Raw genomic sequence first — 72,089 nt, 5'->3', positions numbered from 1 at the left:
ACCCATACACACAACGCAAGCACACCAAACAAACAGCAATCCACACAACATACACCTAAAATCTTGCATCTAACCCTACACTAAACTGTACATACACCACTAACTATCCACTTACCTTAACCCAAATCCTAACCCTAAGGTCTGTCACTATCGGACACTCACCTCACCAGCGCCCTAACCCTAACTCACCTAACTCGCCCTAACCCTCACGTCCACACAATTGCACACATATATAACCTGCGCCCTAACGCTAACTCACCTAACCCGTGCCCAATTGCACACTTACCTGAACCCAACCCGTAACTTTCCACCACAGTGCTGAAAATAGCGAAGCAACAGAAACAGACAACCAAATTCTTTCCCTAGGAAAAAATTCAGTTTTCTGTAGCTTCGCTATTTTCAGCATTCGCTAAATAGGGGTCAATATTAGAATATTCGAAGTTTTGAAACTTTGATGTTCTAATATAGACCCCACTTTAGATTATTTAGAACACTGTGGCTTCTGGCATTCTAATAGTCCTCCAGAACACCAGTTTAATTTAGTTATTTCCTCCATGGTTATTTCAGTGCAGTTTGGTTAGTTAAAATGTATTGAGAGGATATTGATACTGACACTACAGGGGAAGTGCTACACTCTTGGGTGTGCCTTCTTTTGGATGAGTTGAACTGTCTGAGTTTGTGATAGTTTGGGTAAGTGTAAAAAAGTTCCACTGCACTTACTGGAAAAAGATTAAGAGACGTTTTCAGAGCCCTGGCCAAATGTTGTGTATTCAGTGTGAATACTACCTCAGGTCTCCCCTAAAAATAACCAGTCTAATGGGAGTACACAGTTAAGAGCAACTAAATAAGAAAAAGAAAGTTGCTCATGAATCACTATTCCCAACATGGCCCACTACTGGTCTGGAATCCAGGCTACTCAAAAACTGTGTCAGCTTCCTAACATTCACCTCCTAACAAAATTTGAAGTGACTAACATATGTGGGACTTCACAAACAAATTAATGTATGCATTAGGTATACCAATGGGTGTAAATGCATCAGGGACACTGGATGGCATGAACAGAGTGGCATCACAAAAAACTGTAACATGGAGCAACTCAAAGAACTGTATTTTTCTTCAAACAAGGTCAACCTTCATACCCAAGAGCCAGCTATGAACAAGTGTATTATTACTTTAATGGCAAATAGTGCTCAGTATTATGACTTTGAGCTGTAAACCAGATGCTTTCTGTATATTCCCTCAGGCTCCATTTGCATGCTGTGTGACTCTTAACAAGCCACTTATCAGACAGAGCTCTGTCACAATTGGGAAATTGGGCTAGGCTCCTCAATGGTTTCATGGACTGCATGTCTAGTAACTACATATGCACATACAAACTTGAACTAATCAGATCCTGTAAGGTATCTTTATATCTGAAATTATAATATGATCTATGTTATCAGCATAGCATTATTTCAGCTGTATTTATATCAGTACTATTTCCTATCCAAAACAGTATCTACCTTATCAAGAAATATAGCATTAGGGGGTGGTATCTGTCCTTGGCTCTCATCAGATCTCAAAAATATCTTAAATAAAGAGGTTTATCTTCAAAACTCTGGTGGAAGAAATCTAGTTTACCAAGTAATTGACAGACATACTTACATTTGAGGAAATTTCAAGAATCAATATATTAAAAGAAAAATCTAATTAGCATATATATATATATATATATATATATATATATATATATATATATATATATATATATATATATATATACATATATATCCCTGGATACTGCTACCAAGGGCAAAAGGTAAATACTTAACTTTCATGGGATCACTGTTTGAACTAGACCACTGTACACTTTGATGGGCATTCTTTTGCTATTTTGAGATCAGTATATATGTCTGGGAGTTTCAGAAGGTTTGTGTCTCAGTTTGTGAGTGCAAGGAGTTTGCCCATCATCAAAGCACTTATTTGGATGTTTGTGGGTAGTTTTATGGAAAGATTGTTTTTAGTCTGTGGAGATCCAACTATATTTTTTCAATCAGTCGTATGTTCATCATTTATAAGAAAAAAACTTATTCAGGCAAAAATATCTACTTGTTAATCACAGGGCATACTGATTAAAAGAAAAATCTTACATACAAGCCATTCATTTACCCTGTATACTAACAATGCTTCTCTACTTAACTCAGTTAACCTGTTGAAGGACTACTTTCTTTCAAGGCTAAGTCCCCTCTCTTTTGTCCTTATATTCCACATATCAGCCCATTAAGGTCACCACCTACATGGTCATCTTAAATTTTATTTTAAAACTCTTTCTTCTAGGATTGTAAAATTAAATAATCCCCCAATACAAGTGTATCAACACACACACACACACACACACACACACACACACACACACACACACACACACACTCACACACACATATATATATATGTGTGTGTGTGTGTGTGTGTGTGTGTGTGTGTGTGTGTGTGTGTGTGTGTGTGTACATGTGTGTGTGTGCATATATGTGAATAGAGATAGGTAGATATGTATATAGATTCATAGATATAAAATAGGATGTAATATCACATAAACTGTTTATATTAGATAAACAATGTTAAAGATTTACAGGTACTTTCAAGAGTGGCACTCAGCTTTGCATCTCCTTTCTTCAAAGAAGAAGTCCTAGCTGAAGCTGAACAGTGAATTAATGTTACCCAAGATTCAATCAAATCCATGAGACATAGTGTAAAGGCTACACAGAATGTTACCCTGTCCGTGTACATGTTCCCCCTTGTCAGTGTGCCATGCATATTAGTCATGGCGTGTTGCCGAGGGAGAGCTGTAGAACATGGTTATTGAATCAGTGTAGGGAGTGTGGTGCTGTGTCCACAGATGAGTAACACACTCCCTGCACTGTCCGATTGTATTATATCAATGTAATTTATTTATTTTTTATTTTTTTAAAAAGCATGCCTGTCCAGCACATCTTGGAGCACAGCAATGCTAAGTGTTGCCAGGACACCTGCCAGACATCTAAAAATATAAACCAAATGCATTTAATTATTTATTTAAATGTTATATTTAAGCGTAGCTGAGTGATTTTGCTCAGTGCGGCCTAGTGCTCAGCAGTGCTTATACATAGCTCAGAGGTATATGTAAAGGTATAGCAAAATTTCACCTATTGATGTAGACAGATGGGTAGAGTTACAGCCTCATAACCAGAAGGTGCAACATTTGAATACAAGTAAGAGGAAATAAGCATTTAGTTTTGAAATACAAATTATACCAATTTTGTTTAAATTCTGGCCCATTGCACTTTGCTACATTCTGCTAACACCTGCTAAGCCTTGCTAAGCACTGCATAAACACAGTAATTGCTGAAAATGTTTATGCACTGCTCGGCTTTGCTTACCTGGTTTGTGCACCACTAAGCACTGCTAAGCATATGGGTCTTCTGGTTTTCGCACTTCTCAACTCAGCTACACTTGTTTATGCACTGCAAAGTGATGCATCACATTTTTAAATGTTGCCCAATGGCATGTAAGGGTGTGAAAACAGGCTATATTAAGCCCAATAGGCAGGAATACATCATAATCCATTGGAGTTGTTTCTCTGAAGGATATTATGTCATGCATTGGTGAGTGTTAATGCTTTTGGGTGCAGTGTTGGGGAATCCTGGATTCCAGGTTCATGGTCAGACTCATTCTAAAAAAACATGAAGGCCAACTTCTGCAGGGAGGTTACCAGGCCTCAGAGTGCAAGGCAAAGGCCTGGGACCAGCTGACAAGAGACATCACCAGTGCAACTGGTATCCCCCCACACAGGTGAGCAGTGTCATCTCCACTATGATGACCTGAAGAGACATAAGGGGGATCTCTTGGACACCTGGGTCCAAGATATTTGGACAGGGGATGTACCACATGTATGTAAATACTTTTCCCTGTGTACCACTAATTTCTAATCTGAATGTTTTCTAAACTGGTATGCATAATGGCGTGCTTCTCTCCCAACAGCTGCAGAGGAGAGGGCTTACAACCTTGAGGCGGATGCCGGACACTTGGCCAGGTTGCTCTGTGAGTGTGGTGAGTACAGATATATTATGCTAACTATAGTCAAATAAGCAAGAAAGAGTAAAGCATTAACTGCAATTAGGTATATACAGAAAAGATTGTATTGCAATGAATGTGGACTTAGAGCTGTACTGCAATAAGTGAATACTACCAACTGTAGTGCAGTAACCAGGGAAGAGTAAAGCATTAACTGTAAGAAAGTATTTACAATAAAGTTTCTAGTGCAATACGTGTGGAATTACAGCTGTATTGCGACACCTGCATAATCACAACTGCTGTGCAATAAAAACTCAAAACTATTCCATGCACTGCATGAAGGTATGTCCAATAGAGTCTGTTATGCAATAAGTGTGGAAGTAGAACTGTTTTGCAAGAAATTAATTATGACAACTGTTCTGCAATACCACATCAACCAATACCAATAACACTAATGTAAATTGTGTAGATCAGGAATGTCTTGTTTTAACAGTTGCAGTTGAGTTGTATGTATTCAGGCTGTGAGTTATGGTGCTGTAGTCAAGTATAACAGTGTAATAGCTGTAGCCTGCAAATACAATGGTTGCCAAATTAATTTTGTTCATAGGTTCATAGGTAGATACTAGGCATTTATAAGCCTAGCCAGAGTGTATTTGGCTTCCGCCTCCCTATTAGATTAGCCTACTGTGTCTCTGTAAAGTAGGTCACAGAAGATACCCTTCTAAGATTAGTTTACTGTGCCTCTGTCTAGCAGGGACACAGAAGAGATCCCAGGGGTGAATTTGCGATTTCCCATCCATGCGTCAAGATTTCGCTTGAAAAGGGTGAGCGAGGGGCTATGTCTAACATGAATTGGGATTCTATTCCAGAGTGAGGGGAGCCTCTGGGAAATGAATCTGTCCTTCCAGCATGTCCTATTTATTTTTGTGCTGAGGTTTAGGTCCCTGGAGTGTGTAGCTCTAAGGGACTTGGATTTTTTGAGGTGGAGCATGTCCATTAATTCTGGGTTTGACATGGCTTTGTACGTCAGGCATAGATCGCCTCTGAGTAGGCGGTAAGCAACTGAGTAGAGCTGGAGTTTCTTTAGTCGAGCTGCATAGGACATCTGTTTGTAGCCCATGATCCTCTTGGTGAGGTACTTTTGGGGTCTCTTCAGTTGCTGCAGGTGTCGGGTAAGGTACATCCCGAAAGGGCATTGTATTCAATTATGGGCCTGACGAGTGATGAGTAGAGGGGCACAATGACCTCTCTTGATCAAGATGTGATCCCTTTCATGATAAGGTGGGTTATATAGAAGGTCTTTCTAACCACTTTGGCAATGTGATTATCAAAGGAGAGCTTACTATCTACGTTGGTCCCCAAATCTCTAATTACTTCTTCCGTACTTAATGGATTACCACTTATGTGGTAATTTGTGGGCACCTTGTTTTTCCCAAAGGGGATGACTATGCACTTTTTAGCATTTAGCTTGAGGCCATGGCTCTGGCACCAAGCATCCATCTCTGTGAGACCCTTTTGGAGGATGCTTGTGTCAGTTGGAGATTCAATTATGGCCCCCAGTTTGCAGTCATCTGCAAACTTTGTCAGCCATAATCCCCCCATGTTAGCTTGAACCTAAGAGAAGTATATACTGAACAAGAGAGGTCCCAGAACTGAGCCCTGTGGGATGCCACTTGTAACTGATTTGGATTCGGACATGTCACCTGCGATTCTGACCATGTGGGTTCTATCTCTGAGCCAGTTTGCAACCCATCTTGTGATATAGGGGTTGATATTTAAGCTGGTAAGCTTATTTATGCTGCCCGAGTGAGGTATTGTGTCGAAGGCTTTTGCAAGATCCAGGTAGGCTGTGTGGACTACCTTGCCCTCATCTATGGCTTTGGTAACTGTTTCAAAGAAATCAACTAGGTTTAAGAGGCAAGATCTGCCCTTAACAAAGCCGAATTGGGTAGGGTCCAGTGTCTGGAGGCTCCCAATGTCTTTGTTTATGAGTTTCATGATAATATGCTCTATAGCTTTACAGACCAGACTAGTCAGGCTTATGGGGCGATAGTTTCCGGGGTCCATTGTGGCACCACCTTTGTGGTGTGGGACTACTGTAGCAGTACGCTATTCTTTGGGTACATATCGTGTAGTAAGGCTAAGTTTGAACTGTGACTTAATGTGAGGGTTCAGTTCTTCTTGGAGCTCGTGTAAGACACCACCTGGGACACCGTCCGGTCCCATAGATGCTGTGTTTTTTGCTTTGGAGAGGGCAGATTTCACCTGTGCATCTGTGATGTCAGGGAGGTTACATTTAGTTGGGATACACATTTGCTCCTTTGGGGGGAAGGGGGAAGAAGTTTGTGCTGAATCTGTCTGCCAGGATGTTGGCTATGTCTGTAGGTTCGGTATATTTTGTACCGTTATGCAACAATTCAGAGCATATCTGGGAGTTTCCGCCCATGTTCCTGACACAACTAAAGAAGGCTTTGTGATTATCTTTAGTGTCTAGGGCAAATTTTCTTTCGAAACTGGCCTTTGATGACTTTATGAGGGATCGAAGTTTCTTGCTAATACTGATCAGAGATGCCTTCCCTTTTTGGGATTTTGCTCTGTCATGTAGTAGCTTCCTCCTTCTGTTGTATAGCTTATTTATGGCCAGGGTCCACCAGACCGGTCTCCTCTTTTTGGAGGAGTGAGTCTTGGTTTTATTTGGGATAGCATGATCCATGCATTCCTGCAAGTGCTCATAGAATGCATTTGTAAAGGATTCTGCAGATTGGGCTGTATTATCCTCTGGCCCAGGGGCTTTGAAGGATTCCATCTCAGTCTTGAGAAGTGCAAAGTAACACATATAGTGCCGGTCAAGGCTGATTCTAGGCTACTATTGTTCACATAATGCTCTGTCATCCACAAACAGCAGGTAAGCAAGGTATATGGTGAGGTAGCCCACTCCATAATCTGATATTGTTTGTTGACTCCACCGATATTTAAACCCACTAGTAATATATTGTGTACACCTGCAGTCTATATAGTAATGCATAGGTTACCTACTATCTCTGTCATGCTTGTTCTTCATGCATGTGTGTTCTTCTGTCACTGCAGGCTAGTATAAAACTGTAGTAGTACTGCCAGGTCATATTTTGTTTCCATGTAAGCTTGTAGGCAAATAGCAGTCAATCAATAATCAGCAGTGGCTCCGTAGTTCAGTTTGTTAAATGCACTGTATAAAGTACATTTTGGCACACACAGACCAGGGTTTGAATGCATCCTAGTTTCACTACATAATGCTCACAACTTCTCTTTCCACAGGAACTACAGGTAAATGGGTGAGGTAGCCCATATTATCAATAAATAATTGTGTGTTGAGATGTCACAAACTGTTTGAATCAATAGCAAGGATGTGAAAATACAGCATAAAATAAAGGAAATAAATATAATAATAATATAAAGTGAGATACATAACATGTGTATTCTTGGTATGGCTGTATGCCTGGGGTGTCTGTAAAAACATTGCTGCAGTGAATTTATACATGCCATGCAGATGTCCTTTGCAGACAATGCTATTGGGTTCTAGTCCCATGCCTGACAAACAAGGCATGATAGTTGTTTAGTTTCTGTACTGTACACATACATGTCGCTCATATCACTCAGTCAGATAATGTAATTAGTAGTTTGTAATCCTTCTGTCACAGGTTTATCAGCAATATAATTACAAAAATATCAGAGTATCAATACATCAGCCCACAATACACCAAATGTAGTCATATAGATCCACCTGATGTGCATGTGTTCTGTGTAGTTGTGCATCTGCAGTTGTTACTGCTTGGCCCATACTTTCCCATGTGGATAGCTAGAGAGGTATGTACATGCTACAGCAGCTATAGGGGACTTGTACACAAAGAAAGGACAGACCTGCAGAGTAGATAGTAGTACTGTTGTCAAGTATATAGTCAATAACAGTACTAATGGACTGTTTTTCTCTCTCTCTCTCCCCCCACCCCTTATCTTCATTTATTTATTATTATTATTATTCATTGGTTATGGTTTGCTATTAATATATGTTGTTACACAAAATTGTATTTTGGGGTATGTGTTTTTGTTATGTATTATAATGGTTGCATATTAGCATATCTTGTTGAATTACCTGTTTTTTTTTTTTGGCCTTATGCCATAACTGTTACTGGCAAGCTGTTATTATACTGACTGTTCTGTTATTTATTGTTGTTTTTCACATAATTGTTATGTACTTGGGTTATTTCCATTTTTCTGGCATGCTGTTATTGCTAACAATATGTTTTGCTATGAACAAAACATATTGCTAACAATGTTTTGTTCATGACTAACTGATACTTATAGCTATACCTTCATCACCAGAGCACATCAGGGTAGGTTGGTTCCCAGTAATTCACCTACCCTACGGTATCTGGCCATGGAACTGGGTGCTAGCACATCTGGGACCCAGGCTGGTGGTGCCCTTTTTGCTGCCCCTGCACGACCAGCAGAGTTGAGTGAAACCACCTCAGGGGACAGGACCTGGCCTCCCCTTGGGAGCAGTGGTTGTAGTCACCCAACAGCAAATACCAACCATGGTGCTTAGGATTATTCATAGGAGCTATGAACATTGCCTGTGCCACATTGTGGGCAAACTGGCCAACATGGTGGGGCAGGCTGGCCCTGGTGCCCAGCCTCCAGCACAGCCACCTTTGAAACAGTGCAGGAGCAGTGTGGATTGCCCATTGGTGGGGACCTCAGTCACCCTGCTGCCATCTGGAGGCACATGCATCTCCGATTCCACAACACCCTCCCCATCCAAGGTATTTACCCCCTCATGTGTCAGACACCACTTCTGTCTGCTGTCTTGTCTGTCTGCTATTGCATCCTCTCCTACCCAACTGACCTCTCCACATGTACCTATGTCCCTTCCCCAACATTCCAACATTCCACTCTCTCCTTAAAAAAATAAAAATGGGCACCTGTCTCACAAAAAAAAAAAAAAATGCCCCATACATAGCTCTCAATTTCGCACACATGTCCACTGGACGCAACTAATGTGGTCCAATTAGCTTGACAACACATTTACGTTGTCATCACTCCTCTCTCTAGGGTTTGAGAGTCCAAATTCAATTACAAAATCTGTCAAAATGCACCGCTGTTGCTGTACAAGAAAAGGATAGCTATGGTTCTTTCCTACACCTTTCCTGCACATCCCTACCTGCTGTTCACTATGTTTTTGCCCCTGCTTGTCCCCATTTCATCACTTTCCTATCTCCCCTATTTTCTTTATTGTTTTTTAGCATGGGTCTGCATGGATTTGCGTAGAGCAGCACACCACACCACTTAGCTTAGCTCAGCTTAAATGAGCTTTAAAGAGCTTTGATGTCTATGTGTGTCTATGACAGTGTTACTCACATGTACAAAATAAACACCTCTGTCAAGTCTCAACCATGGGCCCCTCTCAGCTATAGCACAGTGCATTCACCCACCATGCTACACATGCTTTAGATAACACAGCTGTTTCCAACAATACATACTGACTGCTAACTACTGTCATTATGCATGTAAATGATATATAAAAGGAATGGGAAAATAGGAGTGTACCCTGGACCCTGGTGCATTAATACACCAGTGGACAGCCAAAGACATACCAATGGATGTATGTGAGGCCTATGATTTCAAGTATATGTGGCCTTTTATCATCAACTTATGGAAAGACACCTGCTAAGGCAGCTATGGCAAATTACATGTACAAGTGGGACCCTGGTGTAGAAATACAACCATATAAAGTCACACACATATACTCATGAATGTAGAACTGTCTCTCACAGCCTGTATATGTGCTCATATATCTTGCAAATACATATGCATGTGCAGTGTCTTAGTAGCTCAATCTGTTAATTGCATCGCATGTAGTTCATTTTGCACACACAATCCTGGGTTCGATTCCAGTTATGTGACACACTTCAATTACATTATTGTGCAGACAACAAGTAATGACTGTGTCTTGCAGTTTTGATCCACACAGTTTACTGCTACTTAACTAACTGCTACCCAGTTTTCAAGATAAAGGCCTGCAGGCAGACACAATGCACATATCCATATCACCTAACTCTATGTTGCCTACCACTCTGTTATTCACACTGTTGCATAACAGATGTACCTTACACACATGCAATGATTGGACTGTATATAATACCCTTAGCCTGACTGTGCAATAATGACAGCCCGGATACAGCTACATAGAGAATAAGTCTAATATATGCTTTAACTTAACTAAGCAGCAATGGCTAGCCCTATTGGAATTTGGTAATGACAGAAGATGGGTGGTTAAACCATCTGATAAGGGCAACCAGATAGTAATCATGCATTTTACACAATACTTAGAGATGTGTTATAAACATTTGAATAATGTTGAAATTTATAGAAAATGTGATGTTTCTGATTACTTTGAAGCTATTAAGGAGTACCAACATTTGTTAAACAAAGGTCTTAGGTTGGGGTATTTTACTTCTAAGGTTATGGAAAAGAAGTTTGGAGTGGAAAACTTCTCAAAGGCAGTTTTTTACTGTCTACCTAAAACTCACAATGGTCTAACAAACCTTAGTGGTAGACCTACAGTGTCTGCACGGAGGTACTTTTTAAAAAACATAAGTGTGCTGCTACATAAACATCTTAAGAAATATGTTATGAGTACAGCTTCTTATATTAGGGATAGCCAGGATTTCTTGAACAAAGTAAAAGGGAAAGTTTGGAATATGAACATGCTTTGGTTCTGCCTGGATGTCAAAAGTCTTTATACTAGCATTAAGCATGAAATAGGGATTCAGGCCTTGTTCCATTTTTGGGGGAACTCTCCCATGTGTCATTTTTGATAGATTTAGTTATGTTTTGTTTGAAAAATAATTTTTTTATGTTTAATGGAGACATTTTTCAGCAATTACAGGGCACTGCTATGGGGGCGGCTTTCGCCCCCATGCATGCAAATTTAGTTATGGCTAAACTTGAAGATGATTTTGTTTATAGACATGATTTTTTTAGATCAAAAGTTATTTTATATTTTAGATTTATTGATGATCTTATTTTTTTTTTGTCAAGGAAGCCAGACAGAAGCCCTTGGGTTTGTTGATGACCTACTATCTAATACTACGGGCTTAAGCTTTGATAATATACAGCTTGGCCCACAAGTGAATTTTTTGGATATTAGCTTAGATGGATTTACAGCTAGTCTCCATAGGAAATTTGAACATAGAAATGCATTTTTATATGGGAGTAGTTGTCACCCCAAACATTTGGTCATGGTACTGCCTTATAATGAATTCTTACGAATTCATAGGTTATGTAGCCTTGATATGAGCTTTGACAGAGAGGTAGCAGAAGCAGAAGATATGCTTATTAAAAGAGGCTATGATGTCCAGTTGGTTAGGGAAGCTAAACAAAAAATCATGGACATGACGTATTCTTCTATTCCCCAGGGACACTCTCACTATGCCTGTGTTAGTGGGAAATATAATGCTGGTACATGTGGAAACAAATCCACCAATACGTTTGGAAATAATGGGGACCAGAAGAAAGTTTTCTTAGTGACAACTTATAATGTTATAACTGAGGAAATAGTCAAAAAAGCACATAGTTTGTGGTCCATGCTTCTAAGGGATAACATTTTGAACTCTATATTACCTGACTTTGTGAGTATTGCATATAAAAGAGCTAGAAATGTGGCTGATATTCTGGTACATAACCAATTTTATTTACCAGATGTTAATGTTAGTCAGAATTTAAGCACAAATAAGGGCACTATGATATTTGTTCCATCTGTCATTATGTAGTGAGTTCTTTTCCCCATATTAATGGGATTAAATTTACAGCTAGGTATGAATACAGTTGTAATACAAAGGGGCTAGTGTATGTGTTGAGGTGTGGATGTAATAAGTTCTATATAGGGGAAACTTATAGAAGTTTTAGGGTCCGGTTGCAGGAACATATTAGAGACCCAAAAAATAAAAAACAAGAGAGTCTCCTTGGGAGCCATTTCATGACAGCACACAATTTTGATCCTGATTCCCTTAGGGGCTGTGTCCTGAAAAAACTGCAAGTTGGTATAGGTGAATGTGTGTCCTTAAAAAATAAACTTTTAGTACAAGAAACCCTCTTGATTTTAAAGTATGGTACTTTGGAGCCTCAGGGACTCAATAAGGAATGTAATTGGAAGTATATGATTTAAATTGTATGCTTAATTGATTAATTGTCTTGTGCAATAAGCTGTATTAAGTAAAGAGTGTTTTGTAGTGTTTTTACTCTTGGAAGGCTGTGCAAGCCGAGGCGCTAAGTGTTTCATTAAATTTGCTTACTTCTTGGCTCGGTGGTCTTGGTGGTATTATTACTGCTACTTAACTGCTACCCAGTTTTGCAAGATAAAGGCCTGCAGGCAGAGACACAATGCACACATCCATATCACCTAACTCTATGTTGCCTACCACTCTTTCATTTGCACTGTTGCATAACAGATGTACCTTACACACATGCACCCTTGGACTGTATAGAATACCCTTACCCTGACTGTGCAGTAATGACAGCCCTAATACAGCTGCCACAGTTACACGTACAGCTCATACCTCTCAACTGTACAGATTTTTGCAGAATGTCCAGATTTTTGCCTCATAATTTTGGCCCATTTTTCATACAAATGTGGTTTTCTGACAAATGCTTGGCAAATCTTTGAAGAGTGAGGTCTGAAAATAATGACAGTTTCAGAGGTTATACCCTTTAGAAAATGCATGCTAACGCAAAACATACTATTCTATTAAATTTAAGTTTGTAAGGGCTATAATTAAAAATAGTCTCTATTTTTGATCCTTTATCACCCCATTATTTATGACGTTGTCTAGATTTCTTGCTCAAAAAGGTTGAGAGGTTTGGTATAGTTTGCTGTCTAACAAAGTATTAACAAATCCTTCTATGTGTGGCATACACAGCTGTATTTAAAGGTAGCTGCTACAGACCTACCATACTGCCCAACCCCTAGAGCAAGGGATCTGGACACAGCCATACCTATGGGGGGGGGGGCAAAGGCCCAGAGATAGGGACATGTTCAACAGCTTGCCCCTACAAAGATAGTATGTTAATGGAATAACAGCTACTGCATTAGCATGCATATTCTGATGGGTATGAAGTGTGACACTCACATATCTCTTCCCTTTCTGACATCAACCCACAATGTTTGCCAGTGAACTGCCGGATGACCACAATGTTATGGGACACTAACCAAACATAAGAGGCGAAACTGTGCACATACTCCTCAAATCTCTACAGTGAACAGTAGTTGCACCTACCCTCTGTGATGCTGTAGTCTCCACACCTCAGTAATGTCCATCTCAAGACCTAAGAAAGGGACCCAATATATATATATATATATATATATATATATATATATATATATATATATATATATATATATATAAAGGCCTTATATACTGCACTGTGGTGCCACGTCCTTGGCTAATGATAGTGCTCTTCAGCTGTTTTGGATGCAATTAGCAATTCTGAGCCACAGATTGTTGCAGAGGCAATTACCTGTTAATGAGCATTACCTACAAAAGGCAACCGACTGCTTATGGGGAATGGGTGTGTATGTGGTTTTACTAATGCAGACAGCATATATGCAAAGCATCTGCAGAGGAATCCTTCAAAAAAAGGAATACATCATTCTATGAGGTATATACTAGATTTCCCCATAAACTAGGATGCAGATGGAGGTATGGGGAATAGGGATTACAACAGTTGGCTATGATATTGACATGTCAGTGATACTCTGCTGGACTCTGTCCAACACCTATAGGCATGCCTCTCAACTCTCCCTTCTTTGAATCAAATCTCTGCTCTGTCCCTGTCAATCTCTCCTACAATGGTTGGCTGTTGTAGTAATAGTGGATTACAAGTAAGACATAGTGACAATAATACATTCCTGTAACATAAAATGATGTACTGTAATTCATCTCCTCTCAGTCTGTCAATGTCACGCATAAGTTATAACATTGTAAAAGTGCCTAAAAGTGTCCCTGATGTACACTGGCTAAGTCCATATTTTTTGGATATTAGTCCCTGTTTGGTTGAGAGTTATGCTTAACATACCACTAGGCCTACTACAGTAACAAATACATCAGTACAAAGCCATAAATAGTGGGGGGACAAAAGCACAAACCCAGCAACAGGGTATACATATTGGCTATACAAAGTATGAATGTGAATAGACTAACTGATATTACTGTAGCATAAGTGTTTACTGAGGGGTCTGATGTGTGACAGTCAGATTTTGTTTTAATTTTCTGACAGCAACCATCAATGACTGGAAAACCATTTGCCAGACATCCACAAGTTTGTGCAAAAAGGCCCACATTTATGAGGCAAACGTGTTGACATTCTGCAAACATCTGTATAGTTGAGAGGTATGATGCCTACAGGTAACATATACTACAGCAGGTATGAATTGCTTTCTGTCATTGTGGCACACTGGTGTTGCTGGACTATCCCCATATAGTTGTTGTAATAGCACACTACTATTTGTCCGACAGTGGCCGTATGACGTATTAGTGGGGATTTGCCCATGGGGACACACCACAGTAGAGTGCTGTGATGGGTGTCGAGACATACAGTAGAATCTCTCATAACACACAGGGACATTACCCAGGATTGCTACTATCCTGGTGATAGCCACACATGTAGTGTGTTGTCTGACTGTGGGATATGAGATATGAGGGAGCAGTGGATGGTGCAGGCCATCATAGGTGTGTATGGTCTGTACATAGTGGACATCCATGTATCTGGTCCTGTAATGCGTTCCCCTCTTGTTGTCTTGCAGAAAAGATGTACCAATGGAGACATCCACCATTTTCATCTGTGGAGAATGATGCTATACTGGATGCCCTCAGACTCTACTATCACATCCTGCTTTTCCGGGGTCACCACAATCATGAACAGCAGGCAGCATTGTGGGACAACCTCGTGAGGGCTGTTAATCAGATTGGCCAACAGGACAGGACCTACGAGCAGGTCCGACACCGGGCCATGGATATGGTCAATGCTGCACATCAAAGGGCAGCTGCTGTTGTCAGGGATAGTGCTGCCACTGGTGGAGGGCCTATGACAGAACAACCACTCTCAGTCACAGAGGAATTCCTGGTAAACCTAGGATCAACCAAGAGCTCTCAGGCATCCATCATGTGATACATCCTGAAGGTGGGTGGCACAGCTTCCTCATCAGAGAAGCATCCAGATAAGCTTATTGTGTTCACCAGTATAATATTGTATCAGTGATATGGCAAGCTCTACATACCAAGAATAAATCCTATGGCAGCCAAGAAGAAAGCAGGAAACACGCCAGCAAAGGTTCCACTGTTTAATAACTCCAAATAACAAAAACAACAGAGTTGAAAGGCACAGATTAACGCTCTTAACAGATGAATTGCGTTTTCGTCTTTAGCAACAATGACTTCATCAGATAGTAATTAAGACAATCAATTAAGCCTTTATATACTAATGCTTTTCAAATATTACCCTATCAGTCAGAGTGCATCAAAGAGCAACCAATCATGATGTTGATTTTCATAAAAAACAAACACATTCATTAAAATATTTGTATGCTCTACATACCAGTACATGGGTGTCAGGTCTATCTGCATTGGGAATGGGGGGATTGGCTTTTACCTACAGTTGTGCACACATACTCAGAATGGCAGCAATATAGCCAGTATCACATTAGCTACTGCATATGTGAATATATGCACATATTACCTTGTAACACTGCAAAATTTGGTGTTGCTAACAATACCTCTCCCTCACCTTTTCATAGGTCCACAGGTTGTGGCTGGAGTCCATGGTCCTGTACCTGGTAAGTGTGATAATGTTGCTTTACAGATCATATATACCCTATGAAAGTTATGGGCTGCCATTTTGCCTATGCACAACTGTTGTTCTTAGCCCAAGTAGAATAGTTGTATGTTCCATTTTGGAGCAATTAACTGCAATGCATAGCATAGGGAATGACAGGTTTGTATTTATACAAACATTAACATGTTTGCACTTATGGTTATGAGCAACTACACAGCCTGCTATACATGAGGCAATTACTCCAAGATGCCTGTTCAAACACAATAGGGAGATGGTACATACCTGTTGCAGTAATACTACAACTGGCATATCATTCTCAGGATAGGTGTACTGGGTTTTATGTGTAGTACTATCATATACACTGTCATATTGCATACCTCACAGGTGTATTGTACTGGCAACGTTAAGCAGACGTAGGTGATGTGCATGTTATAAAGGGCCTGGCTTGTCTGCTTATGTTGTTGTGAGTTTGTGTGTTGAGCATGGGATCAGAGATGAGAAGATGTGGAACATGTAATGCAGTTGTGGAACCTCATCTGTATGAATTTGTGTGAATTACCATACATAATAGTGCAGGTGGTAATGTATTGCTTTTGTCTTGCTTCTCACTTGTGAACATGGGGGTTGGAGTCTATCCCCCTCACAACCTGATGTCAGTGTCTCATTGGTTTCTGATGATGATGGTGGCCATAGTGAGGCACAGGTGGGGTTGTTGGGGACTGAATCTGCCCCAGAAGTTGATATTCCTCTTCTGCCCCCATTGTCCCCACAAACAGTCAGTATGCCCACACATACTCAGTCACCAGAGACCACAGATATTGGACAGTCAGATGGTGGCAAAAGAGTACAGGACAGTGTAAGAGCTATGTCATCAGTGAGTGCAGACACTAGCAGTAGCCAGACAGCTGGCAAGGTCTCACACAGGCTGATTGACAAGGATGCTCAAAGGAGGACTGCTGCCCATCCATCTCCTATTGCAGGTGTCACATCATGGGTCACTCACTGCATGTTTTGAGCTGTCATGGAGACACAGGCATGTTCTGAACACAACACCAGATGGATGCTTAGTGCTATGGATGCAGCACATTCTGACATCTGTGACAACCTCCACTGCACTGGTAATGCCATGGATCATTTCACTGATGTAGTGGGGACAGACGGTGGGCTGAGACAGTGTCTGTCTTTGACTGCACATTGTCTGTGCTGGAACATCTGGTAGGAGTTGGGTGTCAGACACGTGGATGTAGGCCAGCAACACCATCTGCTGAGAGTTCCCATGGCCATGTACACTCATGTTTCCATAGTGGCAGTACCTCCAATCCTAAAGAGAGTAGTCTGCAGTCCACACCACGATGTGGCAGACCATGGGCACATGGTCCTAGGAGGTCAGGTGAAGGACACAGGCCCAGCAGACAGCATTCACCATCAAGTACTGGCACTGTATTCAACCTTGGGCATGGTGGTGCCCATGCTACTCCTGGTGAAGCCAGTTCCTATGGTCATGGCCATAGACAATGAACTCTTCACTCTACCATGTATGGTCTACAGCTGTCCACCAAACACATGTGTAGGGCTAGCACTGGGCTTGACTGTGTACATGCACACACTTCAACACCACTGTCACATGCAGGTCACCAACAGACACACATGGCACCTCTCCATGGCCCATCTAACCAGCACCTCTTCCAGACTCACACGCATGCTGTCAACTGTTTGGTACAGCCTATTTCCCTGGCACCTCCACACCTCACCCTGTGCATGTGATGATACTGTGCCTTATCCTTGCCATCTGTGCTATCAATGTAGGGACCTGCAAATATCTGCCTGATGCACAGGTTCACTATATTACTTTACATGTGTTTGTGTAGTGCAGTAGTGTTATGCCATGGCAGATGTTGTGGGCCATGACATGTACTGCATGCTGGCATGTGTCATGACTACACATCAAATGTTGTGTATCTTTGTTGCCTGATGGTATACTGGTGGTAGTGTTACAGAATGATAGGTGTGTAACAGACCTGTGTATGTTTTTGCCCCAGGAGTCTGAGCGGTTCAACTATGGACACATGGTGGCAATACAGCAGCACAGGATGGCATGGCAGCATAGCAGAAATATGACATCAGTAAGGTATGTCATTATACATGCATGGCTCCCTAGGTGCATATGTGTCAGAGACAATGGGAACAGTCAGTGTCATCATGCTTTCATACCCTGTGACAAGGTCTGCTACTCTTGATACCTGTCACCTGGGTATTCTGCAAAGATGGTGGCAGACATTAATTATGCTTATGTAAGATGAGGTCAATTTAGGGCCACCGCCTAATCACAGGGCCATAAAATGCATAACCATTGCAAACAGATAGGCATGTCTCTAGTGCTGCAAGGGTATATATTTACTTACACACACACACACACACACACACACACACACACACACACACACACACACACACACACACACACACACAAGTTGGATGCTGTGAGATTAGAATCTCTACCTGCCTAGTACTATACACTAAATCTTGTACTACTTATTGTATGTTCCATGGAGTTTGCCTGATATCAGACTGTCAGCCAGTGCTCTTAAGATGGATGACATCAGCAAGCCTTGTGAAGGAGGTCAGTTTTGAGACCTTCAGCTAGTTACAGGGCCTTAAAATGCATAACCATTGCACAGAGATAAGCCAGTTGGGCATGTCTGTAGTGCCGCAAGGGGATATATGTGCATATACAAACACAGACGTTGGATGATGTGAGATTAGAACCCCTACCTATCTACTGTTATACACTATAACTTGCAGTACTTATTGCATGTGCCATAGAGTTTGTCTGACATTAGACTGTCAAACAGTGCTCTTAAGGTGTATGACATCAGCAGGCTTTGTAGAGGACAGAATGCAGAGGCCAGGAGCCAGTCACAGGGCCATAAAATCCATGCCATTACATGGAGATAGCCCATGTGGGTATGTCCATAGTGCTGTGAGGGGATATACTGCTACACACACACACACACACACACACACACACACACACACACACACACACACACACACGCACGCATGCACGCACGCACACACACACACTCACACACAAAACTACACATTGTGAGATTAGAACCCCTAACTATCTAGTAATGCAAACTACAGCTTGCAGAACTTATTGCATGCGCCACAGAGGTTATCCATTACTTGATTTTCAGCCAGTGCTCTTAAAGTGATTGACATCAGCATGCCTTGTAGAGGAGGGAATTTTGAGACCAGCAGCCAGTCACAGGGCCAAAAATGCATACCATTTCAATGAAGATATCCAATATGGACATGTCCATACTGCTGTGGGGGATACATTAATATACACACACACATTCACAGACGGATGATGTGAGATTAGAACCCCTGCCTATCAAGGATTGCGCATTGCAGCTCACAGTACTTATTGCACAAGCCACAGGTTATGTCTGTTGTACATTTTGTACATGGAGTACACACAGTGGCCTTGTGTTAGACAGCATGTGTGGCCTGCAGAGTGATACTGCTTGGTACTGTTATTGCATCTAGTGTCCTAGGGATGGGATACCTGGTAATATCCCTGTTATGTGTGTACACTCATCAGTCTGACCAAATGTGGCTGTTTGCAGTTTGATAGGTGGACATGTGGCCAGGGACAATATCACCTGTCCAAGGCACACATTGTAGCCATTGTACATTACACCACCTGTGTACCTGTGTCTGTCTACAGGGTGACAGCCTACAGGCACAGGGATCTGAGGGTGAGTGGTTTATGTACTGTTGTGCCCTTGGTCTGGTTCCATCGGACAGCTGTTGTGATGTGTAAGTGCAGCTAACCCCAGCATTCCAGGGTATGTGGGACATTTGTACATCCCCACCTATATCTATATAAATGATAGGAATGTTGTTGTGTGTGTATGTTTTGTAAATGTGCTATGTAGATAAATGTGGAAAGTCTATGCATAACTGTACTTTATATAGCTATATATATACATCTTGTTATCATATATATTTGTGTCACAAACCGATAGATACACTCATTAAGTGTGAGAGGGATAGGGAGAGACAGATATGTATGCGTAGTTGCATGTATATATAGATATATTTCCGCATAGCAGGTCTTTGGATGGTAGAGGGGACAGACTTGGGTTCAAGTTAGCTAAGTGTATGAGCATGCCCAGTGTGACTGTCAGTACTTACAAGGTCACTCCAGGCCAGAACTACCTGTACTCCAGTCTGGGATTATGTATGCTGCAGGCCATTGGCTGCTGCACCTATTACCACAGTACTGCACTTCCCTGATATTTTCCAAGGCTCACACTCACACCTCGCAACTGTACAGAGCTTCACAGACTGTCCAGCATTTTGCCTCATATGTTTAGCCCATTTTACATAATATTATAGTTTTCTGGCAAATTAGTGGCAAATCAGTGAAGGTTGAAGGCAATAAATAATGACAGACATTTGAGTTTCAGACTCCATACACATCAGATTCATATTAATGCAAGACCTGTTATTCTAATGACATTCTACATTTATAAGAACAAATATTTAAAACCTGTCCTTATTTGTCGGCCTTGGTCACACTTTTATTCATGGCTTTGGCCAGATTTCCTGCTCTAAGAGTTTGAAGGGTGTGCTGCACCTGGGGTACATGATGTAACACCACACACAGGGTGACAGTCTGCATATCTCTCCCTGTACATGTTTTTGCAGAATGTCCAGCATTTTGCCCCATATGTCTGCTCTGTTCCTCATACATTTCTGGTTTTCCGGTACTATATTGTAAACAGCAGTCACCGAATTGTTGTAACTACTGACACATTTCAGTGATGGCCTTTACATCCTGCAGCTAATCTGACTTGTTGCAACCTGCTGTTATACTATCCACCTGCTAGGTTACTCAGATCATGTATAATGTCTGTCTGTAGCTATGTCCATTTGTCCCCCATTCACTCTGGCTTTGTCCAGATTTGTTATAGTAACAGATTGAGGGGTTATGACAGTCTATGGGAATACCACCATATGAATTCCTCACATGGAAAAGATGTTGGATGCTGCCAGATTAGAGCCATCAGCACCATCACCCAAGCTACTGTCCCTGGCCCAGTGAACCACACCAGCCACCAGACAGAAAGGTTTCATTTCTCACACTATCAACAACACACAGGAATTGTCTGTTCTGCTGCTATATCATTGCAGACTTACTGTTACAGCAGTTGATTGGGAACACTGTTGTGCTTGGGGTGGGGGACGACCAGCCCATACTCTGCGGCACCAACAATCGTGCGACTATCCTGTGACCTCACTGTTTGGCATCTCCCTTGAATAATGTTGTAAAGTTTCCAGCCACATGGCCTAGTGGATATCATGGGGCACATACTAGTGAACAGAGTACCTGTTGTCCCAAGTAGGTGTTAGATCTGTACAAGTAGCCCAGTAGCCCAAAACAGATCTCTGCAAGTAGCCCAGTAGCACACTATATATAGCCCACTATATTCCCTTGCATGCATGCAGCAGGTCCATACTTATGCTACCATACTGTAGTACCCCTTACAAATGGTGTATAGGAGAGTGACTTACCTTGCGAATGCAGCAGGTGACAGACCTATAGTTCTGGTCTAATTCTGTCTGATGCATGCAGTCCATATCCAATACATAGTAAGGTACAGTATGTGTGGTCTAGCCGACATCATTTTTACTAATATGTATGCAAGTCAGAGTAAGGTGTCAGTCCCTAGGGCCCTAGGTTATTAGTGCATGTGCTATGCGTTGTCTCTTGGCCAAGTCCAGGGCATATTGAGCATGCCTACATCTGCCTACAGGGACAGCCTCATAGAGTTCTTCTCAGAGTCGCCTGTGGCTGTGACTATGGTGACCTAGGCACCAGTGGAGGGCTGTGTATCCGTTCCCTTTGCTGATCCTATTGTAACTGTTTCCACAGGATCATATTCTGTAGCATGGCACATACTGTGACCATCTGTGCACATGTGGCTGGAGAGTACTGCAGGGCTCCACCAGATATATTTAGGCACCAGAACCATGACTTCAACAGCCCAAACACACACTCTATGATGTTTCTAGCTTTTGCATGTGCCTCATTATGATGTTCTACGGTGAGAGTGTGTGTATGCATTTCTTATGGGTGTCATTGTCCATGGTTCCAGTGTGTAGCCAGCATCTCCCAGTAAATGGCCATGTGAGATGTCCCCCCTAGCAAACATCTGGTACAGCTGTGATACATCCCAGATATGGGAGTTGTGATATCTGCCAGGGCTGTGCATTGCACATGACCTGGCAGTTGATGGAGTGGTACCCCTTGCAGTTGACATAGATTCTACCCTCCTCACCAGGTGATGACTTGATGTGTACATGAGTGCAATCAATGGCACCCAGTACCCCAAGGTAGTGTACTCCATGGTGAAAGAGTTGCGTACTGCTGGCCCTCTCCTCAGGGGTGTTGGGGGAAATAAAAGTGCTCACTGGCATACGGTAGCATGGCATCCAGGAACTGGTGGAGTACCCTGGAAGCAGATGCCTGTGAAACCCCCATCATGTCCTCAGTTTAGTCTTTGGAAAGTACCTATAGCTAGTATCCTAAGGGCTACACATACCATTGTTTCCACTGGGATGGCTTCCCCTCTGTTGGCTGGGTCTGAGTTGAGGTTGGCAGAGCTCAGTGAGTTCTTGTAGTATGTCCCTGTCCACCCTGTAGCACTCTACAATCTCCAGCTCATGTATCTCCTGGTAGGTTACCCTGAGCTTGAACACTCTTCTCCTTCTCAGTGTAGGCCTATGGTCAGCATCAGCAGCAGCTGCATTGACTTCAGCATCTAGCACATACATATGTAGCAGACCTGCAGCAGCCCCTAGCATTCTCTCAGTTAAAATGTTCAAGTCTATACTCCAATCATGCAGAGTATGGGGGAAAATTCAGAATGTAGGGTGCATGCATACTTTATAGTGCTCTGCTGTTGGTGTATCCTGTGTGGTTGGCTAGCTATGATGCATTCCACCTGCCCATTACATCATTAAGGGGTTTTAATGGCCCTAGTTTAAGTGAAACTGGACTTATCAGTAATTAATATATAATTGGCTTTTTCAGCCAATTTTTTTGACAGCCTTCCTTGCTGAGCACTGTGGCATGCTGCTCAAACCAATGCTGCAAAGATAAACAGAGCTTAGCAGTCCATAGACACACACCCACCCCCATGGAAGGTCATGCTCAGCATGGCAGTGCACCACATTAACATGAGAAAACAAGATGAAACATGCGGCTCAGAGGTAAACACATCTTACCACCTAGTGTACACATCCCCCTGCTCAGCCCAGTGGCATGCCGCAGAAATAGGAACTGCTGAGTTCCAATGAGCTTACAAGCAATCAGACACACCCCCCATTGATGTCAGCTACCTTTTCTGTGGACATCAACATGGTTATGTGCCTACACGGAAGGAATATATGGACACGGATACCCATTTGTGCCATTCAGTAACCCCAGCTCATTTGCATACAGATCCGTACATAGAACCTGGAAACTACAGGGTTCTGGGCTCTGCCTCATTAGCAACCAAAACTGTGTGACATCGTATGTACTTCACACAGGGCCCTATAATGCATTGCTGTTACAAATTCATAAATTCTGTTTTTGACACTCGTTTTGTATTTTTTTTTTCCATAAAGGCACGTTTGCGAACTGAGGTGCACCGCACAAATATACCCAGGGTATTAAAAAAATAAAATTATTTAGCATTATTTTCCATATGGTTTTGGACACACAGTGGATAGTTTTGCATGTATCTGTGTTTACTATGCTATTTCTGGCACTCTAAGTACACTTTTACATCCCCTGGTGTCATTTTAACATACCGTACACAGAATTTTTCCATGTACATTACGGACACCAACATGCGGTCTGCAGGACTGCCTATCTGCTTGCTGGAACACTTCACCACCATCATTTGCATGCATTTCACCTGTTTATGAGGTGATTTGCATGCCACTGACACTTCCGTATTCATACACTTGTGCACGCCCCTCAGCTCTTACACTGGATCGCACATCGGCTTACTTATGTGTAAGCAGTGTGCCACTATACCTACATGGAAAATAAGTCTGTGTAGGCTTTATTAAATTCCTCCCATTATTTTTCTTGAAGAAACAGTACTTTATACAGTACTGTTTTGCTTAAATCCTGATCTATAAGTGACATGGGAAGTTTTACTCCTGAAGAGATCCTTACATATTGTATACATTTTTGAATAACATTAGTTGAATAAGATAAATAATGGGTCACTGTTTATTTTTAATACAAATCCAGAAGCTTTGCTCAGATTAATTAGCTTATACAAAGCCAGAGTCTCACATACTACCTAATATGAAAGCTGTTAGAACACATATGAGGACTGAAGACGGTTTATCAGGCACCCGCTTTGTGTTGTATAACAGTTAATGACTGTGTAGTGATTTTTCACCAGTGCATTGCTTCATGCAAATGTATCTATGGTTTCTGTCGAAAAGAGAACCTCCATTATACAATTACCTAAATACAAAAACAAATCCAGACAATCAGGAGAAGGAACACATCTTACTTTTATTATATTTATATAAATATACAATACATGCTAAATTAAATGTCTCTCATTTATCTTAATCATGGTAGCATGCTTAATGAATGGCTTAGTGTATCATTCCAAGGCTTCCTGGAAAAAGTAGGTAGCAAACACATGAAGTTTTACAGTTATGGAGTTTGCCTTGATACAATGTGTTCTGCATCCAAGGCAACGTATCATTATCAGTGATGATAGGTATTAATTAAATGTTTGCGGAGATGCTGGGCTTATGTTCCCCATGGAGACACTGACAGAATTGTTCCACCAGGGAAACAAAAAATAATAATAATTGTACTATAGATTAAATGTCTGTTTGTATTTTCTTCTATGTTACCAGCACACAAGTATTCTGTTTCTGTGTCCATTTCATAAACTATGCAACTACCTTACAAAAAAAAAAAAAAAAAAAAACAATTACCAGCAGTTGTTTCAAAATCTTTATCTTTCTAGAATAATAAAGTGACTGAAGTGAAAGTTTGCCAAATGAAATGAATTCCTTTGAAATAACCACATGAGCTGAAATTATTCTTTTAGCAAGTAATCTATAAGTGTACTTTGGAAGAGGACTGGCTGACCTGACATGCTACAGTATGAAATGAAAATGTCATTTATTTCTGCATTCATAAGAGTTTAAATGAAAGGACAACATTGTTTGTATATATGCTTGTATTTAAAATTATCCAAAGGGCTAAATCAGCCTTTTGTTTGTTTTTCACGCTGAAGATTGTGAGGTAATTGTAATGCAAATGATTTTTCTTATCTCCTGGTTCTTGAAGTATAACATTAGTTTAGACTTGTGGCTATATTCTCAATGCAGTCAGCCATGATTGACAATTTCCCTCCCATTATAACTTTACAAAAATAGCATCTTGATCTCCTGTAAGAGTCCTCAAATACCATTACGGTACTTTATAAGTCACAAGATCTACTTTCCATTTCTTATGCACAAAAAAAGGTTAGCTAATAAGATAATGCATTGCCATACAGATAAACTCTCCTAACCATGCTGCTAATTACATCATCAAAAGAGCAAAATCATCTACAGCCTAGGCTGGGGGGGGGGTCATAGGGTATCCACACATGAGGCTCACCTGTTGAGAGAGAGAACAGAACAGGGAGTTGACCCTGATAGTAACTGTCAACCATGTAATACCAGAGGAACAGTCACCTAAATTATGATGGTGACAAAACAATGACAGATGCCAGAAACTAGAACATGTGTTTATGCTGACATAATAAGGCTGTAAAATTTGCTAGAAAGCAGACTTTGTAATATGGTCTGATAATAAGGCTATAACAGATGCTAGAAACTAGATTATGTGTACATAATAAGACCATAATAGATTCCAGAAACTAGAATGTGTGAGCATACATACATAATAAGCCGTAACAGATTCTAGAAACAAGAATGTGTGAACATGTTCGCATAAGACCACAAAGTACAGTTGTGTTAAGTTGAACTTACCATAACAATAGATGTTCAAATGATCACTGCTGCAGTAGCATTAGCTATATGAGTTATATCCTGTCAAGGCTACAACAGATGGCCATCTTCAAAAGCTTCAGAGTACATTCTATGTGACCAAACTGTCAAGCAGCACAAGCTGAGCTGACTAAAAGACAAATGTGTGTGCAAAGCCCTTCAGAGCTTTCTTGTCAGTAGAGAGAGGGAGGCTGAGCCCTGAAAAGACAAGACTAGGAATAACAAAACATGTCCACACCCTGGAATAAAATATAGTCCAAAAAACAAGGGGGCTGGAGGGAGGAAGGGAGTGGCAACTGCAGCTGTGATCATTCAAACATCTACTGTTGCAGCATGTTCAACTTACACAAATGTATTATGTTCTTCATATTGATCACTGCTGCAGTGGCCCTAGCTATACAGGTAGATTACCACAGCTAACTAAATTTGGGAGGTAGAAGAAGAAGGGTCCAGGGGCCCACTGGAGAATGGTCTGAGCAAAGCATGATCTAGGCCTAGAGAAGGAATTCAGCTTATAGTGCTTTGTAAAAGTACATACAGAAGACCAAGTAGCAGCTTCTAGAATACTTCTAGCATCCTACACTTTCCAAAAAGCAATGGTAGAAGCCAAGGTCCTTTTAGAGTGGGCCTTGACCCTGCCTGGAATAGATTTGTCATGGTGAGTATAAAAAAAAGGTAATAGCCTTGGACAACCATTTGGAAATAGTCTGTTTTGACAACAGTTGTTCCTTCTTCTTACCTTTAGAAGAAATGAACAATCAATCCATTGATCTGAAAGATTTAGTTCTGCCAAGATAGTACCTGAGTTGTCTGCAGACATCAAAGATATTGAGTATGCTCTCTCCTTTATTTTTAGGTAGGAAAGAAAAAAAACAGGGAGGAGAATTGCTTGGTTTAAAGTAAACTCAGATATCACTGTAGGCATAAAAGAAGGATTAATTCTCAAAGAAACTCTGTCCTTGTGCAAAGTGTGGTAAGATTAACTCACCATAAGAGCTTACTACTCAGATACCCTTCTTGCAGAGGTCAGAGCAATACACAAAAATGTATCTCATGTTAAGAATCTCAAATCAGCCAGATTAGCTGGTTCAAATGGAGCAAGTGTTACCCTCTCATACACAAAATTAAGAAACTGAGGAGAGGCCACCAGTGTTCTTGGAGGCATCTTATACAAAACCTCTTTCAAGAACATTTTGATATGTGACTGCCTTAAAAGATGAGGATCAATGGACAGACGTGCTGAAATAGGCCAATAAATGAACCTAGACAGAGGAATAAGAAAGGCCATAGGTTAGTAACTCACACAAATATTGTAAAACCAAAGAACAACTTGCTGTGAATGGGTGTTGGTTATTTTGTTGGCACTAACTAAAAAAACATTTTCCATTTGCTAATATATGATTTTCTAGTAGCAGGCTTTCTTGCATCTATTAGTACCTACTGCACATTCTCAGAAAACAGGAGAATAAAAGGAATTAAGGCCCTATCATGTCTGCAGTCAGTTGAAGATGATTGATGTTGGGATGTATCAAACATCCCTGTTCTTGAGTGAATAGATCCATTCTTTGAGGAAGCTTGTTATAATTGCCTCCAGCCATTTCCAAATGAAGAGAGAACCATGGTTGCCTGGGCCAGAAGGAAATAACCACAGTGATCTTGGGAAATTTCTTTTGAATATTCAAAAGTACCCTAGATATTAATGGAAATGGTGGAAAGGCATACAGGAGCATTCCTGTCAAAGAGAAGAAAAGGCATCTGTCTTCCAGGCTTCTTTGCATGGAGCCCTGGAACAGAATATTGTCAGTTGATTTTTCAGAGAGCACAGAGGTCAACTTGAGGAACTCCCCACAGATGGATTAAATCTTGTAAGACCCACAGATATAGTTTACATTTGTGAGGGCCTGCCTTGGTCCTACTCAGTTTGCCTGCCACACAGTTTTGCTCTGATAGAATGTAGGATGCCTGTAGAGTGAGATTGTACTGTGCAGCTATATCCCAAGCTAACATGGCTAGTCTGCAAAGGGGGTATGACCTGGTTCCCCTTTGAATGTTGATGTACCACATGACAGCGGTATTGTCTCTAACCACTTGAAGAGTTCCTAGGGACCAAAGATGGGTCAGAGAGTTGAGTATCTTGATCAGAACAAGCATATCCTTAATATTTATGTGCTTGCATCTGTCCTTGTTGCCCCAACCCTCCTTGTTGCCCCAACCACCTGCACTTTTGTCTCCACTGAAACCTTTCTCCAAGCAAAGTCCGAAACATTTGTGGTGAATGACTGCTTTGGAACAGGGAGGAAGACTGGGCAGACCTTGATATAAGGATATCTGTTATCTCCACCAACTGATTTCTCTTTTGACAAACCCTAGTATTGGGACCAAAGAGGTTTCAGATACCACTGTATCTTTCTCATGTGGAGTCTTGCTAAGTGTATGATGAGAATTATAAATGCCATTAGACCCAAAATCCTAAGGTATTTCCTCACAGTGACTGAAGTCTGAGTAGAAGACCCTACAAATAGATCCAAATAAAGATCTAGTTTATTTCCTGTGGAAAATGCACTTTGAACTGAGGTGTCTAGTTGACATCCCAGGAACACAATTCTGTGTGAGGGAGTAAAGAATGTTTTCTTGGAATTCCAGCTTGTGCAAGAGATCCCTTACCCATAACAGAGATGCTTAACATTTTGAAAAAGACTCTGCAAAGATAAGCAGATCATCTAAATATGGAAATATAGATCGCCTGTAGCCTGCAATGAGATGTAACTGAAGCTAAACACTTTGTAAATACTCTTGGTGCAGTGGATAATCCAAATGTTAAGACAGAGAACTGATAATGTGATCCAGACACACAAAACCTTAAGAAAGACCTGAAGTCTGCATGGATAGGATTGTGATGTTAAGCTTCTTTTAAGTCTATTCTTACCAGGAAACTTGAAAAAGGAAAAAGAAGCAACAGGTTGTGAATTGACATCATTTTTAATTTGGGCACTATCACAAAAAGGTTTAGGAAAGAAAAATCCAGACCTGGAGTCCAAGCATTTTCTTTCTTTGGGACTAGGAACATCCTTGAATAACACCACTTTCCTTGGAACAGCATGTGATGAAGAACAAGTGGAAGCAAAACAATTTGATCTGCAGGATGAAGAATAACCCCCTGGAAAGGAAGGAAGGATTTCCTCCCACTGCCATCTGTAACCCTGATGAAGGATTTCCAGAACCCATTTGTCTGAAGCAGTCTGTTGCCAAAGAAAAACATGGAGATTCAGACATTCTGGAATAGAAAAGGGGCCAAGGTGGATGGGTCACAAGATCTCTTGAATAGTCATTCAGACTTGTTGACTACCCTTGCTTTTGGGAGGTCTGAGATGAGACTTCTTTTTGGAACTTCTTTGCCACTTTTTATTAAATGTCTGTTTACTTGAATTCAGTTGACACTGTTTATTCTTTTTTTTGCTGAAACTGGATAAGGAGAAAGAAAATCTCTTGGACTATTTAGAAGAGGAGGGCTGAACAGGGTTAGAGATTCCCTGTATCACTTTTCCCCCTCCATCACACTTTAGATCACCTGTATAGTAGAGGGGACAACACTAAATCTCTATCCAAGGGAGAATTTAAAATCTCAGTTTTAACATTATCTGAAGGGTTCTTAGAATGCAGCCTCCTTAAAACCAAACCAGTGGTCATAGCCCCGGAAGAAGAATCAACAGAGTCATATACACACTGCAAACAATGAGTACTGACCTGTGCAATAGAAAAACTCCACAATAATAAACCGTACATAAAACATTCCTCATAGTTTTACAATATGTCAGAATAAACTAACATATGAACCTGACAATTTAAAATTCTGAAATTTAAAGTTGCAGAGGTATACACTTTTTTCAATACCTATTAATAATTTTGCATCCTTATTAAAACAGTAGGACTGGAATTAACTAAGTGATTAGCAACAGAGGAGTGAACTAAGCTGTAGCTGCTGGGTTAGGTTAGGGAACAGTGCATAGAATTTTAAAAGACTGAGGAACTTTATATATCCTATTTAGGGATAGCTGGCTGACTATCAGGAAAATTGCAGGCAGTAAGACGCAAATCCTCTAAAGCGGAGAGGACAGGAAGAATGGGTGTAGGTTTTAGAAAATCCTTCTGTAACAACTCATAGTACTTTTTGAGGGACTGAGAAATCTCTGTATACCACCAGTGAAAACACTACTACGACAGTCTAAAAGTAGTCTCAGAGAAAGAGATCCCCCACAAGGATAATCAGAAAGAGAGCTCTCCTCTGAGTCTGAATCAGAAATCTGAGGACAAAACCCAAGCCCAACCATTTATCTTCCTTTTCAGATTCAGAATCTTGAATCTCTTCAGGAATGGAGGCTTCCCTCTATCTTTTTACTGGAAACTACTCTAAGGATCAATAGCCTTATTCAAATCCTAGGAGCATACACATGCTTGGTTTTCTTTTTTTTTTTTTTTGCTGTGGTGGTGCTGCGGTAGCATTGTCACCTCACAGTAAGACGCTGTCCTGTTTTATTCTCCGCTAAAGTGTCTTCTGTGTGGAGACATGCGTGAATGGGCATACCTTCGTTGAAGGTTGTGCATCAGGGCTGGCAACACGGTATGTAAAAATCTACTGCCAATCATTAGCGGACCGGAGTTCCGCTATGGCGACCCCTAACCGGGAAAAGCCGAAAGATACAACAACAGGAAAAATGGGACCGATACTTGATTGTTTTTCTGTTTCTTTTTTACAGGGAAAATGGGGTCAACCATGTTACTGATGTCAGCCGTTACTTTCACAGGGATGGGTACAGTATTCTGACACAACAGAGAAATCTTCCCTCTTCTGTTTCCCAAGACTATCAAGAGTGTTCCTCTCTTGCCCCTGAGGGGATGCCAAAAGCCACAGAGGATGCGGCTAACACCCAGTCCATAGCAGCTGTAGGTTTTACACCAGAGGGATGCTGGGTAAAAGGTGAGTGGTTTGAGGTACAACAAATGACTACAGCAGAGTCACCTACATGCAGCTGAGGAAAATTGCTAGCCTGTTGTGGTGGCAAAGGCTGTTTGCTTAAATTTTTCTTTTTGTGTGTGGAAGAAGGACAGACCATGGGAGTGAGAAACTGTTTTGTGGTCAACCCAAAAATGGTGCCCCATCCTGTGGAAAATCAGCAACAATACCAGTAAAAGTACCAATCCACAAATTTACTTTTTTAACAGAAAAAAACACAAGGGCACTTTCAAATACTATGACAGCCCCACAAACTTAAAATAAACACAATTTCTCCACAGAAAATGTATCAGTTAGATAATTTTACTTTTAAAATGACAGAAATGATTATTCTGTTTAAAAGTATGTTACAGTCTCAAGACAATCAATTAAAACAGAACACTCTTTAAAATAACATTCTTGAATAGGAATGTAATGAAACATTAGTAAAAAATAAGAAAATGGATTTTTTTTTCTGCAAAAGGAACTTATCTGCCCAGCTAAGAAAAGCATAAGCCATCCATCAATTCTCAAAAACCTCAGAGGAGTGCACTGTTCAGCAGCAGTAAAGATCTGAAAGGCTTTGCACCAAAACTTGTCTTTCAGTCAGTTCAGCTTGAAGTGGTTTACAATTTGGGTGCACGGAGATGCCCTGAAGCTTTGGAAGCTGGCCAGCTGTTATATCCTTGACAGGCTATAACCCATATAGCTAAGGGTACTGCAGCAGTGATTAATATGAATTACATCATATTCTGGAAACCAGGATGTCTGAATATGCTCACATGATAGGGTCACAACAGATCCTAAAAAACTATAATGTGTAAGTATGTTTATGTAATAAGGCAAGTTCACTGGTTGACTCCAGTCAGCAAGACTACAACTGATATGTGCAACATTGATTTAGTAACGTCATATGACCTGTTTGATGGTAATACATCATGTGATTGTTGGGAGGGATATTTAAGCTGTTTTGATTGTAATAATGGTTCAGTCTGAAGAAGTTCTTTCATTGTATTGGACGAAAGTGCTCAATATATTAAACTGTATTCTTGGACCTTCGGTGCATGTCATTTTGTTATTTTAGCGAAGTTTCATTTTTTAGTTTGGTTATTAGTTTGTCAAGAATACAACTGATGCTTGAAACCTGGATGTCTGAATACGTTCACATAATAAGGTCATAACTAATGCTACAAACTAGAATGTGCGAATATGCTCACATAATAAGGTCATAACAGATGCTAGAAACTAAAATATATACTTACATCATTAGTCCAGTTGTTTGGGTGACTGAAACTAATGATAAAATTAAAAATAATACCAAAGTAAACACAATATAACTGCTTGTCCTAATAACCCTGATAAAAGCAAACGTACATAATTTTGATGCAGAATGACCAAGAAAGTGTGGCTTTTCACTAGCAACCAAGTAATCCAAACAAAAAAAAAAAAAAGCCATAGAGTGGAATGCAGTACTATTTCAAATTCAATACACGAAAGTGACACCAACCACGTCTTGAATGCTTTTATTGAAAAAACCACATGCATTTTCGTCCTTTACTCTAGGACTTCATCAGATAAAACCATTTTAAAAAAACTCTACCTTTATACTTTATTCACAAACAATTAACCAATAAGACACCATCTCATTATTTTAAATAAACCAACCAATTTCATATCTCATTAATATTTATTCCTAGAAGGAATTCGAAAAAATGATCGTATATATAAAATACTTTAAAATCAATTTGTCTTTTGAATATTCTTAAAATTGATTTGACATCGTGTAATACATCATTGGGAAAGTTCATTTGTTTAAAATTTAACCATAAAAATCGTGTATCATAACAACTTCTGTGCAAAATTTCGCAAGCTTTAAAAACCTTAGTCCTATACCCCCTCTAGTGTCAAAAAACTATATAACATATTAATTCAACCTTCGATTTATTTTTCACTTTTTGTGTATGTGTTATTATGTTTTATAACCATTATATGATTCCTACCCATCATTTTCTTATATCCATTAAATATACCTATATAAATTAATTTATTATATTAAAATTAAATATATATATATATATATATATATATATATATATAAATAAATACATAAAATTTATTTAAAAATCCTTAAAATTAATATTTATATATGAAATTATCATGTAAATCAAACAACCCAGTGAATGTGACTTAGACTTTATTTGCTTTCACTTTTAATATTGGTCCTATAGATAAATTTTCATTTAGTCCAGGTCTTTTACAAGCATTTAAATAGACCTGCCACCACAATTCCCTGCTTTCTAGTATCTCTTCCCACAGACCTCCCCTAACATCCTGCTGTACTTGTTCCAACCCAAAAAATAAATATTTTGCTCCTTCACAATTTTTAAAGTGCCTATATAGTGCGTTAGTTTCTTTTCTTTTTCCAATATCATATATGTGCTCATATATACATCTTTTAAAGACCCTTTCCGTTTTTCCAATATAAAACGATTGGCAGTTTTGGCAAACTGCCAAATATACTACCCCTTGGGTATTACAATTAAATCTGTCCTTACTTTTTATTAATCTCTTTCTGCTTTCTATAAAGATTTCTTCCCTGTTCATGATGTATGGACATTGTGCACATCTCCCGCACTTAAATGTTCCCACTTTATTATTTTCCCCAATCTTTTTGTGTTTTCCATTTCCTTCTAATTTTTTCTTTATGTTAGGGGGGTTCCTATAAGTCACTTGAAGTGTCATATTCTTAATCTCATCTAGGTCTGTGATGGCAGTAAATCTCTCCCATTCCCTCTTAAATATCTGTTTAACCTCTTTATTTAAAGTGTTAAACTCCATAATTAACCTTTTTACATTCTCATTTGTATTCTCTTTCTTGTTACCTGGACCATCATTCAATACTTCTTTTATTCCTTTTATTGGTTGAAATTTATTTTTTCTACCTTTCTGGACCTCATCTCTTATTGCACTCACAAATTCTGCTGGGTAACCCCTCTCTAGAAACATTATTTCCAGTTTGTTACATTCTTGATGGAAATCATCTTCATCACTTGTCATCCTGGAGCCTCTCACAAATTGGCCCTTTACAATATTTTTCTTACAATGTTTTGGATGAAAACTGTCATAATGCAAGTACGAATTACAGAATGTGTCTTTTCTAAACACTTTAGTTTCAAATTTTCCATTTTTCTTGTAAATTTCCACATCTAAGTAATTCATAACTTTTGCATTCATTACATAAGTGAATTTTAAATAGTTAGTAGTTTGATTTATATAAGTAAAAAATTCATTGAACTTTTCCACACTCCCTATCCAAAATATCGCTATGTCATCCAAAAATCTATGATAAAGGCACCAATATTGTCTAAAAACAGAATTGGTTATAAATTTCTCCTCCCATTTGCCAAGCACTATATTGGCAAAGGTCGGGGCACAAGCTGCCCCCATTGAGACTCCTGAAATCTGTTTGTAATATTCTCCATTGAACATTAAGTAATTATATTTCAAAATGGAGTCCATAAGGGTCACTACAGTTACTTTTTCTTCATGTGACAGCTTCTTGTCACCATATACACTTTCCTCAAATAATTCCATACCTTCCACATGCGGTATACTAGAGAAAAGATCTATAATATCTATTGTGACAAAAATTATTTCTTCTTTATATATATTTGAAGAGAGTTCTCTTAAAAAATCCCATGAATCTCTTAGAATAATTTCATTTTTCATCCATAGGTGTTTGACTTTATTATCTATATATTTAGCTAATGGGGTAATTTTTGCTCCTTCCGCTGAAACAATTGGTCTTAAAGGGGGGTCAAATTGATTCTTATGAATCTTGGGTATGCCAAACATTGTTGCTACCCTTGGCTTTTTTACCTCTAAATATTTATAAGTTCTAATATCAATAACTTTGTCCATTAATAAATTTTCAAGTACCATGTCAATTTTCTTATATGCTATTACCAACTCATTTTTAGAGGCCACCGAATATTTTCTTTCATCTAACAAAATTGAATACATTTTTGTTTCATACATAGTATTCTCCATAATAACAATCCCTCCCCCTTTATCTGGTTTCATCACCCTTACCTTGGAGTTCTCGATCATTTCATTTAAAACTTCCCATTCCTCTTTCTTCATATTAGTTATATATTTATTCTTGCCCTTATCCTTCATCTCTAATTTTCTGATTTCTTTTTCTAAAATGTTCTCAAAGTTTTTTATTTGAGGTGCTAAATTTGGGTTGAATACCGAACTCCTATTCAATTCCTCAGTCACAATTTTATTTCCTTCCATACCCATTTTAGAAGCTAAAACAGTTAAGTTTATTTTTCTAGTGAATAACTTAATGTCCAATATTGTACCAGTCACATTTCCTTTTTTCACTGGGTTGTATTTCAAACCTTTACTAAAAAGTCCAAAGTGTTCTTTTCTTAAAATTATATTACTGAAATTGTAAATGGTGAATCCTTCAAAATTATTTTTAAATTCATTCTCAAGATTTATAGTCTCTTCAATATTTCTATTGTTAATGGGAACCAGGGTACTCACTAATAGTGTCTCCCCCTCCCCCTTCTCCCCCCCCTCACCTGAAAATTTCTTTCCCTGTTATAAGGTTCATAATGCTCTTGATTGTCTGCCCCTAAAGGTGGAAATTCAGTGTCATAGTTGTAATCAACATTCTTTCTTTCTCTATTTCCTTCATTTCTAACATTGTTATTATAGTTATTCCTAAAATTTCCTTTCATATTCAAAATTGTTGGTTTCGGGTAACTACTATTACTTGCATATTCTTTTATGTCTCTGTTTAACTTTCCCATTTTTCGTTTAATGATGTCTTCACATTTCAAATCTATTTCTTCTCTCATTTTAAAATATCTCTCTCTTTCCTGTTTGATCCCAAAAATGAGATCTTGTTTAATATTGGTGTCAAGCTCTTTGATTTCTTGTTCAATAACAATTAATTTCTTTTCATTTTCCTCAATAATAAGTTGTATAATTTCTAGTCCACATTTATTGAAAGCTTTAACTAAATTCACATGAAACGTAGACCCTACTTGCACATTATTAGGGTATTTATAAACCCTAAGTCCCTTAGGGACTATTTCTTTAATTAAACATTCATTCAAATATGCATTTTCTATCCTTAGCGTCCTAAATTTCAACATTAAATCATAAAGTTTATCAAGCTTTTCAATATATGTTGTACCATCATTGTTAATCTCATTCTCAGTGTCACTTTCAAAGTTAAACAAATAATCTTTCTTTAACCACTCATTAGTGGTTTTAGGGTTCGAAATAACAGTACCTTTGGTGTTTTGCCGTGTTTTAGGCCTAGCACCCTTGTCCGTATTTTCATAATAACTGTATTCTCGTACTTCCTCTCCAACATCCAAAGCCCTCGGTGTTCTCATGGGGTTGAAATTGGTCATCTCCATTTCTCCAGGGTCGCCGGCTTCCAATGTGTCGCCTATGAGCTCCCTCTTCCTCTTTGCGGCTTGCCCGTTGGTCCCCTCATGAAATAAAACCTCCGAGTGCACCACTCCTCGTCCTGGAACCAAACTCTGACATAGGGGCATAAGCAAGTCGATCAGTTCGGTTAACTGACCTATGAGCTTGCGAGTTTGCCCCATCTCTTCCTGTCCTTCCGAACCCATAGCCAAAATTGTGTACCGCAAAACCACTCTCCACAAAGTCACAAAAAAGACCAAGAAAGTGTGGCTTTTCACTAGCAACCAAGTAATCCAAACAAAAAAAGCCATAGAGTGGAATGCAGTACTATTTCAAATTCAATACACGAAAGTGACACCAACCACGTCTTGAACGCTTTTATTGAAAAAACCACATGTGTTTTCGTCCTTTACTCTAGGACTTCATCAGATAAAACCATTTTAAAAAAACTCTACCTTTATACTTTATTCACAAACAATTAACCAATAAGACACCATCTCATTATTTTAAATAAACCAACCAATTTCATATCTCATTAATATTTATTCCTAGAAGGAATTCGAAAAAATGATCGTATATATAAAATACTTTAAAATCAATTTGTCTTTTGAATATTCTTAAAATTGATTTGACATCGTGTAATACATCATTGGGAAAGTTCATTTGTTTAAAATTTAACCATAAAAATCGTGTATCATAACAACTTCTGTGCAAAATTTCGCAAGCTTTAAAAACCTTAGTCCTATACCCCCTCTAGTGTCAAAAAACTATATAACATATTAATTCAACCTTCAATTTATTTTTCACTTTTGTGTATGTGTTATTATGTTTTATAACCATTATATGATTCCTACCCATCAATTTCTTATATCCATTAAATATACCTATATAAATTAATTTATTATATTAAAATTAAATATATATATATATATATATATATATATATATATATATATATATATAAATAAATACATAAAATTTATTTAAAAATCCTTAAATCCTTAAATTCCTTCTAGGAATAAATATTAATGAGATATGAAATTGGTTGGTTTATTTAAAATAATGAGATGGTGTCTTATTGGTTAATTGTTTGTGAATAAAGTATAAAGGTAGAGTTTTTTCAAAATGGTTTTATCTGATGAAGTCCTAGAGTAAAGGACGAAAACGCATGTGGTTTTTTCAATAAAAGCATTCAAGACGTGGTTGGTGTCACTTCCGTGTATTGAATTTGAAATAGTACTGCATTCCACTCTACGGCTTTTTTTGTTTGGATTACTTTGATGCAGAATGACACATTGTCCTAGTATAATTTGAAAAATGCAAGAAATTATTTTTTTATCCAGGTAAATATTCCTAGAAAATGAAATAGTGAGTTAGCACAAAAAGGACCACTGTCACCTTGAAAAAAATTGTTTTGGTATTGTGTCAGGGGCATAAAAACCTTTCGGCATGACATTAGGCAGTGACAATTTTTGAGGGGGTGGTTAAATTAAAAAGTTTGAGGAAATCTGAATTAGAATGTCTCCTCCATATCATATGAATTAACAGTCATTATGTTAACTGTAGAGGTATTCTTTTTGGGAATGGGTCTGATAGGGATAGAACATTAACCAGGTTTATAATATAAAATTGGGGGTACTACATTGTATGAAACACTTTCACATCTTCTTATGTGTGTGCTTATGTCTTTCTGGACATGTCTTCTGTAACATATAGTCAGAAAGTTGATGGCTATAGTAACTATTTTTGCAATGCATTAAAAGGATTTGTCAGTGGCTGTTTTAAGTGTATTGTCCAAAGATGTCCTCCTAGACACATCATCTTGAAAGGTACCCCTAGTAAAACTAGCAACAGTCAAATATTTGGGTTGAAGTCATTCTAGCAGAGGCAGAGTACCTGGTTTTGTAAGGCTGTATCAAATATAACCTCATTCACTATCTCTGCTGTGTTTTGGTATGGACTGTATCCAGACAGAAATTATAGTTTGCTGCTGTAATAAATTATTTCAAGGAAAATCAGGTTCATTGACATCTCATGAGGTTACAACAGTAGTATTCACCATGTGTGTCTTTGTATTTGAGTTAAGAGCCGATGTATTTCTGAAATAATATGTTTCCAGGAAGTCTTTCTGTTTGAGAACAACTGACAAAAGTGTTCTACTGTACTATAATGCTAATAGCGTATAGCCACTCTTATTCCTTGTGCAATATACATGTACCTTGTTATTGTTAATAATAGTAGTATAATTGTTGGGACTGCACAATGTTAATAATAACAGAGTAACTGTTGGGCTAAATTATTGGAAATGTATAAATGTGCGTTACCTTGAGTGAATCATTCTATTAATTTCTAAATAGGCTAGCATTATCCCTCTCTTCTAGATGTTCACTGTTCCACATTGCACAGAATCTAGATTCAAGTCATCTTCCAAGAAATCAAAAGTCAGTTGTGCCACTGAGATGAACACTCCACTAACTCATTAAACTGAGACCCCCTAAAGATGTCATGTTTAAAGGCTTATTTTACTATTTTTTTTCTTGCAAACACAGCCTCTTTTACAAAATGAAGGTAAATTACCATGAGGCTTTGATAAGGAAATAGGTTCCTTATTGCTCATATATTCTACTATTTATTGATTTTTTTGTTAATGAACCTCTAATCTTACACTTTTAGTCCTCCTAGGGACTAATTTCATGCTTAGGCTGGAATGGGCCTCACTAATACAGAGAGGCTAGATGGACACCTTGTACCCTAGTCACTGCTTCAGTCACCCTCTTTGCTTAAATATGTGACCTGGGCCTACACCTGTAAATGCTTTCTGATCATTGTGAGCATAGTTGGCTTTAGAATAAACATCCCACATGCTTGCATGAATTAAGTTACATAGTATGTCTAATATTCTACATGTACTAGCTGGTTAACCTATATATGGGTGACTGTTATAGCGCTAATTTCAGAAACATTGCTATGGATTCAAGTAAAGGATTCAGCAATGAGAGCTCATGGTTATTGTTATTATAGATGTAGCAGTACCATAACTTAGTGGTAATGCCAGAGTTCACTCAGACAGTAGTTTTCGCTTACTCTATCAAATATTCATAGATTCACAGATATTCCAAGGCCAGCGAGTTTTCTGACCATTAATATATTACCAGTACTCTCTCCTCCAGCTGAACCGCCTTTCTCCAGGTGAATTATACCAGGCAATACCAGAGTAATTGTGGATACTCATTCAGTCATCTAGTTTATATTTAAAAGACAGATTCACACAGTTTAACATGCAAGTGATGCTTATTCCAGAAGTTTTGGAGGCACTGGGTTATAAACGTGTCCCTCCACCATGTTTTATTTATCTGTTTGGGGAACATTTAGGCTCCTCATTCTAGTACTGATGGAGTCATTGGACCTGTGGAGAAACAGGTGGTCCATGATCAACAGGTCTAAAATGGCATAGTAAGGGAAACAGAGATCTCTTCTCAAAAGTCTATAAGACAGTGCATAAGAAGAGTTCAGGCCTCTCTTGATAGATCAGAGAATTTAAGCCTATTATCGTTTTACTATAAACATCTGGGATATTTTTAATTGTTTGATACGTTCAGTCAGATACATTCCAAAGGGGATACTTTACCTCAATAACTGGCCTGAGCAGTGCTGAGTATAAAGGAGTTATTAACTCTTTGGACCTTGATTATATTCCTTTATCAATTATCTGAATAAAATACTTTTCTGGTAAATATTGACACAGACGAACTCTCAACTGAAGTGCTTAGGTCTGTAATGATTTTTTTCACTTTATAGTGGTGTGTTGTCTATGCATCATGATGAAAGAAAGGGTTGTCTATGAAAAATGATGATACCACACTTTTTATCATCTTCATCTCCTTTATACTCAGTGGGAGCCTTTCCTTGTCTCAGACATTTCATTCAGTTAAACAATTATTCATTTATTTTATTTACATAACTCCACATTCACCAACAGAAAGAGTGGATGACATATTTGTATATCTGTTTGACAACATGTAAGTGCCTATAGTGTAGATTGACAGTTTCCTTTTGACAAATATACTCATTGCTTTTATCAGTTGCATGAATTAGTCCAGCATATCAACCCCCTTGCTCAAGGTGATAAGCAAATCAAAATTAAATCATTCTTAATTAGATTTTTGCCTCTATCTTAATAAATGTTTCACATATTGGCGTGATGGTGGGTATGTTGATTTATGATTTACTGATCTTTGTGTGATAGTCTCAACATAATGCCCACAAACTCCACTATCCAGAAGTATCAACTATTTTCACAATATTCATTCCTAGAGTAACATAAACAAGTAAACAGGATAGATTCAGTTGTATTATAAAAGTCTAGATAAAGCAGCCTAAACCAACCATAGAATCTTTCTATAGCTCCATAAATGACTGGCAACCCTTTGTCACCAGGCAACAAAATACAAAAATAGTTTGTGTTTTATTTAGGATATAGTGTGTTAATAGATTGTGATTAGTTATTATAATAACTACTACCAAATTAAATCTACTATGACCTTATAGCATTCAGTGGGGTTAGAAATAACACAAAGTCCTTCCCCACGGCTAGAAGAAAGAATGCCTTACTGCACAGCAATTCATGTACCACTGTAACACTAAAACAATATTGGTATGACATCTCAAAACTTCTCTCTCAAGGCATATTAGTCAATCATTCAAATTAAGCTACAGTTGAAGAAGCAGCTATTCATTTTGGTCAGTACTTTAACATTATAATCTTTCCAAAGCCCCAGTGTTAATACTTCTGATAAATCTTTCATTTTTATTAGGCTTCTCAGAAGTTTTTTTTATTTGTTTGAAAAGTTCTAAAAAATGGAAGAGAATAAAACACTTTGCCTGATCATGATATTGGTCAACCAGTTTATCAAACAACATGATTGCTAGCATGTGTGAATGAATTAATTATAGTGAAATAGTGGAAGATGCAATTATTTTTGAACTTTCCAAGGCGTTGACACACTAGACGGCAGTTCCTTATTCTATTGTCTTCTTATCCATGAGTTTTCTTCTCAGTCTATTGACCGGCTAAAAGGCTATTTCAAGGACAGTACTGAGGACATGAATTTGTCCGAATTTTTCGATGTCTCCTCAGGCAGTTCACCTTTGTTAATGACATCTTTACATTGTAACTCATCCAGTACTATACAATATATGGATGGCTTGATTTTTGTTTTTCTTGGCTTCTAACCCAACTGATGTTTGCAGTCCCCTCCAAACCAGTAACCTAATTCCCTCCAAGCTGTAGTTCCTTTATCTTGGCAACCCTTTAAAGCTTTAGTCAGTGCTGTTAAAATAGCTAGAATTACCTTGAATCAGGACTTAAAGTTTGAAACCACATTCAGTCTGTCACCACCAAGAACAATCAAAAGCTTGGACTCATGTCATGTAAGAAAATTCATGACACACTATCACAAAATCACAATAAACAGGGCCTACTCACTTTCAGCCTTACTCTATACTTCAAATCCCCTTATTAAACGTAAGCCCTTCCCATCTTCCAAGTTGGAACAGCCATATAAGAGAATTATTAAATTTGCCTCCGAGTACTCAGCTAAGATGTTTCAAGGTATATCTCAAATTTGACCAACATATGAGCTTGAACATCTGAAATCAGTGCATTCTATTCTATTGCTCCCTGTGATGTAATTCTTACCAGAATGGTACACTTCTCACTGCAAGATCTGGATGGCTAGCTCTCACCTTATCCCAAACATCACTTGATATTAATACAATAGTTCATTATTTAGCTATGTTATAACTAAACTATGGAATAAAATATCATGCTCTCACCACTGAATCAAGAACAAATGTAACCACTGTTATATGTAACATACTTTGAATTTATGTGCTTCCCTAAACTGTTTCTTACAAAGTAGAACACACTGTCATAGGAATGAAGAAATGTGAGAATTTTCAAGTGCTTTAGGCTTAAGTTAAAAATGATCTGTTTAAAATTAATAAGTGACACTGCTTCAGAGACTTGGTTCATTTTGCAGCATCAGTTTACCATATGTATTTTTAAATAAAAAATATCTTTATTGAATTATCAGTTATGACATTGGCAATCATATGTTTATATAAATAAACACAAATCATATTGACATATTTTCAATTGCAAACATTATACATCACAAATAATCTTTTATACAGTCATTGTCTGTCAATCATTACATAGCTCATTCAGTTCCTGCCTTCCTTTAAACCTCATTCCTCCTTCTCCAAAACATTATTCGGTACTTTTCCATTATTGGGGAAACACTTTCAATGCGATCGTTCAGCTGAAATCCAGTACCTTAACATGTCTGTGAACCAGATATGTGTAAAAATTATTTGTCTTAAGAATAGTTTAAAAAAAAAAAAGTTATTTTTACATTTTACACCCACCTGTTTAACACTAATGTTAAGGTACTAAATTTTAGCAGAATGATCGCATTTAAAGTGTTGCCCCGATAAGTAACAAAGAGAGAAATGGAAAAATAATAAATGCAGCAAATCTGGATAACGTGTTTTTTTTTAATAGTATCATAGTATCCTTATATTATTCATACAAGGAATTACAAAAAAGTAAGCATATCCCTGTAAAGTGTGTTACTGTAAATCTCCGGCATGCAGTTCACAACTCAGGGGCACACAGACAACACCTCCGTGCCAGGCCTGTCGCTCCCTTCCCCATTCATGTTGCTGGCCTTTTTTGTGTATAACAGTAAGAATCAATAGCATTTTCCGGTTTTTGGGGCAACAGTTGATCCATCCTTCAAATGCCGACATTTTCTTTTATTATTAATGTGCATTAACAGAAAAACATATAAAAATAAGTTATTAGCATGTACAAAACAATTTGTTAAATGTAAACCCGCACCATTAAACCCATCTGACTACAGTTTCATTACTATACTTAAAGTTAACACATTATTCAGTGTACTTTTGTAGTTATAGATAACATTAAATCATGTAGAGCCTTAAATGTAAGCATGTATATGTTTGTTGGACTGTATGTACCTGGATGATGAAGCTGGAGCTTAATGTATTTTTAAAAAGCATTCAGTGAAAACCATACTTGCTACTTATTATGGAACCCTGCTCAAAGTAATTTTCTCCTACAAACAAATAAATAATAAATTAATAACTGATTTTAAATATATTGTCATTCATTTATGTATGGACAAAGATTAAGTTGTCAGTTGTCCCTTTTTTCTGATTAGTACCACGCACTTGGAATATAAAGTTAAAAGTTGAGGATTTTTCTGTCAGACATCCTGTCAATCCTGTCAAAGTTACACTATTTATTTTCCACGTACCGTGGATTACACTATCTGGCAATTGCCCAAGGATGAAGATTCTGCTATTCAGTTTTTACAGGCGAAAGGAATATTGCATAAGGAAAGATTTTGTTCTAATAAACATGTCATGAAGCTATTTTACTGTAATAAAGAAGTACCTAAATGGAATTGTACTCATTGTGGATGTTTGGAAAAAAAGGTTTACGCAGTCCAAACTGGTTTGAGGAGACTTGCATCCCTTTCCTTACTGCAGTAAGATTTATATATTTCTGGTGCCAGGAAATGACATTTGTCAAGTTTTGTGAACTTCAGTTACACATGAATCACAACACTACTGTGGATTGGAATAACTATATGCAAGACGTGTGTGCTACTGCATTATTTTCAAAGCTTTCCACTAAAATTGGTGGATTAAACAAAATTATTGAGGCTGATGAAAGTTTTTTCACTAGAAGAAAAAGTAATGTTGGTTGTGTTCTTCCACAACAATGTTTTTTTGGAGGATTGTGCCATGAGTCTAAACAATGTTTTCTTGTAGCTGTCCCCAACCACTCTGCCCCAACTTAATGTCATCCAGAACAATATAGAAGAAGGCAATATTATCTATTCAGATTGCTAGAAGGCCTACAAATTGGATGAATTAAGGAATGCTGGATATGGTCACTTTACTGTGAATCATAAATATAATTTTTTCATTCCAAATAGTGGCTGCCATATACAAACTGTGGAGAGATTATGGGTAAGTGCGAAGTGGCAGAATAAAAGACATCGGGGTACTGCTAGACATCATCTAAAGTCTTACTTGGCAGAGTTTATGTGGAGATGTGTTAACCCCAAGAATTCCTTATTTTCTACTATGTTGACAGACATTTCTACATTCATGCCTCCTGAATAACTGCCACCGACTCCTTTTTTGTAACTTTATGTGTAGTTAAAAGATAGTTAATTAAACTCCTGCTTTAATTTGATAAACATTACATATTGTGTCTGCTGTCATTCTTTAACTATTGTTTTGAATGTCATGCAATTTTACTTACAAGATAATCAATAATAAGTTAATGATTGCGAGCAGAACATTAACTTCTTCAAATTACGTTCATTCCTCTTACTTGAAAAAGCAGTTATTTACGTTTTCATGGCAATACTAATATTTTATCAACTACTCTTAATATGCACTACCATGTTACATTTGAAGTTGTACTATGAACTGTTGCCCCGATAACGGAAAAATACCCATTATTCTGCATGTATCGTTCCCACAATTCCAATTTTTTCTATGTAATTTGCTTCTACTCTCTTCTAAAGATCCCTCTGTTGCTATATTCACTACTTCTAATACTGTTGGTTTAGACTTTGATTTCCATTTTCCAATAATTGCTTTACTGGCAGCCACCAGAATTAAACTCAGAAAGACAAGAAAACACAAATATAGCACCAACACTCAACACTTTATTTCCAGTTACAGCGATCTGGTACCTGGGCCATTCGCCTTCAAGGATCAAAGTAACATTCACCAAATAACCATTTATATACATGTGCAAACAGGCAATCAAATATCCCAATCAAACAATTATCATAATTCACACATCCTTGAACAATTAATACAATATTTAGCCCAAAAATCCCTTATTGCAGGATATTTAAAACCTATTAAACAACAATCTAACATAATAAATATATGTATTCAACATATTAAATATTAATTTCCTTCTTTAAACCAGAAAATTTTATTTTAATTGTCGTTGTTCCATAAAAAATAATTTATACTTTTTTTTTGCTTTTCTGTGCACAATCACTGGTTTCTCCTGTAAAATGTTAAAAATGTCAGCATCCCCCTTGAATAATCTTCCAGTTATCATTTTATATTGAGTATACATTTAGCATCTACTGATATAACTATGCAAAAAGATTTGTTAAAGGTTCATAGGTTAATACTAGGCTAATGACCAGTAGGATCATTATAAGCCTAGCTGTGCAACACAACCCAATTTTGTCCCTGAATACCTTAGACAACTATATGGAGGTATATGTTAGTAAGGCGGTAGCTAAGGGTTATGTGTGTGGGGGGTATGTTAGTTGGGGAGTAATTTACTTACTGTTAGCTTCTTTCCATCAGAGATATGGGGACCAGACCCTAGGTGAACTTACAATTTCCCATCAAATAATCAAGGATCTGTTTGAATTAGGTCAGGGATGGCCTCTGTTTCATGTGGATGTGGAGCTTCTTCTGTAGTGCAGGGATCCTTTGAGACAAATATCAGTATGTCCAGCATATTCTGTTTATGTTGCAGGCAAAGTTTAGGTCGTTCAATCTAGTACTTCTGTTGCTGTTTGTTTTGCGGGTGTGCAAGAGATTCGTCAGAGCTCGATCTGAGGGTGGCTTATATGCCAGCCATAGATTGCCTCTCAGTAACATGCAGGAGACTGAGTACAGAGATAGGGCTTTGAGGTGACCTGTGTAGAATGAGTTATTCATATTCTGGATTGTCCTGGTGAGGTGCCTGTGAGGGTGCTCTAACTGTTGCAAGTGCCTGGTTAGGCACATGCCAAAGGAGGTATTGTATTCAATGATGGATCTCATAAGGGCTGATTAGAGTGGAACCACTTCTTCCTTGGACATGGATGCCATAGCCTTGCTTATGATTGGGGTGACATAGAATCATTTTTTTTTTTTTTATCTTGACTACATGTTGGCCAAATGTCAGATTGCTGTCTATATATGTTCTGAGATCCTTAACTACAGCTCAGTTTTTAAGGATGTTTTAGAGATGGAGTAATTAGCTTGAGTGGATGATTTTCCATAGGTACTATAAAGTATTTCTTCATGCTGAGATTTAATCTCTGACTTTGGCATCAGTCATTTGTTTGTGTTAAATCCTAGAGTCTTGGGGCGAAATCTATGAAACCTCCCAATTTACAGTCATTTGCAAACTTGATGAGCCAGAGACCTTAGATGTAAGCCTCAACTTCTGACAAGTAGATGTCAAACAAGAGTGGGCCCAGCACAGTGCCCCAGTGTACCCCAATGATAAATGGTCTTCTGGTGGATGTGGATGCACTGATCCTGACTTCTAAGTCCCTATCTGTGAGCTAGCCAGCAGTCCAGTGAGTTGTTTAGGTATTTATACCAAGTTCTGAAAGTTTATCAATAATACTTGAGTGGGGTATTGTATTAAATTACTTGGCCAGGTCAAGGTAAGTGGTATGCACTGTTTCCCCTCATTCATAGCCTTGGTGACCCTCTTGAAGAAATATAACAGAGTAAGTGGGCAAGAACTTTACTTAACAAAGCCAAACTAGGATGGATCCAGTGCCTATAAGTTGCCAATGTTCTTACTGATCATTTCCATGATAAATCTTTCTATGGCTTTAGATATAATTCTTGTCAGCCTGATGGGTCAGCAGTTCCTGGGGTCAGTTCATGCTCCACCCTTATGAAGAGGCATGACCACTGTGGCCCTCCATTCACCTGGAACATAATTAAAACAAGCTCAAATTATTACTCAGCTGCCCAACAAATGTATTCTTAACTATGGCAAGTATTGGTATTCTACCTAAATCTTGAAATGTTTGTAAAGTAGACATAAAGGGGTGGTTTACTAGGAAGAGGTGGCAGAGAAATATATAACAGATAAGAACAGACAGTAAAATATATGCTTTCACTGATTTTACATTTTTAGATCTACAAACTCATATTTTGAATAACGGTATTTCATTTATTCCTTCTTGACATGTGGATGTTGCATGGGCATTATTATTTTTCAGATTATATGTGAATAAACTTAATATAGAATTTATATTACAGAATGTTGAATTAAATAGCAGTAATCTCTTGTTTCTTTTTATAATATGACAATGGAGGAAAGGGCATGAGGGATTTTAGGTTTATGGAAGCAGATAAAGGGGGTGCTAAGGTTGTCAAGCATCAGGATGATTATAATAGAACTATGACTGTGATGTTATATAATGACTATGAATATAAAAAGGTACATCTTTCTGATATATATCGCAAATACAAATATATAAATAATATATTGTTAGATTTATTGGCAGAGAGGTACTTGTTTTATAAGGAATATCCTTATATAATGGTTTCAAATCCATGGGTGAGGTTTATTTGGACATCCCAAAATTCAAAAAATGAATAAAAACTTTTAGGCTGATTATTGCTGTTAGTGGCTCAGTTACTGAAAATATATCTGTTTATTTGGACTGAATATTAAATCCATTCTTTTATTAAAAATTCTTCCTAAGTAAATTAAATATCTTCATTTTTGATGGGTGTTAGACTTTAATATTCACCATTAATACTAAATATGTGTTTCTTCTATTCCCACTGATAAAAGTAACAATTTTGAGTGTTTTTCATTACACATTATGCTGAACAGGGTTATTTTAAAATTAATACCATACTGTAGATTATTTAAAACTACTTTAGGAAAACATTTTTTTATTTTTAATTCTGAATATTATCAGCAAATCAGAGGGGGGGGTAATGGGGGCAGCTGTTGTACCCTCTTTATAATCTATGCACATCCTTTGGGTGTCTAATACCATAACAGGAATGGATCCCATTCCCAAGTCAGGGTATGACTAAAGTTCATTAAATTAGTATTGTTTCAGACTATGATGTTAGGCAAGATTGCTCTTCTCTGCACCATAATGTGGCCATAACTGCCTCCTGCTGTTAATTCATATGGGGTTGCATGTATTTGCAGCATATCTAAGTAATGATTGTAAATAATTTTTTATTAGACCCATTGACCTTACCACTATTGGAACTGTCTGAGTATCTTTCTTCCACATTACTCTTACTTCTGCTTGAAAATTCTGATATTTTATGACTTTTGTGTCTCTCTGTACATGAGAGACTGGAATCATTTGCTGTAGGAATTTCAATGATCATTGCTACTTTTATCTTTTTTTCATCAAGTACTTTATCTGGTTTTCTCACGTCTGTTTGTTGAACTGTTAGTAATGGATAATCCTATGTGATATACACTTCATTATTTTTTATAATTCTTTGTGGTTCATGTTTTCAGTGCATCTCAGGTACTTCTGTAATCTAGTATTTGCACAATTCCAAATGCAACAGTCGTGCCACATTATTATGCTTGTTAGTATATAAGCCATTTGTCATTGTATCACACCCAGCAACAAGATGTTTGACTGTTTCCAGTTCTTTTTTACAGCACCTACATTTGTCTGTTTCATTCACCTTTTCAATGAATTTTGTAAACCATCATGTAATTAGTCCACTATCCTGGGCTGCCATTATTAACCTCAATTCCCTTCTCTTAACCACTATATTTATGGTTTTTCCACATCTCTTCCTTTCCTATCTGATCCTTCTATTCTTTCTTTTACTTGTTTTTTTTGCACATTCAGATGTTGTTTAATACTTGTCTACTTCTAGTTTGATTTCCATTCCCACTTGACACCAGAATGTTTCTGCTAAAATAAGCAAAGATGTCAGCTTAGTCTTTTTTTCCTCATGTTTTAAAACTTTAACTGTGTTTAGATCTGATGAAGTTTGCAGATATATATGTAGTTCCATGACTGCAGATCTATACAAGTAATCAGTTTCGAGGAGGCCCATTCCTCTTCAGAGCAAGGAATATATAATCTTGGAATGTATTGATTTTTATCTATTATTTGTCAAGCATGAAGCCTTTTTCTTGATTTTGAGTCCAAATAATCCGATAATTTTTGGGATCAGTCAATCACCCCAAAACTGAAAGTCAGAACAGGAACAGCAAACTGATTTATAGCTTGGACTTTATTCCGAGATGTCAAGGCAGTTTCAGAATCAGTTTTTGCCCTCTGAAGTATTCCTTACTGAATTTTATTCACATTTGCTCATGTTTTATCTATTTCCAAATATTTATACACTCAGTCCTGCTCAAGTTCCTTTATATCATATTTCTGCCTCAGTTTGATATTTTCTTGGTGTTGTAGCTTTCCTGTTTAAAATGTTGCTTTTGCACATAATGTCATCTTTATATCATCTGAGAAAGCTTCAACCATTTGTAATTGTGTTTTCAACTCCTCATGTGAAAAAACGTTTTAAAAGTAAATAAGAAAACTTTAAACAAGGTTGGTTTCTGGGAGCCAAATTGTAACCATAGCCTAATCTGCAGTAGCAGCTGGTGACTTCAATTCAAAGGGGAGCTGCAGGAGACACCTGAATGGGGTGGGGACAACTAGAAAAGGGTGGTGTTAACTTCATAGGGTGCAGCTGTGATACAGTGGAAACAACACTGATCCTGCTTACTATTTTACATAAAATAACTGTTCAGTCACTGTTGCAAATGCTGAATAGTCTACCAAATACTAGACTAAATTGCATTTCAGAGATAATGAGGAGTTTCAGTGATACTATAACAGCATGCAACCTAAACAACCTCTAGATTGGTTAAACAGCATGAATCCTTTGAATTACTTCTGGTGCAAGTGAATGTAGGAAAGACCCCTCTTCGGGTCTTTGCTAGCTATAGGAACCACTCAGCCTGCTTGGATCTACTTGAGTCAATCAAGATACAACCAAATACACTGGTTTTGGGTGACTTTACTTACCCATCCATTGACTGCATAGATTATACGTGTTCTGACTCACTTGCCCAAAGATTCCTGGACTTTGTTATCTCCAGTGCCATAGACCACCTGGTTGACACTCCCACAAGGGGCTCAGACATCCTGGATCTGGTGTTCATCAACACATGGGGTCACTGCGCCACCCCCAGTGTGTGGCCATCCCTAGTAAGATCTGATCACAAATCAGTCTTGCTAGAAGTAACTATAACACAAGACCCCTCCCAGCTAGACAAAAAAACTTCCCCAAGGCCAATTACAACCTCTTTACATGACAGCATAAATAGCTGCCCCCCCCACTGATGGAACAGACATCTCTGCTGAGTTATACTGCAATGCTTTATATGAGCACCTGTACAATTGTATTGACTCTGCCGTACCTGATATAACCAAAGCAAGATCACAAGGGAAAAACAAAACTGCCGGGTGGACAACTGCCATTAATAGGCTATACAATAGGAAATGAAATTGCTAAGAGTAGGAAGGAATGGTCTCAAAACCAGAAACTCTCCATCCTCAACTAAAACAAGCAAACAAGACTCCTAGTGAAGTCCTCCAAAGCTAACTACAAATCCAGATTAGCTTTCCTAACTAAGGATAATCACAAGGAGTCCTTTAGTTGCACCCATAACCTCAAGGTTAAGGCCTGGATTTGTGCAGAACCCATAAATAATGGTACTACATATACAGAACCTGTGGATATAGCAAATCTGCTGGCTGACATATTCAGTGAAAACTTCACTCACCTGTCCCTGTTACATATACCTCAAAGTATCCCTAACACCTGTCCCCCACCTAGTATCTCTGAGGAGCAGATCTAAAATGCCCTCTCCAAGGGCAAAAACACAGCCTCTATAGAACCAGACAATATCCCTTGCTGTGTTCCTTCATAGGTTAAAACAGGAATTAACATCACCATTGGGCACACATTTCAATTACAGCCTAAGCACTGGCTTCATCCCAGAAGAACGGAAAGCAGCTGGACATCATCCCTTTGCACAAAGGGGGTACATCCACAGACCCAGGGAACTATACACCTATTAGCCTGACCAGCCTTATCTGCAAGGTCATGGAATGACTCATCATAGACCTTATTAACAAATATACAGGAAATCTCCAAATGCTCGACCCCAACCAGTTTGGCTTTGTCAAGGGGAGACCATGCCTGTTAAACTTGGTGGACTTCTTTGAGACTGTCACCAAAGCCCTAGCTGAGGGCAAATCTATGTATACAGCCTACCTAGACTTAGCCAAGGCTTTTGACACAATCCACCAGTTAGGCATCATTGATAAACTCACCCAGCTGTGTATCAACCCATATATTGTCAGGTGGGTTTCAAACTGGCTCACTGATAGAACTCATGCAGTCAAAATAGTGGACTCTCCTCCAACAGACTCATAACCAGTGGTATTCCAGATGGATCAGTTCTGGGACCCCTACTGTTTGCAATCTACTTCTCTGAAGTAGAGGCTAAAACTGAAGGACTGTGGCTGACAAAGTTTACTGATGACTGCTAACTGAGAGTGATCATTGAAACTCCTAGTGATGTCAACAGCCTGCAAGAAGGTCTTGCACAAACTAACGACTGGACCAAAGTCATGGTCTTAAACTTAAAGCAAAAAATGAATTATCACTCCCTTTGGCAAGGGTTCTGTTCTTGCAAACTACCACATCAATAGCAATACCCTAAGCACACAGTCAATGGTGAGAGATCTGGGCACACAGATCAACAGCAACCTTAACTTCAATCACCATGTCTCCACAATGGTAAAAAGGGCATTTTATATTGCTCATCTTATAAGTAAGGGCATTGCCTCTAGAAAAAAAGAGGTTATAACCCCCTGTACTCTTTCCTCATCAGAACAATAATAGAGTACAAAGCTCCCTCTGAGATGTTCCTTTCAAAACACCTGCAGCAACTGGAGAGACCACAAAGGTTCCTTAAAAAAAATTCAGGATCTTCAAGATCTGTCTTATGCCAACAGACTGAAGTCATTTTCACTTTACTCTGTGTTGTACATACTGCTTAAAGGTGATCTGTGCCTTGCATATAGAGCAATCTTGGACCCAGCTTCAATGGAAATGCTGCACATTCACAAGTCAAATGGCACATGGGTCACTCACTCAAAGGACATTAACCTGGTATGTGACATCAACAGAACTTGCTGCAGAGACAGATTTGTCTCACAGATGTTGCCCTATCTATGGAACAAGTTTCCTATTCATGTTAAACAAAGCCCCTCATTGGCCCTATTTACACGTAATTTGGACAATTGGATGGGTAACTGAAACTTCACCCTGGGGTTTCCACCTAATTCCCTCTTGGACAGGGGCAATAGGTGGTGATATTACTGTCTCCTTGAACCAGACACCCTTGGGAACACTGGTTGAACTTGTCTAGGCTTGTAAGGACCCTGGGGCTATTAGCCTAGTAACCATTTATAATCATATAATCTCTAAACAGTAAAAAAGTGGTTGGTCTCGACTCCAAGAGACTATTATAGGTACACATGATGTAGTAAACATACATTGTACTGTATCAGATAATCTGCATTTTGTACAATGCCAAGTGAAAAGTAAGAAGATTTGAAAATCTCACTGTACTACCTTAATTCATTATTCACAATTCAAGGTCACTCCAACACCTAATGTGCCAGTGGTTCTGAGAGACAGTGACACAGGCCTGAATGACAGTTGACTTTACCAAAATACACATTAATCTTGCAAAGCTAGAATTACAACAGTAAACAGCAGGGCCAATCAACCCATTTCATTCATAAACAACCCCCCCATTACCGAATAAACAAGTATCTGCTTTCATCCTGCCAAGATTTAAGTTGAAATAAGAATAACAGTTTGGTTATATACTTGCATTAATTTCATTTAGTTGACAGAAAAATTAGTCACAATTTATGTGTGCCAGTTCGCCTTACACAAATACAAATTTCATTTTATTTTACTTTTTCTATACCCAGGTTTGTCCAACTGTCTTTAGCCAAAAAAACCCATTTCAGTCATCACCATCATCACCATCATCACCATCATGTTTGGAAGAATCTGGCAGTGGCCTCACATGTGTACATCAAACTCGTTGGGCTGATGAGTGCTCTTGGGTACCATGCTCTGTAAAAATTAACTGCAAAACACAACAGAAAAGAAAAGAAAATGTCTATCATGCAGAATAGTCCCATGAATATCATAGCACAACACAATATCATTATGATGACAATTTACACATGGACTGACACACATCCATTATGAACAGAGTCACCTATGGCCTATATATCATACTCATAAAAAGGACAACAGTGTTCTTTCCTGAACAATTCTGTATGCTTAGATACACTCACACACAACACACACACACACAGACACACATACACACACACACACACACACACACACACACACACACACACACACACACACACACACACACACACATGGGTCTATATTACAACATCAAACTCACAGGAGTCCAAACATTGTAATATCAAACCCAAATGTTCGAAATCTGAAAATAGTGAAGCCACGGCACACAGATTTTTTTCCATGGAAAAAAATTGGTGGGCCGTTTTCACGGCTTTGCTATTTCCTCCACTGTGGTGCGATCTTGGAGTTGGTATATTTAAGTAGGGTGGGTGTGGGGGGTGAAGCTCTCCACATTAGTTTAAGTTTAAAGTGTATGTGTTTTTTTGTTTTTTTATACCGGAACAGCGATTTTCTTTCCCTGGGAAAAAAATCGCTGTTCTGTGTTTTTGTAATCCTTGGGTTTCAAACTTCATGGTTCGATATTACATCATTCGACTCCTGCGAGTTCGACGATGTAGTATAGAACCTCACACACACACACACACACACACACATGCACACACGCACACACACACACACACACACACACACACACACACACACACACACACACACACACACACACACACACACACACACACACACACACACACACACACACACAGGTCATTAGCTTTGTAAAATGTTTGAATGTTCAAATAAACATATTTTACTGTCCTCATTCAATGATATATATATATATATATATATATATATATATATATGAACAGTCACAACGTGCCATTGTAAAAATGAGGAGAAAGATATCGAACAAGATTGGGAACAATAGGCAAACCATATAGGTTCATAGGTTCATAGGTGTGCACTAGGCTAATGGCCCTGGAGCCTTTACAAGCCTATCCCCAAAAATTGCCCTGGCTTGTGCCACCTGATGTTAATTCACAGGGCCTCTATCCAGTAGGGCCACTGGAGTGATTCCTGGGGTGAAATTTCTGTCACCCATCCACTTGAGATTTCTCTTGAAGATGGCCTGTGTGGTGCTCTGCTTGACATGAATTGATAGCTTATTCCAGAGTATGGGCAGTCTCTGGGTGATGAACCTGTCCCTCCAGCATGTTCTGCTGATTGTGGTATTGAGGTTGTGATTTCTGGAGCATGTGGTGCGGGAGGACTTTGATTTCTTTAGGTGTAGCATGTCAAGTAGGGTTGGGTTGGGCATGGCTTTGTAAGTCAAGCAGAGATCACCTCTAAGTAGATAGTTAGAGACAGAGAACAGCTGAAGTTTCTTGAGTCTGTCCATGAAGGACATGCATTTAAAGCCTAGGATACTTTTTGTGAGGTACTTTTGTGGCCTCTCCCGCTGTTGAAGGTGTCTGGTCAGGTACATGTCCAACAGGGGGTTATAGTCGATTGGTCTAATGATGGATGAGTAGAGAGAAATGGTGACCTCTTCCTTCCTGGATGTGAAACCTTTGGTTATGAGATATACCACATAGAAGGACTTTCTGATCATACTGTCATTGTGGTGTTCAAAGGTGAGGCTGCTGTCGAACTGGTTGCCGAGATCACTTATGGCATCTTCAGTGTTCAGTGGGCTCCCATTAATATGGTAATTAGCGGGGACTGAGTTTTTTCCAAAGGGGGTGTAATGCATTTTTTGGCATTAAGCTTAAGGCCATGGTTCTGACACCAGTCATTGGTCTCAGTGAGGCCCTTTTGTAGGATGTCTGCATCACTTGGGAAGTTAATAATGACTCCTAGCTTGCATTCATCAGTGAACATGGTCAGCCAGAGCCCTTCTGTTTTGGCCTGGACTTCTGAGAAGTAGATAACAAACAGGAGAGGGCACAGGACTGAGCCCTGTGGGACTCCACTCATGACTGGTCTACAGTCTGACTTAAAATCCATTACTTTCACTCTGTGGGTCCTGTCTGTTAGCCAATTTGCAACCCAACGTCTGAGACAGGCAGCATGATATTTGCCTGAATACAAATCAGTGTGTAATAAATACAACATGAAAACAATGTGACATGTTCAATCAACACACCTTTAGACATATCAGAATTTAATATATTTGTTAAAAACAGTATTGTATGTGTACAGCTGCATGCATTATCTTCAAAAATAATCAGGAATCAGTAGCCTGAAAAACAAAACTTTCTGAATATACTTGCTGATAATGAATTGCCACATTAAATGGGTACCTGCTCAAGTGTTAGCTATATGTGTTTTTTAAAAAAGCAGTGGAGGGGCTAGAGACAGATACAATACCAATGTTAACCTACAGGGTGTGCTGATTGTGAATTGCTGCTATCAAATGGGTACCTGCTCAAGTAAAAGTCAACCCAAGCTATAACAGTGTTTTTACAAATGCACCCATGGTGTCTGAGATAGATGCAATACCAGTGTTGAACTGAAGACTATGCAACACAGTCTGCAAACAGCAGTGCTAGCAATGACACAGCAGACTCCCATTCACTCTATGAATAGACACACTATGCACAACAGATTCATCATCAGAAAAAACAGCCAGTTATACAAATGCACCAAACCATGCATTATAAGCAATAGTAACAGAACTTACAAGTGTATGTAAAACATGCACCTTGAAACCTGTGTGACTGATGCACACAACAAACTGTCATTTAAGTTGAAGATGTATTGTTAAAAATGTGTGCTGAAAAAAATGAATCAAAAGTACATAATATATCAACACTGTATGATTTTATACACAGTTGTAATGACAGCTACTGTTTGTTGGTTTCACTTACTTACTGATGCATAATGGGTATTCCTGCATTCTTATCAATAGGCATGTTAATTTGAAAACTACAGGCCTGAAAACAGTGGAATATGCATTTCCATTCATAATGTGCATAAAAGAATCAACATACTTCTCTCTCTGTCTACTGCTTTTTAAGCCTGTGCATCCACTGGATGCACACCACTCTTCCAACTGCAGTTCTCATTGCCTGAAATAAAAATAAAAATTATTTTTTTTTCCTCAAATAACAATGATATGCATTTATCAAGATACTTTGTAGACAGTTATTTTATTTTTCTGAAGAACATTCAATAAGCACAGTAATCAGATTACATTTTTTTTACATTCAGGTGTTAAAATCTTTGAGTACAGATTGAAGGACATGAGATTTAAACCTGCAACTGCAATATATATCCAAACTCAAACTTTGTGACTTACCTGCTTATCAAGACATCTTAATTGAAACCTGCATGTTTTTCAAGCAGTGAAAAGAGTTAATGGTTTACTAATAATTATCCTGGCTTAGGATTGCAAAGTATGGAACATGTGCTGCTCATGTATCTAAACTGTTTGAAAATTACCTTCATATCAGCACCGAGTTCTGAAAGTTAAAAGTTATGGAGAGAATCCATTCATCAGACAGTGTGATAGTGTCACATAGCATCCAACTTTTGTGAACAGAACCATACTTGTTGCTGTACATTATGGACACAGAGAGGTATGTGTGAGGACCATTATTCCTTATTAAATTGCACATCACTAGTTAAATACATACATCTTCCATCATCTTCATTTCAACTGTTAATGTGGCCATCATAGACCCACAAAATTAGAAGATGATTTTGTTCTACTATTGGCTTCAGTATATTATAACTAAATAGACCTTCATGGCATTTTTAAAAAGTATAAAACATTAACCTAAAAATTACTCACACATATAACAGGATTTATCAAGATGTACTGCCCCAGTATTAAATAGTTGATGTTAATGGAATGTTATGCATTACAGATATATCAGTAGAAATTCGACAAATATTATTCACAATAATACTCAAAATATATGTTAATATCAATAAGTATAATATACTTTAATATATAATCCAAAGTCAAAAAGCACAAGAACACTCCAGGACTGACCAAACAAAGATGTGTATACCACAATATATCCAGAGCTCCTCAATACGAATGTAAGTCCAAGTCACAAATCTCAACACACAGAAATAATCCACAAGTTTATTGTAAGTACGTAGGTTAGCGCTTTCACCCTGATGGGCATCCTCAGATCTTAATATATACAAAACGATGCTACTAGATTTATACTTGACAAATCATGACATCATTTTCTTCAATTAATTTAAAATATATCTAAATAAAAACATTATATATTTGTTTGTAACCAAACCTGTCATGGCAATTTAAAAACATTTCTAAATAAAAACAGTGCATATTTATTTATAACTAAACAGAAACAGTAATTCTGTTCAATAACCTAACAAACCAACTATAAAAGTAGAAAGGTCTGTTACCCACATGTAAATAAACAATATTAATAACAAAACATATCTAAACTAAACTAAAAACAATATGTTTCAAATTCAAACCCCAAATGTAATAGTGAACATTATAAACACGTTTTTTTTACATGTGGGTAACAGACCTTTCTACTTTTATAGTTGGTTTGTTAGGTTATTGAACAGAATTACTGTTGCTGGTTTAGTTATAAATAAATATGCACTGTTTTTATTTAGAAATGTTTTTAAATTGCCATGACAGGTTATGTTTTTATTTAGATATATTTTAAATTAATTGAAGGAAATTATGTCATGATTTGTCAAGTATAAATCTAGTAGCATCATTTTGTATGTATCAAGGTCTGAGAAAGCCCATCAGGTTGAAAGCGCTAACCTACGTACTTACAATAAACTTGTGGATTATTTCTGTGTGTTGAGATTTGTGACTTGGACGAGGAGCTCTGGATATATTGTTGTATACACATATTCGTTTGGTCAGTCCTGGAGTGTTCTTGTGCTTTTTGACTTTGGATTATATATTTTATATAGCGTATGGAGCACTTACTCCCTGGTCACTTGTTACATTTGTTTTCATTTAATATACTTTAATAAATGAATGCTATGGATATATGAAATCAATATAACAGTTAAAGATACATGTGTTTCCTTTCAAGATTTGAACACACAGCCATGCTAGCCTGTTTCCTTACAAGCTGAGCTAACAGTCAACACGTGCTACTTAAAAAACAAATAGGTAGTGCTCTCCAAGCAATGTTGTTCAAAACCTGATGATTTCAAGCCATTATGGATTATGGCGTTATTCATAGAAATTCAAAGACTAGATCAGTGAGCCATTACCATGCACAACATAAACCTTAATATAAAGTATTGTAATATGTTTTTTTTTATGATATGGGTGAGCTTAACCAATGTAACATGTTCCCTTATGTGGTTTGGAATCTACAACAATCCAACATTTAGATTTACTGGTATGTTGCTTTACAGGCTTAGCTAATATTCAGTCAGGCTTTCAGTATAGAAAACAGGTACTGCAGGTGTTTATTAGAAATCCTGTGATAAATGGAAGAATGTGGAAAATGCATGCAATTTTAACACCACTCATAGTGAAGATATAACAGCTAAAATACATAACTAAAACACATATTTAAGCAATGGTATGGGCATTAATGCTTCAATTAAACATGTCTGTGTACTTTTTTAGGAAAAATGATATAAATAAGTTATATACATGTTTTTTTCCAACTTATAATGGTCAAATAGGTGATAAAGTGAGACTGTAATGGAAAAAAGATGAAATGCGCAGTCATCTGCAGTGCAAGCACTATTGGCATCTGTGATGCACAACAACAGAGGCTGTGTGAAATGAAATAGTTACATGTTGTACAGAATATGCACATCTACAAAGGACATAGTTATGGATATTATTAAATTATTAAATAAAATAACAATATGAACATTGAACCCATAGTTAAGAGGGCAGTATTTATAAAGTCCACTGAATTAGCCCCATGAGCTAATTCTCACAGTAGCTAATACATGGATATTATTTAGTTATTTATTTGACATTTGTTGACTGGATTGGAGGCCAGGGGAGAAAAGCTCCACATTAGTAGTACAAACATAGAGAATAGTAAAATCAAAGATAGAGTTTGATAAAAAAAAATGAATTAAATAATAATGAAGTACATTATATGCACCTCTGAGATTATATACAAACTTGTACCAGTCAATGAAGTAGTACATTCACTCAGTCACTGTAACTGAGGGTCAAATACAAATATATAGAAAGATATAAAAATATCTATCCAATGTATGTGGTTCAAAGAAATATCTGCAAAATCCTTAGCAATGCTCAGATATGTGTAGAATATTGGTACCTACTGTAGGGATCTATGGGCTGCTTCTGCACCTTCTCGACCTTCCTTTGAGGTTCCGCTGCATCCCTCCAATGTAGGTCATCACAGCAGTGACGGAGCTGCACTCCATTGCGGTAGATCCCCATTCTCCACCAGTCTCTTGCAATCTGGTTCCCCGTATCGATCATATTGAAGTTCCTGGTCCTGGCGCTCATCCTCTGTTTCAATTCGGCATACACCTACACTGTCAACATTAGTGCCATCTCCTTGTAAGTCCAGTTGGGTGCATGGGCACATCTCAGCCTTCTCAAAGTAGCCATCATGATCCTCAAGTAGAAGAAACCTGAAAAATACAAAAACACCAAAATGCTTACTGAGGTACAACTCAGTTCACAGATAGCACTGGTCTGATCATAAAATGTATCAGAATCAATATTTGAAAGTGCCACTGATGTCATGTTCTAAGATTATTGGAAGATGATGGGCACATGCCAGACATGGTACCATTTATCAATACCTACTGGTTACGTTCGTGGTACACTTGGGTGTTTCGGTGTATACAGCAATTTACATGGATGTGCATGAATGGGATTCCAAAAACTGGAATTTTAATGAGCCTCAGTAATTATGTATGCTGCAAATGATACTTAAAGCTGCTGCACATAATTTTTTGATTCTGTGATTCTGAGCAATTGGTACACTGGCAACTGGTGAAGTACTGTAGTGGTAATTAGTAAATCTGTTAAAGATAATAATTTCAAAAGGTACGTGCTTAAAGTCATATTTACTCAAAATGTTAAGTTTAATACAAATTGTTATAAGTTGTTATATTGTTTGGAAATCTATGTATGCAGCTGTTGTTCTAAATATTTTAGTTCAGTCCTATCAGCAGTTGTATAGACAGACTTCCACTGTAAATGGTAAGAGTATATTGAGCATACCTCTCAACCTCTTATAGCAAGAGATCTGGACAAAGCCTAAAATAATGGGGGGGAGCAAAGGCCCAAAATAGGTTCAGATTTTAAATATTGCTCTTATAAACTTAGAAAGTTGATAAAATAACAGTTTTTTTGATTGCATGCATTTTCTGAAGCATATGAAATATGAAAGTCAAATGTATGTCATTGTTTAGTGACTTCAGTCCTCAGTGGTTTCCAAGGGGTTTGCCAGAAAACCCCAAATTTTATGAAGAACAGATAAAAAATATGAGGCAAAAAACTGGACATTCTGTGAAAATCTGGACAGTCGAGAGGTGTGATATGGAGGAAGATTTAAGGTTCATCCACAGTTCTTACTGGTAATTCCTTGCATTCTGTGATCTAACTACAGAAACCTACGGAATCTGACAGTAACCATATCTAGTCTGTGATGTTGATATGGATATCTCTTAAATCATGTTTCCTAAAAGAGTGTTAAAACATGTACTGTTGATATTATGGATATTTTTTCAATGATGCTTCTTGGGTGTTTTCACTACTGGCTTAATAAACTATGCAGCTGTCCTGCCTAATGATCCTGAGTATGCCAGTGCTTTCTGTAAGTTGTTTAATTGTTAATTGATTTAGCCTTTTAATGTGAAATACAAGCAGACTCTGGTGTCATGATGCTGTTGTCTTTGAACCTTTCCTACAGGACATATATAATGTCAGGGGTTATAATCCCAGTCATGAATTGTGTGAATATTGCTATTATGTTGATTTACAGATATGAAGGCACCGGCGTTACTTTTTAATTGTCATGTTAGTATTTATCACAAACTGTATTATACAGATCTTTGCATTGCACAGAAATGCATAGTGTTTATGTTGACATATGCTGTTTGCAGAATGAAATGCATAAATGTGTTCAACCATGAATGTTATCATGAGTGTAGCAATGTTTTTCAGATGGCCAACCATCATCGGAGGGACAACTTCTCCCCCAGGAAATGAAATCATAATTGAAGCTCTCTGCCAACATGGAGGGAGACACCAAAGCCATTCAGGTGATATTGTTTGGATAAATATAATCTGGATGGATCTCACCAGCATGATCAATGCAGTTGGAAGACACAACCAGTCCCATGAGTCCTGTAGACTATGCTGCTCAGACATAATTCTTTGTACAGCCAGCAGAGTGAAACATTATGAAAGATTGAGGAATGCCAGTGCTGGTGGACCACCACTGACCCCCCCATGACATCACAGTTTTTTGGCCTCACTGCAAAGAGCAAGAGGGAAGTGATGAATCCCTGGTGGTAGGACTGAAGCTGGAGTTCCAGGGTGGACATGTATGTATTTATGTGCATTACAGGGATGTGTAGTGTGACACACTTCATATTGCTTCATGCATGTCCATGTACTTCTGTTTATGATTTAAACAGCAGAGTTGAGCCATGAACACACTTCCACACAGGATGAGGATGATGAGCATAAATCTAAATGCATGTATTTGGTACACCTGAGTTACAGACAGAGCAGTGTAAACTGTAGTTGTAATGTTTATTGCATTAATATTCACAGGTCAATCTACTTAGGGTCTACACCAGGGAGCTGCAGGTGAGTGTCTCCATTCTGCTGCTCTGCATACTACCTTATTAGCATCACCACTTCATTTAGTAGCACTGCTGTTTAATGTTATATTGTTGTTTCCCTAACATTGAACACTAGAGGTACACCCAGTGGAGGAGCAAGCTGCACATTATCAAGTGCAGAAAGACAAGGTGTCTTACAGTAACATTGTCAGATGCTTTCAGCAATGTGTAACCCATGTGATGCCTGACATTTTTGTCAATATTTGTAAATACAGGCCTTTCTTCTGTACAGTTGCAATGAAAATCATGAAAGAATTTGCAGCCCATATTATTGTTTTACATATGTGATGTTGCCAGTATTCATTTTGCTAACTACATTACTCTGCTGTCTTTCTCTTTACTTTCCCACAGCAGGATGCACAGTTCAACCCACAACATCTACACAGCAGGAGTTCTCAAGTGCACAGATGAGCTGCATGTGTATGTCACTCATTCTGTGTGTTTTAACTATGTTCACCTGGTTAATAGTGTAAATGATGTGATCCGTAATTTTTTTCCCTACAATAGTTGAAGTTCAACCCAGTGGAACAATAACATCACCCCGTGAATGTTTGCAAGGTGTGTTTTTACTTTTTCATGCTTCACATATGTCTTGTGTGTCGACTATGTAAATAGATTAGGGTCCCTATTATAACAACAAAAAGGTAATCTGTCGAACGGCCAAAAAGTGGAATATTCCGGACCTCAAAATCAGATTTGTGGGGGGCTGTGCCCTCCACCCCCCCAATTATATATGCCAACTCCGAGATCGCATACAGTGAGAAAAGGGCAACTTTTTCGAGCTTCACTGTACTGTGATCTCACAAAAATAATGTCGAGATACGGAATATTCAATTTTTCAGCCATTCAACAGATTGCCTTTTCACTGATCTAATAGGGACCCAATAGATTATATAGTTATGGTATGTACATTCTGTGAATCATACGCACAGTAGACTGCAAGTGAAGTCATTAGTATTTGTAACATTGCACTGAAATATATACGCCAAATGTCTTTGATATTCATGATGTGCTGTAGGCATGTTGTCCTGATCTGTGCTTTGTATCTTGTAGCATATCAGCTGTCTTTATCATCAGGACCCCATTCAGTGATCATGATGGTGTTCATGATGTGGCTCAGCATGGTAATATGGCCCCTGGCAAAGAGGACCTTGAGTTTTTGGAGAGTCTATCCATGAGATTAACTCTGGTGTTACACCAGATGTATCCTCAGAGGTCCACTTGTCAATGCATTCTTCAGAGGATGATGGCACAGTAGATGTAGAACAGGGTGAGGCCATTGATCAACACAACACAGCTGGGAGCACTGCTGCTGGCAGATCTACACACCAACCAGACACAGGGTGTCTCTGTAGATGTAGATGAGTAGATGATGTACATGGCCAGGTGTCAGAGGGTCTCCATCTCCTGCTGCAGGCAAATGAACAGTCACAGCAATGGCATCATTCAGATGTTTGTGCTCTTGCCTGTGCCACAGATCATGTGGCGGACCAAGTACCTATCATGCATGAAGATAATGGCTGTATTGGCCACTCAGAGTGAGTCTGTTAGCTGTGGCATGAATAGTGCAAACCCTGGCCCTATACAGTCTTGCAGTGGTGTTGTACTACAAGCAGGATTTTGCATTCCATGACTATGCACAGCAGATTGTAGCCTGGGAGAGGCAGGCTACCTGTCCATAGAACCAGCATTAGCCATCAAGAATCCCTGCCTGTGGTCTAACCTGCACAGATATCAGCTACTGGCCCATCTGCTGAGGTCCCACCAGTCACAAGGCCTTCAACTCGCAGTAATGCTCCTTCGTCTCAACATGATGTTGTACCCCCAGCCATCAAGTTGTGGAGCAGCCAGGGCAGGATGGTTCTGTATATGGTCATGGCAGGGTGAACTGTGGTGTGAGACATCATTAAGGTCGAACAGGACTGTGCTAAAGTGAGTCCAACAGTGTATTTTGGTGTTTTTCCCAGTGTAGTACACATATCAGGCTCATATTATTTCAATACCACTGTACTGTGATGTGTGTTTTCTGAAAAAAAAATCTCTACATTATGTCTTTCCTGATTTCACTTTTCTCTTGTTATAATAGGTTCATAGGTTCATAGGCTCATACTAGGCTATCTGCCCTAGGGCATTTATAAGCCTAGCCAGAGTGTGTTTGGCTTCTGCCACCCATTTTAAATGAATTTTGCTATGCCCTTTTTTGAGGTTAGTATACTGTGCCTCTGTCAAACAGTGACACAGAAGTGATACCCGGGGTAAACCTACGATCTCCCATCCACTCATCAAGATTCCTCTTGAAGAGAGTCAGTGAGGGACTCTGCCTAACCTGGACTAGGATTTTATTCCAGAGTGAAGGGAGCCTCTAGGTTATGAATCTGTCCCTCCAGCATGTCCTATTTATTTCAGTGCTGAGGTTCAAGTCTCTCGAGTGTGTAGCTCGATGGGATTTGGATTTTCTGAGGTGCAGCATGTCCATTACTTCCAGGTTGGACATGGCTTTATACGTCAGGCACAGATCGCCTCTGAGCAGGCAGTATGCCACTGGGTAGAGCTGGAGTTTCTTTAACTGGGCAGCATATGGCATCTGTTTGAGCCCTTTGATCCTCTTGGTGAGGTACTTTTGGGGTCTTTCCAGTTGCTGCAGGTGTCTGGTGAGGTACATCACAAAAGGGGCATTGTACTCAATTATGGGCCTGATGAGGGATGAGTAAAGAGGCACGATAACCTCCCCTGATATAGATGTGAATCCCTTCATGATTAGGTGGGCTATATAAAATGTTTTTCTAACCACTTTGGCCACGTGGTTTTCAAATGAGAGATTGCTATCAACTTGGGTCCCCAGGTCCCTAATTACTTCTTCTGTACTTAATGGATTACCACCTATGTGGTAATTTGTGGGCACTTTGTTTTTGCCAAAGGGGATGACTATACACTTTTTGGCGTTTAGCTTGAGGCCATGGCTCTGGCACCAGTTGTCTGTTTCTATGAGGCCCTTTTGTAGGATGCTTGTGTCGGCTGGAGAGTCGATTATGGCACCTAGTTTGCAGTCATCTGTGAACTTGGTCAGCCACAGTCCTTCCGTGTTGGCATGTACCTCCGAGAAATATATACCGAACAAGAGAGGTCCCAGGACTGAGCCTTGTGGGACGCCATTTGTAACTGGTTTGGAGTCTGACATGGCTCCAGCAATTCTAACCATGTGGGTTCTGTCCTTGAGCCAGTTTGCAACCCATCTAGTTACATAGGGGTTTATATTTAAGCTGGTGAGCTTATCTGTAATGCCCGAGTGGGGGTATTGTATCGAAGGCTTTTGCGAGGTCCAGGTAGGCTGTGTGGACCACCTTCCCCTCGTCAATGGCCTTGGTGACTGTTTCAAAGAAATTGACCAGGTTTAAGTGGCAGGATCTGCCCTACACAAAGCTGAACTGGGTAGGATCCAGTGTCTGTAGGTCCCCAATATCTTTATTTATGAGGTCCATGATGATCTTTTCCATAGCTTTGCAGACCAAGCTAGTCAGGCTTATGGGGCGATAGTTTCCAGGATCCGTTGAGGCACCACCTTTTTGGAGAGGGACCACTGTTGCTGTATGCCACTCTTTGGGTACATATCCTGTAGTAAGGCTGAGATTGTACAGTAGTTTTATCTTTGGGTTTAGCTCTTCTTGGAGTTCATGTAGGATGCAGCCCGGGACACCATCTGGTCCCATTGATGCTGTGTGTTTTGCTTTGGAGAGGGCGGCTCTTACCTGAGCATCTGAGATGTCAGGGGGGCAGCACTCTGCTGGGATACATATTTGCCCTTTTGGTGGGGAAGGGGGGGCGTTGCGCTGAACCTGTCAGCTAGGATGTTGGCAATGTCTGTGGGTTCGGTGTATTTTTTGTCATTTTGGACTAATTCTGAGCATATCTGGGAATTCCCACCCAGGTTCCTAACATAACTAAAGAAAGCCTTGTGATTATCCTTAGTGTCCTGTACAATTTTTCTCTCAAGCTGGCCTTAGATGATTTTATGAGTGCCCGTAGTTTCTTGCTAATACTGATCAGAGATGCCTTCCCTTTTTGGGATTTTGCTCTATCATGTAGTAGCTTCCTCCTTCTATTGCATAGTTTGTGTATGGCTGGCGTCCACCAGACAGGACGCCTGCCTTTGGAGGACTGGGTCTTGGTTTTATTTGGGATTGCATGATCCATGCATTCCTGAAGGTGTTCATAGAATGTGTTTATAAAGGATTCTGCGGTCTGGGCCGTATTTTCCACAGGCCCGGGGGCTTTGAAGGATTCCACCTTGGTTTTGAGGAGTGTGAAATTTGCTTTAGAGAAGTTTTTCACTGTGGTTTTCTGGGCAGGGGGTGGGGTCGGGATGTGAATATCCAATGAGATTAGTTTATTGTCTGATCTTACCAGTGAGGGATACACTTCTGGTCTGGAGCATAGAGCCCCCATGTTGGTGATGGTCAGGTCCAGTATGTTTTCCCCTCTTGTGGGAGTGGTAACAAGTTGTTCCATAGCATTTGAGTTTAGAAATTCTAGGAAACTTTGGGCTAGGGTGTTGGAGCTAGAGTAATGCTCCCAGTCTATGTTTGGGTAGTTGAAGTCACCCAATATAATGGTGTTTGGAGAGACCTTCATATTTTCCAGTGTTCTCAGGAAGGCTTAGTGGGGTTCCTAGGTTTGGGAGGGTGATCTGTAGCAGGCTATAAACTGGAAGGCAGTTTTACCCACTGTTAGTTGCACATGGATAGTCTCTGATGCTTCGTGCTGTGCCACCAACCTGGAGGTGTGGGTATCTTTGACGAATATTGATACTCCCCCTCCTTTTGTGGTTCGGTCCAAGTTTTGGGGTCGAAAAGCATGGTATGAGGTATAACCTGGTCGTGCTGGGGTGCTCATGGGAGCCTTGAACCAGGTTTCTGTTACTGCACAGATATCGATGTTCTCCATGCTAAGGAGAGTTTCCAGTGCATGCATCTTGAGGTTTAGACTTCTGGCGTTGAGTAGCATTACTCTTAGCTTCTTATCCCTTGTGATACCTATGGAGGTGGGTTTGTCTTGTGAGCCTTGCCTAAAAAAGGCACTATGGGGGTGGCAAGAGCCTTTGCCAATATCCAAAAGCCCAGGGGCGACAGGTGCTAGCCGTCCCTAGCGAAGCATCGTGGCTTGTCGAGCTTGCCATCCCAGGCTGACAGGCATTGGATCCCCTTTGAATGACACTAATACTTAAGCCAGTTGCTGAAATTGATCATCTTGTCTTCATATTGTGGCATCATTCTTGGTGAGGGTAAGATGCTACTAAAGGTCAGGGTCATACTGGCCTGGGAAACAAGCTCAGAGTGCTCCTCTATGTCTCTTTTCATGTAGTCCAGGGAGTACGTCTCAGGTCATTCACACCAGCATGGACAATGACTGAGTCATATTTGTACTTGCCTTGGAGTGACCTGAGTGCTTGTGTTATGTGGCGGATCCTAGCGACCGACAGGCAGCTCACCGTGACCTTCTCCTTGTTCAGCCTGGTGAGCGGGACGTCAGTGTGCCTGATGATAGAGTCACCTATTACAAGTGTATCAGGTGTATTGTTTAGCCTTAAGGGCTGTGACTGTTCGGCACACTGGCTTTGTGAGCTATGTGTTGCACGTGTTTTGTTTTGGGGTAGTTGTTGCTTGGGTGTCTGCTTTGGAGGTCTCTGCTGCTTAGGCAGATTTTTATTTAGAGCCTCCAAGTATGTTTTTGTGTGTTTATGTCTTTGGTTTGCTGTCGTGGTAGGTCTATGTGAGACTGGAATTGTAGTGAGTGTGGTTTCCTTCTCCTCCTGACTGGTTACGCCAGTACTGAGTTGAGAGAGCTTAGCCTCCAGTTTGGACATATGGTTGCATCTCTCACATGTGTTGGAATTTGTTGGGAGGAGGAGAGGGTTGTCTGTGTACATGAGGCAGTTGTAACACTGCTTCAAGATTCCCAGATTCACCAGCTGGACCAGAGAGGAGATTGACAACTGACCTTTGGACATGCTAGAATAGTATTGGGAATTCCTTTATAATTGAAAAAAAGGGCCAATGGGGAACAAGGTACTCAAGGGGAGTTTGTGAGGGTGTAGTGCTTTTAATTTTTTAGTGCTGACTTATATAATTGCTTTAGTGAGCAAGTGCCAGGCTTTAGAGTAGGGATAGGGTGTTTATTATGAGAACTAGATCAGTTCTAAGGGAAAGTGAAGAGCAGACTTTGTGGAGCCGAGAATGGTTTAAACCCAATTAAGCGGAGCTGCCCAATGCTGCGCTATGCGCAAAATCGCGCAAAGCCGCGCCAAAGCAGGTTTTATACAGGGGGACTTGAAAGAGCTATAAATTGGCCCAAAACAGCCAATAGACTACCAGATTCTTGTATTGGGAACACTCCTCCAGGGATAGATAGGCTGCTCTAAGCTCCACACTGCCACTGGTGAACAAAGAAGCCTCCCTTTATCCAAGAAAGGAAATGGGCAACACAGGAACTTTCCAAAAGTCCAGAATACAGCAAAGCCTGTATTTGGACTACTCTAGGTCAGGAAAGATGGGAAACAAGTATCATTTTTTTTGTTTTTTTTTCTTTTTTGCAACAAACAGCAGGAAAATGCAATAAATATGTAACACAGGCTTGCACACTTGAGTGTGTAGCCTCAACAGGTAAATGCAACAAACAGGACAAACTTTAAAAGTGCAGGTGCAAAAACAACTTTAAACAGTTTAAAACAGTTCAAGAAGCAGAAATACTTGCAGTTTAGCTAGACCAGACAGTCGCCCAGGTAGTAGCAGGAAAAAAACACTTTTATCAGGTTAGCAGTCGCTCTTTTAGCCTCTCTGCTGCTAGCTCCACTCTGCAGGACCACGAGGAATTTGGCTGAGTAGTAACAACCGGAAAAAATGCACCAAAGCGGGTTTTATACAGGGGGACTTGAAAGAGTTAGAAATTGGCCCAAAACGGCCAATAGACTATCAGATTCTTGTGATGGAAACACTCCTCCATGGATAGATAGGCTGCTCTAAGCTCCCCACTGCCACTGGTGAACAAAGAAGACTCCCTTTATCCAAGAAAGGAAATGGGCAACACAGGAACTTTCCAAAAGTCCAGAATACAGCAAAGCCTGTATTTGGACTACTCTAGGTCAAGAAAGACGGGAAACAAGGATCATTTTTTTGTTTTTTTTTCTTTTTTGCAACAAACAGCAGGAAAATGCAATAAATATGTAACACAGGCTAGCGCACTTGAGTGTGTAGCCTCATAATATTGCACAGACATAGGGTACATATCACTTCACCTAAAACTCATTTCATCTAAACTCATTTTACCAAGACCAAATCAACTAAAGTTCATTTCACCTAAAACTCATTTCACCTAAAGCTCATTTCACTGACAAGTAGTACTCCAAAGCAAGTCAATGGTGTATGTCCTTTTCCTCACTGTAGTGTGATCCTGGTGTTAGTATATATATTAAGGGGGTGTTGGGGGAGTAGCCCCCCACCTAGTTGGCTTTTACCAAATAATGTAAAACAAAACCGGACACCATAAAACCAAAGTAAGTGGGGGGCTTTGCCCCTACATCCCCCAATGAGGGGGGTGTGCCCCCACACCCCCCAATTATATATACTAACACCAGGAAAAGGACATATACCTTTGACTTGCCTTATTGTACTATTTGTCAGTGAAATGAGTTTTAGTTGAAATGAGTTTTAGGTGAAGTGATACGTACCCCAGATATGTAAGTCTAGCACTGATGTGTGCCCCTTATTGTTTACCATATAGTGATACAACAAACTGAGTGTGTTTGCAAAACTGTGTCAGTTCTGTCCTGAGTTGATGTTTTTTTTTTTTTTTTTATATATATTTGCATATGTTCATGGTGGAATATGTTATGCTTATGTTATGTGTAATATTCAGTATATGCATTAAGTGGGCACTTGCCATTAGATGCAATCTATGTTGCTGTGGTAGGGCAACACCTGGATATCAATGTTCAATGTGTGTACTCATGTACATGTGGCTTGTCAAGACTCAAATATTTGGGTTAGATGCTGCCATGTAGCCTGAGCCTGCACTTGTGGATGCACCCTAAGTTGCCTATGCCTGTGACTTCTGTCCCCTATGTCTCCTAGCACCTCACCTGATGACTGTGGGATGTCCTCTTCAGATATTTGTCTTGACAGTGGTATCTGGGGTAGTCCACCAACAACTGCAGCTAGAAGACTGCCATATGCTTGGATTAGCATGTTGTGCACTATGGCACACACCATTCTCAGCTACCTTCTCAGGTTTGTAGTGTAGTGCACCCCCGGATGTGTCCAGACATCTGAACCTAAATTCCAATACACCAAGCACATGCTCTATGGTGTTTCTAGTTGTTGTGTGTGCTCTATTGCCAGTCTCCTGTGCAAGGTCAGGTAGTGTACAGTACAGTGTCATTATCTATAACTCAAGTGGATGACCGCAGTCAAATGTTGTGAGGAATAAAAACATTTTTGGTCAGAAAAGATATTGTTGACGGGAGACTCCTTAGATTGCATTCTAGCTGTATTCCTGTAATTACCCAGTAGCAATCTCTCAGGTATTTCATATTGCTGGAATTCAGTCCTGAGTGAACTTCCCTTCCAAATGGCAGCATCATAGACACTTCCAGGATTTGTTGTCATGATGAGTGTTATGCTGCCATCTGCTGCACACACAACCTGGCAGTTGATTGATGAACATCCCTTTCTGTTTATGTATAAGACTGCTTCTGGGTGTACTGGCATCTTGATAGGTATGTGTGCAGTTTATTGCACCAAATACATGAGGGAATTTTGCTATGCTGTAGAACTAATGCATTACATTTCCCCACTCCATGGTGGTGAATGGAAGTGTATGTAGTCATCCACCTTGCTGCACATTTTTCCAGTAGTTTTACCAGGATACAATTGGCAGCTGTCTGTGATACTCTCACAGCATCTCTCATCTGTCCCTGGAACATCCCAGGTACAAGTATACTCAGGCTGAGACACACTTTGGTTTCAAATGGAAAGGTGTTTCCTCACAGGGTCTGCATAGACTTGTGTGTGGCACACATGTTACTAACAGCTTTCACCATTTGTTTGTCTAGATATCTGTGATTACTTCCTGCTCTAACAATTAGTTTAGATGCAGTCTTGCTTTGACTCTAGCTGGCTGTCTTCTAGGATGCACAGCCACATCCTCATTTATGGCTTGCATCACTGCAACCTATTGCAGTATATTAAGACCAGGTTGCATTTTTATATATTTTTTTTCATTTTGGCACTGATTTCACCGCAATCCATAGTATTCGCTTGAATTCCTTGGGGGTCTGTAAAATATGCACCGGGAATTTCAAAAATGGAGCCAGTATGGCTGTTTGTCACACTTAAGTTGTGTTGTGTGAATACAATGTGTATTGGAATAACACTGGTGTGCACAAAATCCCTAATTATCCTACACTGATTACTTAAGTACTTTTTCTACTTTCAGCATGTCTTCTAAAATTGAGTCTGCAGCAGGTTCACTGAAGTCTTCCTTCGTCATTCCTGCGCTGTCCACAAATAGCTTCTGTGAGCTTTATGGAATTCATACCTGTGTGTTACTATTATATTGTCTATCTTTATTAGTATTTTTAATGATCTATTCCCTTTTCTGTATTCTTCTACCATTTATACCTCTTGTCTTAATTGCTTTTTAGTTT

This window comes from Protopterus annectens, chromosome 5.part0, assembly GCF_019279795.1.
Source record: "Protopterus annectens isolate FY-2018-M chromosome 5.part0, PAN1.0, whole genome shotgun sequence".
In the NCBI taxonomy this organism is placed as follows: domain Eukaryota; kingdom Metazoa; phylum Chordata; order Ceratodontiformes; family Protopteridae; genus Protopterus; species Protopterus annectens.
Note: the sequence above shows the minus strand (reverse complement) of the source record.